The following is a 72,089-nucleotide window of genomic DNA, read 5'->3' on the forward strand; positions in this document are numbered from 1 at the left end:
GGTTGCCCCAATGATGGAGGAAGCCAAGCTTCCTGCCTTCTGTGGCCAGCTATGAGCTCCACTCAAAGCAACAAAGTTTCAATTATAGAAGTTAAATAAACCCCAGATACCTGCTTTCAGCCGGCCATGGCCATGGAGCTGGAGCGAGCAGGAGGCTTGGGTTGCCCCTGGTGATGGAGAAAGCCTTCCCTTCCCTCCTTCTGGCTGGCTCTGAGCTCCTCTCAAGACTCCATAGTTTCAATTATAAAAGGAAAATAAATCCCAGAATAAAAAAAGAAAAAGAAAAAACGGAGAGGCTGGGAGCTTCCATTGCCGGGGGGGTTTGACCAGCCTAAAAATGGCCCTCAGCCTCTCACCCAGACTGGCCAGGCACCCCAGTGGGGACCCCCCACCCTAAAGGGGGTGTGGCCAGCCTGAAAACAGCCATCATCCCCTCACCCAGGCTGGCCAAACCTCCATAGGGTGAGGGTCCCCACTGGGGGTGGGGGGCTTGACCAGCCTACAAACAGCCATCAGCCCCTCACCCAGGCTGGCCAGGCACCTCAGTGGGACCCCCAACCTGATCTGGAACACCCTTCAGGGCAAACCAGCTGGCCCCCACCCATGCACCAGGCCTCTATCCTATTTACTAGAAAGGTAATATGCAAATTTACCCTAACAGCAGAAGGACTGGGAATGACTGGTCACTATGACACACACACTGACCACCAGGGGGCAGACTCTTCATGCAGGAGCTGCCCCGTGGTGGTCAATGTGCTCCCACATGGGGAGCTCTGCTCAGCCACAAGCCAGGCTGATGGCTGCCAGTACAGCGGTGATGGTGGGAGCCTCTCCTGCCTCCTCGGCAGCACTAAGGATGTCCGACTGCAGCTTAGGCCTACTCCCCGCTGGCAAGTGAACATCCCCCGAGGGCTCCCGGGCTGCCAGAAGGATGTCTAACTGCCATCTTAAGCCCAATCCCCCGGGGAGCAAGCCTAAGCCAGCAGGTGGTCATCCCCCGAGGTGTCCCAGACTGCGAGAGGCACAGGCTGGGCTGAGGGACAACCCCCCGCCCCCCCATAGTGCACAAATTTTTGTGCACTGGGCCTCTAGTATATTTATATGTGTTATGATGTGATGTGATGAAAATGGCACTTGTGTGATCTTCTTCCCAATAACATATTACCCCAGTAATCATATGGGAAAAATGAGAGAAATTTGAATTAAAAGACATTCTGCAGAACACCTAATCAGTATCCCTTCAATCTATAAACGTTATCAAAAGTAAAAAAAAAAGCTAAGAGACTGACACAGTCTACATGAACCTAAGGAATCTAACTTTAGGAACCACTAGGCTGAATTCTGGAACAGAAGAAAAATGAGGTAAAATTAAAGAAGTATAAAAATTTCAGCATTAGTTAATAAAGTATATAATTATGATTAATTATTTGTGAAAAATGCACTAAGGTAATGTTAACAAAGAGAAAACTGGATGAGAGACATACAGGAACTCTGTTTTATTCTTGCTTTCTTTTTAAATCTAAAGTGCTTCTAAAATAGAACAATTATTTTTGAAATGCAACTGTTAATTATTGGTTTGTGATCCTAGAGAAATTGCTTATCTTCTCAGTATTTCAGTTTTTCAACGTGAAAACTGGAGACACTTTTATAAAACTTATGGGATTGCAGTGGAGTACAGTGGAGCACATTTTTGTAAATGCTTTTTAAATTCATAATAATGGTGAGCATTTGGTATTCAAGAAAAATGGAAAATGTTCATGCTTTACTAGGAGACTTGACATTAAGAGTTCCTAAATATTGTTTTCAAAATGTGTTCATAAGGGAATATTCCACGTAGTACATGCATATCTCTAAGTGTGTGCGTGTGTACGTGTATAACTGATATTTAGGTCCCAATATAGGTCCAGTCCTATTATAAGCATATTTATTTAGAACAATAAGTGACATAATAAGAAAATGCAAATGTTATAAAAATAAAAGAAATCTTAAGCTGTTTGATAAACATGAGGATATCCTGCTGCAAAATATATAAAGAAATTTACTATTTGAAATATTGAAACAACTGGATCTACTCAAATCTACTTGGAGTTTTTCCAGAAACCACAGAATGACACAGCATCCCTTAATTCACACAGGAGAGCACTTAAGCAGATTTAACAAATAATTTGAAATAGAAAAGAAGATTTTGTTATAATTGTTCTTCATGACCATAAAGACAATATAGAGTTAGAAAAAAGGCAAGTCTATGTTAATAAATTATTTTTCTTAGCTACATATTATAAAGAAGTGTAAAAGGGAAAAATATTTAATGAGCTAAAATAGGTATATTTTTATCTATACATGGAGAGAATGGGGTGTTTCCAAGCTAACACTTGTGATCTATTTTCTGAGCAAACAAGTCCAGCTTCTTAATTAATCCACAAAATTAGTGATTTCTAAAGCTTTGGGGTATAAAATATTTCTTAAGTGCTTGTTAGAAATACTCCTTTTCTCTGCCACAGCCAGTTAGTTCAGTTGGTTGGAGTGTCTTTCAATACAGCAAAAGGTTGAGGGCTCAATTCCTGATCAGAGTCCATACCTAAATTGTGGGTTCCATCCTGGTCAGGCACGTAGGGGAGGCAACTGATCCATGTTTCTGTCTCACATTGGCATTTATCTCCCCCCGCACCCCCATCAAATCCATAAACATATCTTCAGGTGAAGATTAAAAGAAAATATTCCTTGGCTCCTATCATCAAAGTTTATAACTTAGTAGGACTTCTTCAGCTCAGGAATCTGCATTTTAATTAAGTAACTTAGGAGATTCCCATGGTTTCCATTCTGACCTTCAGTAATAAAAATATATGCATACACACATATCCTAATATATGTAAAAAGCCAGGCGCCGTCACAACCAGAAGGATGACCAAACAGCAGGCTAGGGAGCTGAAGGAGTAGGAGCTGTGGGCCCCCAGCTGCCTGCGGTGTGGGGAGGAGGAAGCTGTGGGCACCAAATGACCAAAGGAATGATCTGGCTCTCACTGCATGGCGGGGCAGGGCCGCAGAGCCTGAGGAGCCTCGCGGGAGGGAGGCTGTGAGCATGGAGCTTCCCAGGGTGAATTAGGCAGAGGAGCATCATGGGGCAGGGGCAGTGAACTTGGAGGAGCAGGGTGGAGGATGTGAGTAGGGAGCTTCGCAGGGCGGTGAGGCGAAGGAGTGTGGCAATGGTGGCTGAGGCCGAGGAGCCTCGCGGGGTGGGGGCTGTTAGCGTGGAGCTTCGCAGAGTGGCTGAGGCAGATGAGCATTGCGGGGTGGGGGCGGCGAGCATGGAGTGTCAGGGGGTGGTGGAGGCGGGGCAGGGACTGTGAGCGTGGAGCTTCCGCAGGGCTGCTGAGGTGGAAGAGCATCTCAGGGCATGGGCAGCATTGAGGACAAGGAGCCTCACCGGGCGGGGGCTGTGAGCATGGAGGTTCACAGGGCAGGGGCCATGGAAGTGCAGGAGCAATGCTGGGTGGCAGACATGGCCCTGATTACAGCTAGGCCTAGGGATCCTAACTGTGCATGATTTAATCATGCGCTGGGCCTCTAGTATTAATAGAATCCTCAATGAAGCAAAGAAGGATCAACAAATTCACTTTTGCTAAGATTGGCTAAGACTTTTCAGTAGTTACACAAATATAGATTCTTGAGGCCTGGTGCACAAAAATTCATGCACTGCGGGGGTCCCTCAGCCCCAGTCTGCACCCTCAAAGTCTGGGAGCCCTCAGGGGTGTCCAACTGATGGAAGCAGGCCTAAGCCCTGCCCCCCTGATTGTCTCCCCCACCCCCCTGATCGTCCCTCTGCTGCTGCTGGTTGCCACTACCCCCCCCCATCACTGCTCCCTTCCTCTGCCCACTAGCATGCTCCTTGGCTGGCCTGGTGCCACCTGCTTGCTGGCCCTGCCCCACACCGACCAGTCATTCCACCATTCAGTCGATTTTGCATATTATGCTTTTATTATATAGGAAGTATTTCCAGACTTGTGACCTTTTTGATAATTAACAAACTGTCACTCCTATGAGAAATCTATATATATAAAAGACCAGTGACCGGAACAGCAGAATGACCAGAACGGTCAGAATGAAAGGTGGCTGTGAGATGCACTGCGACAGCCAACCAGTCTGATCCAGGCCCCTATTGGTCCCCCTCTGGATGGCCCGACCCCCAATCAGCCCCCAACACCCCAATTGGGGGCACAACCAGCCACCAACCACCCGCAGCTCCTCCCCCGCACTGGCCTGGCCTGATGGGCCCCCATCGAAGGTGCGCTAGCTGGACCCCACCCATGCACAAATTTGTGCACCCAGCCTCTAGTCAACTTATATGTAGCAAAACCCAAATAGAGATAGATAATGCATTCTGAGAATTGCTTTCCAGAAAGAATGAGGGAATTCAGTTGTTGAAAGCTTGCAGTCTAAACTATATGGCATATGTGTTAGCTGGCCACACTACATTTATTATTTCCTTTCCTGTCCTTGTTCAATTCAGAAATAATTTGGTGATTCACTTTTCTCCATGTGCTTTGGGGAAGCTGACTTTAAAGTCTCAAAGAAGGATATAATTGGGACATGTGCCTGGATATATTTATGAGTAAACATGAGAGGAAAACTAGAACACTTCAGATAGACTGTAATTCTTCTGCTTTGAATGTTGTGTAGAAGCACTCTCCTTCCTAACAAATGTGAATGGGAAAACCAGACACTTCAATTATAAGTGGTCTAATACCGGGAGCCACAGGGAAGCTCGTTTTAGGCTGCAGCTGCAAAGGCAGAGGATACAGAAGGAAAATGAACAAAATAGAACTTTGAGAACATTGATGAACCACACAAGTTAATTCTAAAGCTTGTCTTACCTCTGAGCTTTCCCAATATCTACTCTCTTTGACTTGTGACTTCGAAACTCCACTCTTCAAAACGTTGGGATCTATTTACCTTCTGCTTGGTTCTGAATTCAGCCACGCTGCTTTCTTTGGCCAATGAGATGTTGACAGCTGTGCCATTGTACAAGCTTAAAAATATACTTGAAAATATACAAGGTTTTATTCTTTCTCCACCATAAGATCGTGCCTAAGCTAGCCTGCTGGAGAATAAAACACCTAGAGCAGGACCAAGGGGACTTATTTATTCTCACAGAAGCCGTTCCAGATCATCCACCAGTTAGATGGTCCCCAAATATGTGCGAAAGCCCACCAAGAGCAGCACACCTGCCTAATTGAACTCCACCCGAACCCATATGCATAGGAGAGCCCAGCCAAGACTAAAATCAACCAACCATCAAGCACTCAATCACCCAGATTTATGAACTAAAAGAAAGCAGCGAACTTATAAATTAAACATTTACTTACATTTTACACACTGAGTTTTGGGATAGTTGGTGTGCAGGACCATTGTGACAATAGATAACTATTATATACATTAATACTGGAAGTGAGATTTTGCCAGAATGGAAACCTAAAGTAAGTGGCATTAGTTTGGGGACTAGGTAGTGAAGAAACTCTTACAGCAGTTGAGGACTGGTGAGGAAACTGCCACAGTGGGGCTGGAAAAATAGTGATGCATGTTACGTGGTAGAAAAATATTTGATAGTACTTTTGCCAATGGCAACTTAGAAGATAAAAACATGACCAAGGTAACTCGGCAACCTGGCTCAGTAGGTGAGCATTGAGCCATGAACCAGGAGATCAGAATTTGATTCCCAGTCAGGGCACATATCTTGGTTGCAGGCTAGAGCATGCAGGAGGCAGACAATAAATGATTCTCTTTCATCATTGATGTTTCTATCTCTCACTTCCTTTCTCTTCCTCTGAATCTATTTTAAAAAATTAAAAAAACAAAGAAACAACAACAACAAAAAATATGACCAAGGTATTAGATGTTATAAAGGTTATTCCCCAGCAGTATGCCGAACGTACATCTATCCTTTACTAGCTATGTAAGAGATAGATGAGAGAGATGAAATCAGAAAATAAACAATATTTTGCAATTCCAAATTAGAAGATATACACAAGGGGTCGGAATTTGCCTTGGTGAAAAATAAAACGTCTTAATTTCCAGTTTCTTCACTGGCAACATAGTTTCAAAGTACGATGCCTCCAAGGAGCATAGGCAAAATCAAGAGCATGACTGTTAGATTCTTATTAAAATTTAATGGAAAAAGGTGGCGCCTAGTGCTCTCAGGAATCTTGTCATGTAGAAGCTTGGCGTCCCTCCAATAGCAGTGAATAAATTAAGAGTGAAAGGCCTGTATAGAAAAGAAGTGAAGTATTGATGTGACTTTCTGATTCATTAAAATTGAATAGACTAAAATTCGTAAGAAACACATACAATTTCTGACAGTTTTATCAGAGTGGAGCTGAGTTTAAAACACACTGAAAATTCTCAAGATGTTATTAAGGTCTCGGGGTCCTCAACGTTTTGGCAAGAAGTAGGCTGAGGGTGCTGTTCAAAGGGCACATTTTCTAATTTCCTCCTCTGAGGTAATGGGGTGTTCCAAAGGTAGATAGGCATGGCAAACAAGGAGCCGTGAACCACCCCCAGTGGACAGAACCCGGGCCTCACCAGAGAAGTGCATGCCAGAATGCGGAGACTGGCTACATTTGCTCAGTGGGATTTCAGAGTTATGATCAATTATTTCCCTTGATGTCATTGTCTTCCTCTTTTGGGAATGGGAATGTTTATCACCAGGATCTTATCTCTGCTTAACAACTATTCTAATTACATTCGTGCGTGAGTGTGTTGGGTGAGGTGAATGGAAGCAGCTACTTTGTCCTCTTGTTTGTAGATCTCCAAATCCAGAGGGTCAAGGGATCCTGGACTTAGAGCCTGGTGATGTGACTGGATAAGATTTGTGGGGTTCTAGGGTAACAGTGAGCATATGAGAGAGTGTGTACATTCATGATCACAAGATGGACTAGTCACTAGGGCATATTGATTGTATACTCATTCTTTATGCTTCCCTGTATCCATACGTTTGCAGTATGACTTGTAGCTTCTCCCTTCAAGAAGTAGCCTATGACCCCGCCCCTTGTTCCTGAGTTTTAGCCACATGGCTTGCTTTTTTGGGCAATGAGATTTTAGCAGTATTGACTAAGGAGGGAATAGTAAAAACATTAGCTTGTTTCTGGGGTTTTGTTGTTGTTGTTTATTTGTTTGGTTGGTTTTTTATCTTTTGCCTTTTCCATGGGAAGTTGTTTAGACAAGCCTACTATAAGATGAGACACTTGGGCACAGACAAGTATTCCCACCTTTCCCACCACAGGCCTGCTAGAACAGCTAACAGCCAATCAATCTCCAGACGTTAGAATGAGCTTAGATAAAGTTTGCAGAGATGTCTTACCATCTGCAACTGACTCCAGAAAAATGAATGAACCCTGCTGAGATGAGCCAACCCACAGGAATGAACAAAATGACTGCTTACTTATTGTTAAACCTAGGAGACCTAGGGAGGTATGTTACACAGACTTAATGTGGCAATAGGTTCAGACCTTAAGAACTAGGTTGAAAGTAAATACTTGGAAAGCTTGTGTGGAATTGATTTGTGTATGGAAATATTCTCCAATTGAGAGCATGTTGAGTGCTCTCATTTTCCTGGCTCTGACATTAATAATGGTATTTGTATGTTCTCATACAAATACATCTACTTGTAGTTTCTTTCTTTTTTAATTTTGGACTTTCCTAGTTTCTTTAAGGATGCATGATGCTTCTGCCATGCTCTTGTTAGTACATATCACTGTGGTAGGCTGATGACATAAGTCAATGATACGCTTGTGAGCTAACCCCAAGGACCTGAGAATGCTACCTTATTTGGATAAAGGATCTTAGCAGATGTAAATAAATTAAGGATATCTAGATAGGGAGAGTATTTTGGGATTCCTGGATGGATCTATAGCCATAAGAAATGTCATTATAAAAGAGAAATAGAGGGAGATTATACTGTCCACAGAGGACAAGGCAATGGGAGACAGAAGTAGAGATTCTTGTTATACAGCCCGAGCCAAGGATTTCCAAGGAGTCCAGCAGCTACTAGAAATAAAACAGGCAAGGGATGGCTTCTGTATATTTAACCTATACTCCGTCCAGGTATCACAGCAGGGCCAACACCTTGATTTGAACTTCCGACTTCCAGGTATGTGAGAGAATAAACTTCTGTTTCTTTAAACCACTAAGCTTGTGGTAAATATTATAGCAGCCACCAGAAACCAATCTATCACAATTAAAACAGGTATCTCATTGTAACAGTTTATTTTCATCTTTTTCTCATAATCCACCAGATTTAAAGTCAAGTAGATAAATCTCTCATTATTCTATCCTTACTGTTTTGGCAGACCTTACCTCAAAACGGTACCAAAATAAAATCTGTTCAAGTAATTAACTATTTTTTAAAATCTTTGTTGTTGAAAGTATTACATATATCCCAATTTTTCTCCCCTTAAGCCCTTATAGCCCACCTCTGTCACCAACCCCAGGCCTCACCACCCTGCTGTCTGTGTCCATGGGTTAATGCGTATTTGCATACAAATTCTTTGGTTGATCTCTTTACACCCACCTACCCTCCCCCACCTTCCCACTGAGATTTGACAATTCATTTGATGCTTCTATGTCTCTGTATCTATTTTGTTCATTAAATTCCATATATGAGTGAGATCAGAAGATCATGTGATACTTGTCTTTCAATTTGTATATGTGATTTATCACCACGTTTGGTGGTTTGTGAATATTGTACCAGCCTTGCATCCCTGGAATAAATCCAATTTGGTCATGGTGTATGATTATATATATATATATATATATATATATATATATATATATATATATATATATATAAAAGCCTAATATTCAAATTGTCCCCACAGGAGTTCCACCAGGAGACTGATCACTCTATGACGTGCATTGACTACCAGGGGGCAGCTGGGGAAGGGAGTCCCAAATCAGCCCTGATCACTGGCTAGGTCTAGGGATCCTACCCATTCATGAATTTCATTCACTGAGCCTCTAGTTTTAATATATTCCTGGATCCAATTTGCTACTATTTTGTTGAAGATTTTAGTATCTATATTCATCAGGGATATTGGCCTGTAATTCTTGCCTTATAAAATGAACTTGGAAATGTTCCTTCCATTTGCATTTTTTTAAAAATATTTTTGGGAGGATAGGTGTTAGTTCTTTGAATGTTTGGTAAAACTCCCCAGTGAAGCCATCCAGAGCAGGGCTTTTATTTGTTGGAAGTTATTTTTACACTGCTTCAATTTCCTCAATTGTTATTGACCTTTTCAGGTTTTCTGAAGTCTTGTCATTTCATCACTTTCATTTCAGATTTTAAGTATTTGGGTTCTCTCCATTTGTTTCTTGATGAGTCTGGCTAATCCTATATATATTTTCAAAGAATCAGCTATTGGTTTCATTAATTTTTTTTTAGTATCTATGTCATTTATTTTTGCTCTAATACTTATTATTTCTTTCTTTCAACTTGCTCTGGGTTTTCTTGTTGTTCTCTTTCTAACTTTTTATGTTGTTGGGTTAAATAATTTATTATTTTTTTTTCTTGTTTTTTGAGGCCTGTAATGCTATGAACTTCCCTCTCAGGACTGCTTTTGCTGTGTCCCAGAGATTTGGGGTTATTGTGTGTTCATTCTCATTTGTTTCCAGAAAGTTTTTTTTATTTATTTCTTGACCTCTTTGTTAACCCATTCATTGTTTAATAACATGCTATTTAGCCTCTATGTGTTTGAATATTTTTGACAATTTTTTCTTCAGTTGTTGAATCATTTTATTCCACTGCGATGTGAGACGATGCTTGATAAGACTTTTTTTGTGTCATAACATATGGTATATCTTTGGGATGAACCCTGTTAACTTAAGAAGAATGCATATTCTGCAGCTTTGTGGTGAAATGTTCTATAAATGTCAATTAAATCCACCGGATCCAGTGTGTCATTTAGAGTCACTGTTTTCTTGTTAATTTTTTGTCTCCAAGATCTATCCAGTGGAGTCAGTAGGGTCTTAAAGTACACTACTATGACTGCATTGCTATTGATTATTCCCTTAAAGTCCTCCAGAAGTTTTTTATATATTTAGGTGCTCCTATATTGGGTGCATACTAGGATTATATCCTCTTGTTGTATTGATCCCTTTAGTACTATGTAGTGACCTTTGTTGTCTCTTGTGATAGCTCTCATTTTGAAGTCTATTTGGTCAGGTATGTGCACCAAAGTCTGCTTTTCATAGCCCAGACCTCAGCTTTTTTATAATTTCTATTAACATGGTAATTTTTTTCCATCCCTTTACCCTCATTCTTTGTGAATCTTTTATTCTGAAGTGGGTCTCTTGTAGGTAGTATATAATTGAGGCATGTTTTTGAATCCATTCAGTTACCCCATGTCTTTAGATTGGAGGATTTAATGCATTTACATTTAAGTTTATTATTGATAGGTACTTATTTGTTTCCATTTTAAATCTGTATGCCTATGCTTCTTTTTTCCCATGCTGTTGAACATCTTTGCCATCATAATTTTGAATTCTATTATCTGATAGTTTCTTATCTCCATTTCAGTTAGCTCTTCTTCTGGAGAATTATTTTGTTCTTTTATTTGGGGCTTGGTTTTATTTCTCTCTATTTCTTCCTCTCATTATAGCAGTCTTTTTAGCATTTCTTGCAGTGTTGGTTTGGTGGTGATCCTTTTTTTCTTGGAAGCTTTTTATTTCACCATCTATTTTGAATGGTATCCTTTCTGGATATAGTAATCTTGCTTTAAGATTATTCCTTTTCGGGGTTCTCACCTGGTTCGCAGACCAGGACCCGCGGCGCAAGAGACTAATGAGGACCAGCGGCGCGGAAGCCAACCCGACTGTGTCTTCCTGGCCCCTCCGCGATATGCAAGGACATTTTTGGACACTCATTATGGAGATCCCAGATTCAGCCAAGGGGCAAAGGCTTGATGAGTCCAGACTGTAGAAAGTTGGAGTGTGAGCACATGACTCAGGAAGTAGCTAATCCATGTGGCTAGTGGAAAGCCGATGGACAAAAAAGAAGTTATTTCAGGGAATTCTGGTGAAGATGGATGAGTCGATGGATACTGTATTCACCTCCTGCCATGACCACATAAAAATTACAATTAAATTATAGAGCAACCAACCTAGAGAACTCTCTGCAGACTAGCCGCACAGAAGTCCTATAACTAAGATTATAAAGAAGTCACATCAAGAATGTTAAAAGGGGAGTGAGCACCAAAGCCCCATTGAAGCAATTCTAGCCCCAGAGGGGTGTCTCCAGCAAAGAAGTTCTCCCACTGCAGACACAGCTGATTCTCCCAGCCAATTGGCCTAGAGGTCAATTCCTCACAGTGATAACTACAACAGTCAAGGCTTAATTACAACAAGAGTGTGCACAAAGCCCACAAGGGGGTGCACCAAGAGTGTCTACCTCAGGTAATTGGGACACTTAGCACAGAAAGGCACTCTATTGACACAGCGAAGCATAAAAAATGCCGAGACCAAGAAACAGGACACAAACGACAGGATGGGAGGAAAGCAAACTGCTGGATATAGAGTTCAAAACCACACTTTTAAGGTCTTTAAAGAACTGCCTAGAAGCCGCCAATAAACTTAATAAGGCCCTTGAAAAGACTGGTGAGACCACCGATAAATGTAGTGAGATCTTCAAGAAGACTGGTGAGACCGCCAATAAATGTAGTGAGATCCTCAAGAAATCTAATGAGACACTCAATGTTGTGATAAAGGACCAACTAGAAATTAAGCATACACTGACTGAAATAAAGAACATTATACAGACTCCCAACAACAGACCAGAGGATCCCAAGAATCAAGTCAAAGATTTGAAATACGAAGAAACAAAAAACACCCAACCAGAAAAGCAAAATGAAAAAAGAATCCAAAAATACGAAGATAGCGTAAGGAGCCTCTGGGACAGCTTCAAGTGTACCAACATCAGAATTATAGGGGTGCCAGAAGATGAGAGAGAGCAAGATATTGAAAACCTATTTGAAGAAATAATGACAGAAAACTTCCCCTACCTGGTCAAAGAAATAGACTTACAAGTCCAGGAAGTGCAGAGAACCCCAAACAAAAGGAATCCAAAGAGAACCACACCAAGACACATCATAATTAAAATGCCAAGAGCAAAAGACAAAGAGAGAATCCTAAAAGCAGCAAGAGAAAGAAAATCAGTTACCTACAAGGGAGTACCCATACGAATGTCAGCTGATTTCTCAACAGAAACTTTGCAAGCCAGAAGGGAGTGGCAAGAAATATTCAAAGTGATGAATACCAAGAACCTACAACCAAGACTACTTTATCCAGCAAAACTATCATTCAGAAGTGAAGGTCAGATAAAGAGCTTCACAGATAAGGAAAAGCTAAAGGAGTTCATCACCACCAAACCAGTATTATATGAAATGCTGAAAGGTATCATTTAAGAAGAGGAAGAAGAAGAAAAAGGTAAAGATACAAATTATGAACAACAAATACACATCTATTAACAAGTGAATCTAATAATGAAGGGAATAAATAATCTGATGAACAGTATGAACTGGCGATTGTAATAGAATCAGGGACATAGAAAGGGAATGGACTATTCTTGGGGGGGGAGGGGTGTGGGGTGAGGGAAGAGATTGGACAATAATCGTGCACCTATGGATGAGGACAGTGGGTGGGGAGTGAGGGCATAGGGTGGGGAGGGAACTGGGTGGAGGGGAGTTATGGTGGGAAAAAAGAGTAACTAATGTAATAATCTGAACAGTAAAGATCTAATTTAAAAAAAAGATTATTCCTTTTCATTACCTTGAGTACTTCATGCCATTTCTTTCTGGCCTGTAGAGCTTCTGATGAAAAATCAGCTGACTGCCTTCCTGGACATGGGCCTGATTGTATTCTTCTTGCTTGGGACATTCTGTGCCTCCTGAACTTGTATGACTTTTTACTTCACAAGGTTAAGGAAGTTTTCTGCCATTATTTCTTCAAATATGTTCTCTATCCCTTGCTCACTTTTTTTTCTTTTCTTTTTTGCACTACTATCATGTGAATATTGAATACTGTTATGTTTCATGTTGTCCCAGAGCTCCCTTTAGCTATCTCCCTGTTTTTGAATTGTTTATTTTTTTCTTTTTGGTTCCCTGATTGAGTGATTTTTTATACCCTGTCTTCTAATTCACTGATCTGATCCTCAGCTTTTCCAAATCTGCTGTGTATTCCATCCACTATGTTATCTATTAGTGCTATGTCATTATTTATAGTTACTATGACTTTTCCCATGCTGTTGAACATCTTTGCCATCATAATTTTGAATTCTATTATCTGATAAGTTTCTTATCTCCATTTCAGTTAGCTCTTCTTCTGGAGAATTATTTTGTTCTTTTATTTTGGGCTTGGTTTTACCTCCCCATTTTGGCTGCCTGTTTGGGTGGGTGACTATCTCTTAAGTAGATCTGCTATGCCACCAAATATCTAGTGAATGACAGTTTTATACACTGTTTCTGACTGGCCCTGATTATCCTGTTTTTAGCTATCAGCAATCCACAGATTGTTGCTCCCTTTGCTGGTGCTGGGTGCCTTTGAAAGGGACCAAAATGTGAAGCAAGTTCTGCTTTTCTGGCCTGGGCTCCAAATTAGATCAGGCAAAGACTTAAAGCCTCCAGGGACATGCCTCTGCTGGCAGTGGAACTGTATTCAGTCCTGATTAGCCTCAGGTTATGGACCACATATGGGTGAGAGGTTTACCAGCAGTGTGGGGCAACTACTTCTACCTGCAGTCTGGGTGTTGTTCTCAGTCTCCTAATGGGCTCCCGAAATTTCACAGGGTGGGGAAAGGGGTTTTCCAATAGGGTGGGGTAACTGTCTTCCCCCAGGCTAAAACCTCCTGGATAGCAAAGGTCCACCATAGAAGGATGCCCTGCACAGTGTGAGAGAATGACTCAGCACAGAAAACCTAGGGGTCTGCCTTCTTAGCTCTTACCCCAGAGCTCCAAACCTGGTGTCTGACCACACAGTTCCAGTCCACTCTGCCTTCCCTCTGCTGGAGCCAAGGGGAGTGTACATGAAATCTTGTGTGTTGGCTCTTTAAGAGGGTGACTGCATTTCCAGCGTTCTCTTGCTGGCAGACAGCAACCCTAATGTTTTGCATATCCAGATGCTATATGGGCTCCTTTCTCAGTTCTGGTGCTCTCTGCTGTGGGGCCCAACTTGGGGTTTAGACTCCAGTGTTCTCAGTGGGAACCTCTCACAGATAAAGTATCCCTTTGGAACTTCAACTGCTGCATGAGGGAGCCCAGCCAGACCTTTTGTGCCTCCACAATTCCTGCCAATCTCTATGTGTACTCCACTTTCCATCCTTGGTTATCAGATTCTCTCCAGCAAGTCTTCCGTTGCTTTTTCAGGATGTTTCTTTCTGTATTTTAGTTGTATTTCCAGTTTGGTCCTGGAGCATTCAGTGTAGTGTCCATGCAGAGTCAATCCCTCTGAGCTCCAGCACCAATGGTGGCATTGGGTGAACCAGGGTCCTACGGGGAGGTATCATGGCAGGAACTCGGGGGAGCGGGGCTTTCTCCCAGATAGAGGTGCTCACAGGGGGCACTGTTCTAGTGTTCCAACCTCCCTCATCACAGAGCTGACTACGTAGTGATTAACTAACTTACATAATAAAAGCCTAGGTGACGTCACACCTGATGTAATCACAAGATGGCCACCCTCACGTCATCACAAGATGGCTGCCACATGATGGCCACCACAGATGGCTGTCACAAGATGGCCAGCATGGGAGGGCAGTTGTGGGCGATCAGTCCATCAGGGGAGGGAACTTGTGGGTGATCAGACCTGCGGGGGAGAGCAGTGGGAGGTGACCAGGCCTACAGGGGAGGGCAGTTAGGGGCAATCCGGCCAGTGGGGGGGGAGGTGTTGGGGGGGTGATCAGGCTGGCAGGGGAGTGGTTAGGGGGCAATCAGCAGGCAGGCAGGTGAGTGGTTAGGAGCCAGCAGTCTCAGATTGTGAGAGAGATGTCCAACTGCCAGTTTAGGCCTGATCCCACACAGGCCTAAACCGGCAGTGGGACATCCCCCAAGGGGTCCCAGTTTGGAGAGGGTGCAGGCCAGGCTGAGGGACACCCCCTCGTGCACAAATTTCATGCACGGGGACTCTAGTCTACTTATATAAAAACCCTGGGTGTAACATCACGGCCAGAAGCACGACCAACTGGAAGGAAGTCAGTCCTGCAGGGGTCGTCTTGGAAACAGCTGTGCCCTCCCCCAGTTGTTTCCTGGAGGGTGAGGTTTCAGGCAGAAACCCACCCTCAGGGCGAGTTTTCAGGCAGGAACCTGCCCTCAGAGCAGAGCATGGAAGTGAAATAATTTGTAATGGATCTATTATTGAAGCTACCTTTGGAAATACTATATCTATAGATCAGTGGTTCTCAACCTACGCTGCACATTAGAATCACCTGGGGATCTTCTTAAAATCCTGATTTCTGGGCCTCGTCCTCCAGAATATGTTTCTTTGTTACTAATGTTGTGGCCCCACCCCATAAAAAGGAAACAATTTCTGGAGGATGAGGCCCAGGAATCAAGATTTTAAAAAGATTCCCAGGTGATTCTAATGTGCAGCCAAGGTTGAGAACCACTGCTATAGATAATATTAAAAATATATCTAAACGTGCAATTCTTTGTCCAAAAAATGAGCATGTTCAAAAATTAAGTGAAGAAAATTTGGATATACTCAATAGAGATTTTCACACATATCTGAGTGATGATTCCATTGATTCCACAGATGATGCTGAAAAGGAAAATTTTCCCATCGAATTTCTTAATAATATTACTCCTTCAGGAATGCCGTGTCATAAATTAAAATTGAAAGTGGTGCAATCATCATGCTATTGAAAAATCTCAATAGTAAATGGGGTCTTTGTAATGGTACCAGATTTATTATCAAAAGATTATGACCTAACATTATCGAAGCTGCAGTATTAACAAGATCTGCAGAGGGAGAGGCTATTCTGATTCCAAGAATTAATTTGTCCCCATCTGACACTGGCCTCCCATTTAAATTAATTCGACAACAGTTTCTTGTGATGACAGCATTTACATTGACTATTAACAAATCACAAGGACAAACTCTAGACAAAGTAGGCATATTCCTACCTGAACCTGTTTTCAGACATGGTCAGTTATATGTTGCTTTCTCTTCAGTTCGAAGAGCATGTGACGTTAAAGTTGTAAATACTTCATCACAGGGGAAATTAGTCAAGCACTCTGAAAGTGTTTTCACTCTTAATGTGGTGTACAGGGAGATATTATAATAAGTTTAATCACTTTATCAGTCATTGTTTGCATCACTGTTGTTTTTATATCATGTTTTTGTTATTTTCATATCATGTTTTTGTTGTTTTCATATCATGCCTCTGTTGTTATATCCTTTTGTTACTGTTTATTTATTAATGAATTTATATATTATTTTCATATACATTTTACTAATTTCCTTTCATCTCTCACACTTCTATTATAGAGAAAGGGCAAATAGCAATATTAATATATCTCCGCTAATTAATTATCTTTTTTAAAAAATATATTTTATTGATTTTTTACAGAGTGGAAGGGAGATGGATAGAGAGTTAGAAACATCGATGAGAGAGAAACATCGATCAGCTGCCTCCTGCACACTCCCCACTGGGGACGTGCCTGCAACCAAGGTACACGCCCTTGAGCGGAATCGAACCTGGGACCCTTCAGTCTGCAGGCCGACGCTCTATCCACTGAGCCAAACCGGTTAGGGCAATTATTCCCTTTTAATGTGCAGGAATTTTGTGCACCGGGCTATTAGTCTATTATAATAAAAGTGTAATATGCTAATTAGACCAGGCATCCTTCTGGACAACCTTATGGATGAAGCCGAGGCCGAGAGGGAAGTCTGGGTCCTGGGTGCCTGCTGGTGGCATCAGGGATGCCTGGGTCCCGAATGCCAAAGGGAAGCCACTGTCGGTAGCAGTGGGAAGGAAGGTCTATTTTTGTATGAATTTTGTGCATTGGGCCTCTAGTTTAGTATAATTGCTCTCATATTTTTCTGTAAATATACTGTATTTTCCTTGTTAAAATTTTTGTCTATATTGCCAAACAATAAGTAAAGTGAGCTGTGTCACAGAACAATAATCAAATATTAACTCAAGATATTGATGTATATATTATCTGTTATTTATTTATTAGAATCCGGAGGAATTTATCTCAATTTTATTTTAAAGCAGTGTCATTTTAAATTAGGTCCTTCAACAAAAATAATATATGGTTTAGCATTATTTTATGTCCATTTATGTAATTATTATTAAACAAATGACCTCAATAAATTGCAGATGCCAATATAAATGACAGATTCATTGCATCAAAGAGAATATAGCCTAGCAGAGGAAACAAAAATAAATAGACAAAACAGGTTACATTTATAATATTACTAGATGAAAATTCATGCACTGGAGGGGGCGTCCCTTAGCCCGGCCTGCCCCCTCTCATAGTCCAGGAGCCCTCAGGGGCAGGAGGCAACCTAGTAATTAGGGGAAGGTGACACCCCATCACACCTCTGCTGCTGCTATTGCTGGCTGTGCAATCCTCAGCTGGCCCTGGTTACCTGAGCCTCTGGCCGGCCCTGGGTAGCTGAGCAAGCTGCCGTTGGAGGCTTGCCTGAACCTCGGGCTGGCCCTGGGCAGCTGTGGGCTGAGGGGACTGGGGGACTCCAGAGGCAGGTGCAGGCCTGCCACCCCAGTGGGGCTGAGGGGACTGGGCGCTGCCATCTTGTGGCTGTGGGTGCCACCATCTTTGAGGGTGTGGTAGTCAATTAGCATATTCACTCTTTATTGGCTGTGGGTGGTGCCATCTTTGAGGGTGTGGCAGTCAATTAACATATCCCCTCCTTATTGGTTGTGCATGCTGCCATCTATGCTATAGCATGAGGGTCAATTAGCATATCCCCTCTTTATTATATAGGATAAATGTTATTATAAATGTAATCACAAGAGCCATGGAGACAAATAAGAGAGAGACCTTATTCTTATTGAAGGCTGAAAATAGAGCTAACATTTTTTCCCAAAATAATGCAAAACTCATTTTCAGTTTTGAAAGACCACTGGGATTTGGACATGTGATAAAGGATAAACCTTTGTGGAAGGTACTCTAAGCAAAGCAGTGTATGCTAAGCTTCAGAGATTGGAGAACACATGGGACATTCTGAGAATGCAACACATATATGAAGCATAAAGAGACTGAGATCAGTGAAGTCAGAATGAAAGAGAGTTTATATTGTGCTGGATGGGGTACTCATACAAACTCTCTGTTCTAGTTTTTGCAGGCTCTTAGACCAGCTCTAGGAAATTCTTCGATTACATGGAATATTCTTTTGGAAAAACTTTGTTCCTGGAGAATATGGTTCCAAATAATTATTTAAATACTGATTGATTTTTTCTTCTTTTTATCTCTTCTTTGCATGAAAGTATATCACTGAACACTGATGGCAGTAAAGCTTTCATTGAATTAGGGATTTCATAGCTTACTAAGCAGTGCATTTCCTAGTGACTGCCAGTTACTAGGACCTCTTTCACAGGATCTCCTGGAAGAGGTTCAAGAAAACTATAGTTGGTGAGTCAATCCACGTTAAAGGCTCAATAGCCAGATTCTTTGGAAAAACCCTTATCAAAATAAAAATTATTGTTTCTGAAAGTTATAGCTCACATAATACGAAAAATTAAGTGCAATAAAATGCAAAACAATTGTAAAAATATTAATAACTTAGTATGACTATGTGCTTTTATATCATAGATTGAATTTAAAAACAGTATGTCAAATTAAAGAAAAAACTAAATAAAATCTAACCTTGCAGAAGACCATGTGTACAGTTATAGTGCTTACATTAGAGAAGGGAGAGGCAGAAAGAATAAATATTTTGTCTTGAAAATGCAAATACTTTTCAAGTATTTAATGTGTTCATGACATTACACATAAAATCAAACTAATATATACCAGATTAAAAAATAATGCTGAAAGCATCAGCTGCCAGCACCAGCCTTTCCCTTCATAGGACAGATTCCACATCTGTGGCCTGAGCCCAAAGGATTGAAGACTAAACTCCAAATACTGATCAGTCATTTTCCAAATGGTATCAGAAAACCATAAGGTTAGAAATGCACCATTTCCCACTGGATTACACACGCTGTTCTCCTGGTTTCTCCTTCAAGTTATGTTCTCTGGGAGCCATGACATAGTTTAAGACTTAAACCATCCCTCTGTTAATAACGTGTCTTGCATCTGCAGCACAAGCGGCCAAGGACTGGGTTTTAGTCCTTTCAGTCTGGGTAACATAAACAACAGGAATTAATGCTCACAGTTCTGGAGGCTGCAAAGATCAAGATCATGGTGCCGCATGGTTGTTTTCTGGGGAGGTCGCACTTCCTGGTCCACAGCTGACAACTTCTTATTGAGTCCTCACTTGGCAGAGGCGGCCAGGAATCACTCTGGAGCCTCCTTCATAAGGACACTGCTTATGAGGACACTGTTAATTCTGTTTATGAGGAGTCTATCTTCATCTTATAATAGCCCAAAGACCCTAGTACAATCATCTTTGGTGGTAAGGATTCTACATATAAATTTTGAGAGAATACAAAATTTAGACCATAGCAACTGAAAAACACACAGACAAAATAAAGGCATAAAACAGAAGCTACTACTGAAAAATCCTGTATAATAAAAGTGTAGTATGCAAATTGTCCCCTCAACCAGAGTTCTTCAGGAAATTCGACCAGGGGGTAGGCTGACTGAGGGAAGCAAGGGAGAACCCAGCCAATGGTGGCAGCAGGTGGCAGCAGCATGCTGGGAGAAAGGAGGGAGTACCCTACTGGCAGTTGGCAATCACTAGGGACCCTACCAGTGCACGAATTTCGTGAACTGGGCCTCTAGTTATTAATAATTCTCAATTTTATTAATGTTAGCTTTTTGACAAATGCATATGTTCAGCTGATATGTTCTAGCCAAATATGTAAAAGTATCATGTAAAAATGTCAGTGAAAATGAAAATGTTCTCTACTGTGAAATTGACCTCCAAAGACATACATCTTCAAATTAAAAAGAAAAACTTCCAGACTATTGTATTCTAAAGCAATGTGCCTTATAGAAAATTAGAAATACAACATGATTCAATTTATACCTTTAGAGACTTTCAAAGTTCTAGTACATATTTTACTGAGCATTTTATGTTTTTAATAAATGAAGTGCATAAAGCACCAGAAAACTAGAAAAAACTGTTATTCTATTTCAATTTTATAACTCCTCTCCCATTAGTGGTATAAGAGTTTATCTATAATTTGTAATGATACAGTACATCAATTCTAATAGAATGTATTACAATATTCACAATTCTCAAAGCACAGAGTAATAAAATGCCTTGCACTATAAATATAATTTTAAAATTTAAAATTTATACAGGATTATATACATAATAGAAATAAACCTCTTAAAATCCTCATACCTGGCCATTGACAAGCGAAAAAAACTTTTATATTGTCTGTGGTTTGGGATTTCATAATTAAGTTTAATATTAAAATTGAAACATGTTATTGATAGAATAGATGAATCAACATGACTACAAAAAGTTCTGGTAAAATACTATCCCAGAGCATAAATGTAATTTACATGCATAAAATGAATAACTTAGCACAGCCCATTATCTTTTGGGAAATAGTCTATTTTATCATATTTCTTGAACAAGGCATTATATAATTAGTTAATGCCTCAAAAATAAGATTCTTGACTACTGATATTATAATTTTCAATTTGTGTGTTCTCTACAGAACTATGAAATAATAACATTTTTCTAATGGAAAATGTACTATAAAAATGCCAGCAAAAAATAGGGGAAAAGAGAAAAAAGTGTCCCATTGTGCAGAAAGAAAAACTCCAGGCAAGGAGAAAAAGAAATGTAATATTCTTAGCACTGTAGTTCATGGAGTCCTATAGGCACTTTGTTGGTATGTTGGGTATAAAAACATCATATAAAAAAGCAAAAGTAAAGGAGAGTGATTTTCAACATTTTGTTCCTATATTTATGTCTACCATGTGTGTTTTTTTTTTCCTTTTCTTTTTTTTGTTTTGTTTTATGGTAAACTTGTCATTCCCAATGGTCTTGTTTAGATTCGCAGATAGTCATAACTTAACCATCAAGTCTTGCTGAATAAAGCAAGTCAGGGCTAGATAATTAATTCTAAAAAATAAATGTTATACGCCAGAACTTAAATGGCTTTATCCACCAAATTACTGTCTACTTTCCAACTTTGACAAGTGTCAGCTTTATAACATACCTCCCTTCTAAATGTTTTACTTATGTTAATATCAGGCAATGAAGGCAAATCATATTAAGTGTAGCTAATGACTATGGACCTCGAACATCAGGTCCTCAAATAATGTCATTTTGTTCAACATCTCTTCATTATTACATTGATGAGATGCCACACAAGCTTAACTTCTGTTTATGTCAACTAGCCTATGGTAAAACTGACTTTGGTAAACACCATTTTTCTTAGAGTCACAGAATCTATAAATGACATTAAATAAAGGCTTATTGTACAAATTATTTAACAACTAGAGGCCCGGTGCATGAAATTCGTATACGGGGAGAGGGGTGTCCCTCAGGCCAGCCTGTACCCTCTCCAATCTGGGACGCCTCGAGGGATGTCTGACTGCCCATTTAGGCCTGATCCCACCCAGGATCAGGCCTAAACAGGCAGTCGGACATCCCTCTCACAATCCAGGACTGCTGGCTCCCAACTGCTTGCCTGCCTGTCTGCCTGATTGCCCCTAACTGCTTCTGCCTACCAGCCTGATCACTACCTAACCACTCCCCTGCCGGCCTGATCAGCCCCTACCCTGCAGGCCTGGTCGCCCCTAACTGCCCTCCCCTGCTGGCCTGGTCGCCCCCAGTTGCCCTCTCCTGCAGGGCTGGGTCCCCCCCAACTGTCCTCCCTTACAGGCCTGATCTCCCACAACTGCCCTCCCCTGCAGGCCATCTTGAGGTGGCCATCTTTGACCACATGGAGGTGGCCATCTTGTGTGTTGGAGTGTTGGTCAATTTGCATATCACTTCTTTATTATATAGGATCAGCTTCTCTATGTCTGAGTGATGTCCTCTTAAAATAGTGCACATATGTACTTTAGAAGATTTTATTAGTTTTAATTAAAATAATACATATAAAACACATTGCCCAGGATGTCCGCATTATGGTGGTGTGAGAAGTCCTCTTGGTTTCTTCTCTTCAAGTTACCACAAATCAAACAAGTATAAGTCAACAAAAGGTTTCCTGCTCAACAAATAAACACATCTGAGAGAGCTGTCCTTTGAGTCATCTAAATATGGGTATATGGAAAAAGCAGGAGAGGCAGGACAGGGGAAAGTACAAAGAAGGCAGCCTCAGATGCAGTTTGCTGCTCAGCACGGCCTCAGCTGACTGTAGCAGTGGAGGGTAGTGTGGTAGCCCTTATTCTGTAGCCCAGAGAGGTGGGAGGGGCCGAGGCAGCATTCCAGCCTGAGTAGCTGGTGTATATGCGGCCGAGCCCAATGAGAGTGTTAGAGACACAGTGCAAAGGTGTGGAGCTATGGTCTGGCAGCCACCATTCCCAGAAAAAATAAAGCCCAGATTTGCAATCACACCTTCCCTCACCCTCCCTTCCTATGCTTGGCTCCAGCTGATGCATTAGCAGTAGAGATGCTAGTTGCAGCCCTGACTCAGCAGCTCAGAGCGGGTCAGAGGGGCAGAAGTACCCTTCAGTCCACAGGCTGACGCTCTATCCACTGAGCCAAACTGGCCAGGGCATCATTTAACTTTTATAGCACTTATGTACCACGCACGGTTTTAGCAGCTTTATGTATGTTAACTTACCAAATTTTCAGCATAACTCTTTGAGGTAGATATTGTTAAAATCCCAAATTTTATACATAAGGAAGCAAAGGTTTAGACATGATTGGTTAGTTCCCCAGTCACATTACCAGTAGCAGGGCCAAGATTCAAAGAAACCCATGTTCTCAATCACCATGCAAACACTTCAGGAGCACCACTGTCCACTTTGTACGTGTCAGTGAATGTTCTAGAATGAAAGATTTGTTTCTAATACCGACCTTTATCAAAGTGACCAGGATGGGATGCCATGAACAGGTGCACCAAGTGTGTGCTACTGAGGCACACTGCTACCCCTCTGACCACCGCCTGACATTTGCCAGGGAGCTATGTCCACCAGGAAGAGGTACCTTTTTTATAATATTCACAAAGGTCTCCTATAGGTTATAGCTTAGCCAGAAATGTGGGTCTATAGAGAGTGGCCTAAAATCTTTGGATGGCATAGAATAGCAATGATTGCCAAAGTCCAAGAACACATTAAAGAATGTCAGAACACTAAAGAGACAAAGGGACTCTACTGTTCAGGTTATGACAAGCTGTGTGTTGATGATTATAACTGACAGTAATAAACACAGTTATGTATGATGCAGCATGAACTTATAACAACATATAAAGGGAAATTTAGTATGAAGTATAAAAATTTAATCCTGTATAATAAAAGCCTAATATGCTAAATGTCGGGTTGTCCCGTCAGCCGTTCAACCAATCAAAGAGTAATATGCTAATGATACGCTAAGGCCACTCAACTGCTCGCTATGACATGCACTGACCACCAGGGGCAGATGCTCCGACCGGTAGGTGAGCTTGCTGCTCCTTCATCCCTCCCCGGCTTCCTGCACTGGTAGGGTCTCTCAGCCTGGCTTGCACCCTCTCACAATCTGGTACCCCTTGGGGAATGGGAGCCAGTTTCGGCCCAATCCGCTCAACACAGGAGCTGCCCCCGGTAGTCAGTGCGCTCCCACAGCGGGAGCACCACTCAGCCAGGAGCCAGGCTCACGGCTGGCATATGCAGCAGCCACTCTTTGGCAGTGCTAAGGTGAGGGCTCCCGAACTGCCCCAGAGGGTGCAGGCTGGGTTAAGGGGACCCACCACCCCCAAGTGCATGAATTTGTGCACAAGGCCTCTAGTTATAATATAAATGGTGGTTAAACATTATATACCTATAAATACGAGAGAGAGAATATGCAAGTTAGCCCAGGGCGCCGTAACGGATCACGACCAGACAGGAAGAGGTTGCGCACGCAGGTGGAGCCTGGAGCAGAGATGGAGACAGATAGGGGGCCGGTGAGCTGCCGCACCCCGGCTTGGGCCAGACCCCCCGAGCCCGGAGTGGACATGGACAGGGATAGGGGTACCAGCCCATGGCGGAACACAGGCCTGGAGCGAAGACAGTGGGCCTGCCTCCCGCGGAAGCAGTGCGGCTCCCCGGGGCACGCTGCGGCTCCCGCAGGCTCCTGCGGAAGCGGCGGGCGGCCTACTGTGCACAATACCGCGTGATGGGCTACTAGTTATTTAATAATAATTAATGCAACAGTGGTGATATATTATTTTTTCCTTTCAAGGGTGTGTATGTGTGCATGTGCAATTAGAGAGGAATAAGACTAAAAAGTGGTGGAGTCAATTATCTGCAGTAAAGAATAGGATCTGTGAGCACCAATGATAACAAAAAGATACATGGGTTTAAAAAAGACATGGCGAATGGCCACCACTGATGGTGGAGGACCAAGGAGTCTGACCGTGAGACCCAACATGAATTCAACAATTGTTTCTTAAATGAGAATCGTCTGAGAAGACTTGAACCCTCATAAACTAGTTTACCCATTTCTTCATAATGATAAGGCTTTCTAGAATTTCTAATTACATGAATAAATAAGTTAATATATCGCAGTGTACTATATTACTATGACAAGTTAGTAATTAAATTATGGTAAAAAAAATCCAAGCTTCAAATATATGATAGAATATGTGATTAAAATTTATTTGATATAACAACTAAGACCTAATTTTTGTTTCTTTTGTCTGCATAAAAGTAATGAACATTTTATTACTTAGCTTAGAAAATTTTAATCAAATATCTCTACAATAATAGTTTAAGTTCAAGGAAATTCAATATGTTTGATTTTGATTGATGACTTGTACAGTAAAGGATAATATTTGGATTTTGATTTGAATAAATGCTATCTCATTAATCAATATATCAGTGACTCTTACCAGTTAAACAGATTTCTAATATAATTAAGCCAAATACATGCAAGTGTTTCTTTACACACACATACACACACACACCAAAAAAAAAAAAAAAAACACCTCAGGCATTAAGAAATCTGAAAAATTAAAAAAAATTATTGAGTTGAAGAAGACAAGGAAAAGCTTCCATGGACCTATGCTATGAATTTGATTCTAAGGCTGAATAAGGATGAAAAAGAAAAAAAAAGAAAGAAAGAAGGTATTATAGGCCAAGGACTGAGGGATAAGAAGTTAAAAGGCCTAGCTCTTGAAAATATAAGCCTAAAATATGTAGATGATGAAAAATTTGTGAATAGATGTTGATAATGTGAAATAGGTGAGCAGTCTTAAATAATAATCTCTTTTTATTTTTTGTAATTGGTTTCTTTGACTATACTGAAGGTGAAATTGGAGCTAACATTTCTAAACAGATGATTTTAAGTAAAGTGCAGAAATTATTTCAACTGAGCACTGAACACACAGAGTACTTCGAAGGCCAATATAGTAATTGCCAAAATTGGGGTACAGTGCCTGAGCTTGGCTGGTAAAACCGGACCCCTAAGTACAAGACAGATCTGAACAGCATTGTAGCAGTAGCCTCAACAAATACATCTCTGTGTGGGGAAGGGATGGACAGACAAAAACCGCCCTTAGATCTGGAGCCAGGTGAATAGTTTTTTTTTTTTAATCTTAATTGTTGAAAGTATTACATAGGTCCTCCTTTTCCCCCCAGTAATCTTTCTCATCCTCCCACCCTCTAGGCCCTCACCACCCCACTGGCTGTGTCCACACATTATAAAGTCTCCTATTACTCCTCAGAAAGATTTATCTTTGCTGCTTGGAGCTCACGATGGTCCATATTTAAAGGTACACAGACATATCATTGTGAGCCACCCTGGGAATTTCAGGCACCCCATAATAAACTCAGTAGCTCAGTAAAATAAATGTATCTCTTTCATCTTCAACTCCACAAGTCAGAGAAGATTGTTTTAGCCTGTGTCTCTACGTTCCTGTTGTGGACAATGGTTCTGTAGAGTGCTTGAGTGTGATGAACTATAACTCTGAGGACTGTGACATTTTAACAAGAAACAACTCAGCCATTGTCTGCCTTAGAATAAATCTCTGCATGTAGAGCTCAGATCTTGAACATATGTCACCTTTGAGGAGGCTCAGGAGGCTCATGATATGGAGTAGATTAGGAGATAAAATAAATTTTTAAAAAATTTTATTGTGGTTAGAATACTTAACATGAGCTTGACCTTATTCACAAATGTTTGAGTATACAGAGCATTCTTGTTGCCCACAGATACAATGCACAGCCCATCACTAGAGATTATAACCATCTCAACTGAAACTTTATGCCTACTGATTGCCACCTCCCCATTTCTCCCTCCCCCAGCCCCTGAAAACCACCATTCTACTCTTTAATTCTATGAATTGACTATTTAAGATAACTAATATAAGTGGAATCATGCATCATTTCTCCTTCTGTGGCTGGTTTATTTCACTTAACATAATGTCCTCAAGGTCTATACAAATTGTAGCATGTCAGAATTTCCTTCTTTTTAAAAAATATGTGTTTATTAATTAGTTTTTAGAGAGAAGGGGTAAGGGAGAGGGAGAGAGAAATACCGATATGAAAGAGAAACATTGATTGGTTGCCTCCTGGACGCAACCTGACTGGGGACAGAACCGGCAACCTGGTCATGTGCCCTGACCAAGAATCACACTGGTGACCTTTTGATGCACTCAACCAACTGAGCCACACAGGCCAGCCCTGCCCCCCTCCCCTTTTTAAGACTGTATAGTATTTGCTTGTATGCACATGCCATCAAATAAAAACCACAATGGCATATTATTCCACACCTGTCAGGATAGCTATTGTCAAAAAAAAAAAAATAAGGCAAATATTTGTAAGGAAGTGAAGAAATTAGGACCCTTGCTAACTGCTCTAGAAAAATGGTGCAGTCACTATGGAAAACAGTGTGGAGGCTCTTAAGAAAAAAACAAAAAAAACCACACACACCAAATATAGAACTATCTTATGCCCCAAGTGATCCCAGTCCTAAGGTGGAAAGAGAATTGAAAGGGATAGTAGCACTATACCTATAGCAATGCTTGTCAGAATAGCCAATGTGTAGAAACAACCTAAATATCTATTGAGAGATAAAATAAGTTTAAAATAAAATCAATTTGCCTGATCTCAGGCTCCAGCAAACTTAGCTCAAAGAATGGAGAATTTCTTTCTCTCTCCCTCTATTTGCTCTCCAGAACCTTGTCTTTCAACCAAGTTCCCTCATCTTATCAGGCAGAAATTTCACACTGTTGTTCCCCAGGCTGGATGGGGATAAGAAAACGTGTTCTGAGTTTAAAGTATCAAAAAGTAAGAAGAATAATTTTAAAAATCCAGTTATGATATTTGAAAATCAGACAATCTCACAAATAAACGTGTGGCTTACCTTGAAAGATTTGGTCACATCTGCATCCTTCCTGGAAGCAGTCGCGGAAGCTGAACAGTGGCTGCCACTGGAGACATAAAATAGGGGAGGAATCCAGCTCCCAGCCAGAACCTTACCCGTGACCCTTCCGAACCCAACCATCGGCGATCACAAGGTTTTCCAGGCAAGCCTCGGACGGGAAGCTGGCCTCCCCGCACCAGACGTGGTGCACAAGCAGTTTTCCAGAACTTGCGGCCGAGGACGCAGGTTTCCGGACTTGCTGTCTGACCTTCCATTCACACATGTCTGTGCAGGCACCTCCACGTGGCAGCCTCTGCAGGGGGTCTTGGCTGAGGCCCCTTCTCCACTCTGACGCAGTGCCATTCGGCTCCTAGCCCTTCCCTCCCCCGCTCTGTCCTAACACCCGCTGTAGTTCCGTGAGAAAACAGAACACGCAGAAGCCTGCACCTCTCCTTTCGCCTCTTGCTTGCACTGCTGAGTGAGTAAAGGCTTGATTGTTGCTTCAGTTTGGCTCCTTGTTCTAACTGACACCCTCTACGCCTGAACTTTCAACAATAGAAACCAGGTTTGGCTCAACTCAGACCACTCCTGTTAACTCGCACTATCCCGGTGCACCCTGTTACAGCCCTGCCTGTTGTACGCATTTGAACTTGAATTCTTTCTTCTGAGCACAGTCCCACTCCCATTTCATCCAGAAATTCCTGACCACTCAGCCTCTAACAATCTCTTCAAAAACTGCGTAGAGTACTGCTTAATTTACCCATGATCCTGCACCAAGAGGGTCATCAACAATCACACAAGAGCTTGACAAAGGTCAAGTATACCAGGCCTCACTCCAAACCCGTAAAATCAGAGTCTTTGTTGTAACAAGATCCCTAGTGGGTGTATGTGAAATAGAATTTGAGAAACACTGATATTAACCATCATTCCATATCATCTGAATTCACATTTTCTTTCTTTTTTTTTAATGTTTTCATTGCTTGCTTTAGAGAGAAAGAGAGAGGGATAGAGAGATAGAAACATCTATGAGAGAAGAACATCAATCAGCTGCCTCCTGTATACTCCCTACTGGGGATTGAGTCTGCAAACCTGGGCATGCGCCCTGACGGGGAATCAAACCAGTGGCCTCTTGGTTCGTGAGTCAGTGCTCAACCACTGAGCCACACTGTCTGGGCTGAATTAGCATTTTCTGTGTTTGTCTAATTCATTTTGTTATGGGACAGCTTGTCAATTAGACTTCAACCATTCCAGTGGCAGAGATTGTATCTGGGTATTCTTCTGCGGCATATTGTGCTAGATGAATTAGCAATGGTTGGTGGACAAAGAAATTAAATAGAAATCCTTCATCTAAAATAAACTTGCTCATTATTTGGCATCTGTCTTCCAAAAAGCTGTACCATATTAGTGACCATAGATAACGATACAAGATGAACAACTAAGGGCTGAGCATGGCAGTCTCCGCAAATCCATTTAATTTCAGCCTGACCTACTTTTTTTAGTATGCTTTTGGGCCATATCCCTATCTCGAGACATTTTCAAGAGTCACAAGTCAAAGTTACACTTGTAATTAACTTAACTATTTGGTTTGGTTCTTATGCACTTAACTTTTACTAAAGAAGTTGCAAACATTCCAGTCCCTGTGCTTCCTGTTACCTCACGCAGGATCTTTTATTGTCCCACCAGTACTGAAACCCTACCCAGGGTTTTCTCAGGCTGGCATTTCTGCCAACCTAGGTAGCATTTTAAGTTTATTCTTAGGCTTATCAAGTATGTCTTATGTTTTCTGATATCAAAATACACACATATTAAACATTGTATGGGTTGACTTCATTACAACTAAACTCTTGGGGAAGTTAGCAAGCTATGGCCTATAGCCGTGGTCGGCAAACTGCAGCTCGGCAAACTGCAGCTCGTGAGCCACATGCGGCTCTTTGGCCCCTTGAGTGTGGCTCTTCCACAAAATACTGACTTCTGTGCATGGGCCACGAAGTTTCAATCGCACTGTATGTGCACGCCCACACGTGGTATTTTGTGGAAGAGCCACACTCAAGGGGCCACAGAGCCGCATGTGGCTCACAAGCCGCAATTTGCTGACCACGGGCCTATAGGATCAAAGCCTACTTTTCTAAATAAAGTTTTATTATAACACATCGACACACATGCATTTTCATACTGTCCATGGCTGTTTTCACACTACAGTGGGAGAGTTGAGTAATTGTAACAGAGACAATATTGCCCTCAAAATCTAAAAAGTCTGTCTCTTTAAGAGAAAGATGCCAACTCTTTAATCAATTGTGTGAAAAACAAACAAACAACTAAACTAAGCGGTACATTTGGCACTTGGCAGACAGATGACTGTGTGATTTATTTCTCTAGTTTTTAACATGCCCTGCATACTTAGCATGAATGAGTGACATACAGAGAAAGGGGAACACAGGAACTGGCATTTAAAAGAAAGCAAAAGGTCATGTCATGTTTCTTTAACCATAATAAACAACCTGTCATTCATGTGACAACTGAATGTGTTTTGAACTCTGAGTTCTCAATTATTTTCCATGTGCAAACTTAAATTATACTTTCATGTATCACTGCATTTCTTTAGATTCTATCTTCAGAAATGTGTAGAATATTTATTTTATTTATATATTCACTAGTTTATTTGTCTAGGATGTGCCATGAGTACAATATGTCCATAACACTATGCTAGGTACTATACTAAACTAAATCAAACTACAGTCTTAAAAAATTGTTTACAATCCCTATAGGATTATGTGTGCAATTGGGCTACAAAATATAAATTTGCATTGATCGCCAGATTTGATTAAACGATCCTTCATTGTGAATGTCCATTTTCTGTGTACTTACTGAGCTAAAGTATATAATTTTGATATAAAATAGTGACTCCAAACAGGCAGTACTGACGTATTGATAGGAGGAAAAAGAGCTAAAAGGCAAAACTGTAAACCCCACTATCTACCCTTAGTGACCTCCCTAGACAGCTTAAGATCAAACCCATGGGTAGAACTGAACATCATACATTGTTCACAACAGCAGAGCAGAGGTGAAAAATATCCTATATAATAAAGAGCTAATATCCTAATTAGACTGGACAGTGGAATGACCTTCTAGAACGATCTTCTGGAATGACCAGTGGGTGGGGAGTGGGGACATGGGGCTGTGAGGCAACTGGGGCTGCAAGGCAGCCCCAGGCCGTGAGGGCCGAGGCAGCTGGGCTGCGAAAGCCTACTCTTGGATGGATTTTGTGCATCGGGCCTCTAGTTAGATATAACTTGCCTGAAACCCTGATACCATGACGTCCTTTTAGGGATCTTTTAGATCAAAATACTAATGGAAAAGCTATTCCATTTTTCTGAAGAGACATTTAAAAGTACCATGAGCAGAGTGAAGTCAAATAAATTTCTTCAGATATAAGATCCAAAGAAAAGATAGCTAAGAACATAGCAAATACTATTATAATATGTAATACAGCATATTTTGCATAAAATGGAGCTTCAGTTAGAGAGATAATCAACCTACTTGAGGGTCAATCTCTACCCAGTTTTGTTCTTCTTGAACTCCAATTTGTTCTCTAGACTAGAACCAGAACGATGTTTTGAAACAAATGTTTAAACTCACTGCTCATAAAACACTTTTATGAAAACTGCCAAATACTTATAATGAATACAAGGCCCTACATGGTCTGGCTGCTGTCTACCACTCAATGTTCCTCTTGCTGTGACACATTCCTCTTTCTCTCTCTGTTTCTCTCTCTCCGCACACACAACATTCACACACACCTGAGTTCTTCTGGCCTTTTAAAATATTCTCAGATTCAGGAGACTTCTTCCAGGAAGAAATCCTCTCGCATCCCTAAAACTAATTTTAACATGTTAGAGCAATCTTCACTTCCTCTGAAAGATTTCACTGATCTGCTTTTCCACATTAAAACAAAGTAACTATATGAGCGCATGGTGTCACATACTCCTCCTCACAGAACTTATCACCACTGTTATTTTTCACTTACATGTGTGATTATTGAAATATCTTGGAGATTCCTAGATTGTAACCTCCATGAGGGCAGGTTATTTTGTGGGTTTTTTCTGGCACTCAAGCCCTAGGGGAGGCACAAATAATTGGACTCTGGAGCCCAAGGCTGGGGCAACTCTTATAACCACCCTTTACCATCTATTGGATGTTACACAAGTTAATTGATGTCTATAAACTTGAGTTATTCAATTGTAAAATATTATCAATACCTTGTATGGATATTGATGAAAATTTATTATAATATGCAATTATTACAGATGCATATTTAGTTCTTAAAGATTCTTAATGTTCATTAAAGTTCTACCACTACCATTTATTATTTTTTTTAATATATTTCATTGATTTTTTACAGAGAGGAAGGGAGAGAGATAGAGAGTTAGAAACATCGATGTGAGAGAAACATCGATCAGCTGCCTCCTGCACATCTCCTACTGGGGATGTGCCCGCAACCCAGGTACATGCCCTTGACCAGAATCGAACCTGGGACCTTTCAGTCCGCAAGCCAACGCTCTATCCACTGAGCCAAACCGGTTTCGGCCTACCACTACCATTTAATGTTATGACCACTAGTTACTTTTTCTGGGCAGCCTACACAGATATTTGTGCTGAAACTGAGCCAAGCATGTCATAAGAATGAGCTGGACTGGTGGGATTTACACTTGGATTTGACAGAAGGATAAACCTGATGTGCTTCCTCAAACATCATTAAATCAGCGGGCTTTTATTTGTAAATAAAAGAGTCAGTGAAATATTATATATTTTCTATTGACTTTTGGGTAAAAACTTGTCTGGTCCAATTTTTAAAGTATTTATACAATTGTGAATTATATTTCTTGATTAATTTACTTCATTATCCAGGACTCAAATAAGAATCAGAAACTCCTTCAGTGGCAGGCAGCTGAAAGGAATTTGAACTTGTCTAAATACTTTTGAAATCATCTGGAGGAAGTGCAGGCAACTGCTACAGGGAGGATATGGCCCATTGTTTATCCATCTATATATAATGTGTTTATAACATAAGACCTACAGGAGATAATATGAGAACATTTCTTAGGCCATTTATCTACACTTATTTATCTCTAGTTTAGATCCAATTTAGAATTTGGCTTCAGGTAAGTTTAGGGTTATTTTATTTTGATAGAAACAACTAGATTAATTTATGTCTCAAGCACTTGATGTTGAAAATATGTTTTTATTATTTAACTAGAGGCCCGGTGCACAAATTCATGCACCAGTGGGGTCCCTTGGCCTGACCTGAGCCCTCTTGCAATCCGGGAACCTTCAGGAGATGTAGGACTGCCAGTTTCAGCCTGGTATCCACAGGCCAGGCTGAGGGACCACACTGGTGCATGAATCCATGCACCAGGCCTCTAGTATGCATATAAGATCTTTGGTTGATCTCCTCCCTCTCCTCCCTTCCCTCTAAGATTCATCAGTCTGTTCCATGTTTCCATGCCTGCGTGTTGAGCGTCTTCCCCTGGTGGTCAGTGCACGTCAGAGCTACTTGTTGAATGGTTGCTTAGGTTTATATATAGAGATTATAATTGACATACAATATTATATTAATTTCAGGTGTACAATGCAGTGATTAGACATGTATATAAATTAACAAAGTGGTTACCTCATAAGTCTAATACCAATCTAGCACCATACATAGTTACTACAATATTATTAACTATATCCCAAATGCTGTCCTTTATGTGCCCATGACTATTTTATAAGTGCCAATTTGTAATCCTTAATCCCTTCACCTTTTCCACACAGCCTGCAAGCACCTTCCAGTCTGTCAAAATCAATTTATTCTCTGTATATATAAGTTTGTTTTGTTTTTTAAGTTTCACATAGAAGTGAAATCATTTGCATTTGTCTTTATCTGTATGACTTATTTCATTTAGCATATACTCTCTAGGTCTAACCATGTTGTCTCATATGACAAGATTTCATTATTTTTATGGCCAAGTAATATACTTTTGTATACATGACTCACATCTTTTATTGATAGACACTTAAGTTGCTTCCATATCTCAGTCATAGTAAATAATGCTACAAAAATATAGGACTGCGTGTATCTTTTCCAATTAGTATATAGGATTTCTTCAAATAAATACCAAGAAGTAGAATTGCTGGGTCATATGATAGCACTATTTTTAATTTTTTGAGTAACCTCTGTACTGCTTTCCATTGGGCTGCACCAATTTACAATCCAAACAACAGTGCAAGAGGGTTCCCTTTTCTCCACATCCTTCCCAACACTTGTTGTTTTTTGATTTACTGATGATAGCCATTCTGACAGTCGTGAAATGATATTTCATGGTGGTTTTATTTTGCATTTCTCTGATAATTAGTGATGTTGAGAAGCTTTTCATATGTCTAATGGCTGTCTGTATGTTCTCTTTGAAGAACTGTCTATTCAGGTCTTCTGCTTATTTTTAAATCTAATAGTTTGATTTTTGGGGTTGTTAAGTTGTATGAGCTCCTTATATTTTTTTTATACTATTCCCTTGTTAGATCTATCATTAGAAAATAGCTTCACCCATTCAATAGATCGACCTTTCATTTTGCAGTTGAATCTTCATTTCTGTTGGCATTTTGATTGGAGGGATGTATCCCCAAACTCATTGGCGGCAAGGACTAGCTGCAACCACTGTGGAGGATCAGCTGTGCAGAAGCTGATTACATCGCCCATGAATTGCACTACTTTTAGAGATGGTTGGTGGTGCTTTGACATAGTCTGAAGCTGCCCACAGTGTGCGCTGGCTTTGAGATCTCCTGGGAGATGCTGGCCAAGTTCAATGCCTTGTCTGGGCCACCTGGCATGAGCTACAAAGCAATCGCGTATGGCTGCTACTTGTTGTGGGCTTGGAGGTGCCAGGGAACATCCAAGTTGTGAGCCAAGGCTCTCTGCCACCAGTGCCAGACCAGGAGCTGCTTAGCCAGGTGTACAGGGCACATTGAGGCCAGGTGCTACTTGTTTGGGGATTGTGAAACTTTGGGAGACTTTTAGGAAAGTCCGTGGCTATGAGCCAAGATAGGCTGTTTGCATGGAAAAGCCACTGGAAATAGCTTGGGAGGCCTGCAAGTTGGGTGGGGTAGGGTCTCAGAGAATCAGTAGGACCGGCCAAAGAGTGTGAGTTAGGTTGGTGGAGACTCAGATATAGTGCCTGCCTGACAGTTCTGTGGAGAAGATGGCTCAGAAAAGGAACAATGGCTTCTGCCAGCACTCTGTCCGGGAGAAAGCTGCCCCTCCAGCCCTCATGCTGGAGCCACACAGTTCTGTTCCTTTCCATATGTCCCTGGTACATGTAGAACTGCTGCCCCAGGCTGGATCTCAGAGCGAGTGAGTTTGAGTCATTCAATGCACTGAACTGTGGCTCTGCATGTCAGTCAATCATAATCCCTGTTGATTTCACACCCAGAAGTAGGAACTTCTCTTCTCAGCATTGCCACCCTAGGCTGGGAGCCTGGTGTGGAGCTAGGACCCCTCACTCCTGAGGGGGCACCTTTATAGCTGAGATATCCCTCCTGATGCATAGCCACCACTCGTGGATGTGAGACCATCCTATGCCTTCTCTCTGCCCCTTCTACCAGTCTCAATGTGGCTTCTTCTTTATATCCTTAGTAATGACACCTCTTTCTGTTCAGCTAGCTTTCAGGTGGTTCTCAATGAAGGATTTTTATACTTTAGTTGACATTTTAATGTGGTTGTAGGAGGATGCAATACGGAAGCTCTCCACCAATCCTGATTCTCAATCACGACACAGTGGGTGTGGGAGTGGCCTGCTCTACGTCACTGCTCCTACCATCAAAATAGCCTAGCTTATTTTTTTAATGTTCTTAGTTATAAGAATTATGTTCTGCTAGTCTTCAGGTAATTCTAAATTATTATTGTTCTATAATTTACTTATAATTTTGATATGGTCATAGTAGGTAGTGAGCACAGCCTTTACCTACTCCACCATCTTGACTGGAAGTTGAAAATATATTTCAAAAATATTTTCAAGTGTATTTTCACTTCTATAAAGCAAACAAATATCGAGACATTATATCTCAATAATTTAATTTCCTTTTTAAAGCACTTTTAAGAACTATCAGATAACTAAATCTGATTGAAATTTTGTCCTTTTTAAAAGTCAGGAGCACATTTTAATATACTTAAAGAACAAGTTATAAATGTACCTTCCAAACCGAACAAGTCAGTTTAGTCTCTGAGCTGACTTTATCCTCTGCTACCCCTTGGAACTCTGCTTTTTATATGCCACAGACTGAATTTCCTATTCTCTAGTGGACACTGTAGAATGTAATGGTCTCAAAGAAACAGTGAGAATACAAAATAAGAAATGCAGGGAGCAGAAAAATAAATGATCAAAATAATAGTAAATATTTATTGAGGTATTCCTTTTGCATTTATGAAATAAACAGCAGTGAATTTGGGAAATAACAATCAAATGAAATAAATGTCCTTCATATTTGACAGATGAGAAACATAAAAGTTAGTCATTCTTGTTTATGAAAACACGAAGGTTTAAACCTAGTTCTGTATAATGGCCTAAATACTACTTTTCCTAATATACCATTGATTAAAATTGTTCAATGGCCTGCAAGCAGAAATATAAAAGGAGGCATCACACTTTAAAAAATCCATAATTAAGAACAGTAATTATAATAAATCCAATTAATGAAAATAACAAATATTGCAAAAATACTGGCATCTAGGCAGATATTACCAATGTGATTAACAAAAAGTATACATAATTCCTATGGTTAAAGGATATTCTCTTGTAGAAAAATTATCAGCACTCAGCATATGTAATTTATGTGTAATATTTTTATTATGCCAATTGCAAAAAGTTCAATAAAGTCACAGTTCTGAAATAATTATGACATTTCAGCAAGCTACAATTCCTTCAGTATTTCTTATACTGAAGGAATTGTAGCTAACTTGACCTTTTTTAAAAGCTTTTTTTTAAACCATTCATGTCACAAAGAAAAAGTTCAAATCAATCAATCCAGCACTTATTGAGAATCTGAAGAATTGTGGCACAAGGAAAAGACACATCAAATATGTGTTCTGCTTAATTTATATAAATAAAATCAGTAAATACAAACACAAAAATGCACACTAGTACATAAAGACAGGTTATAATTTTTAAGTACTTTAACTATCATGGTATGGTAGTGACAGAGAAAGACTGATAACCAGAAAGCATATTTATTTGAGATCTTTTTCTCCCACTCCTTAAATGCTAGCAAGCTTTCAGGCACTGTTTATTATGGCCTCATTTTACACTCCCCCTCTTGTGTGAGTGGATTCAAGTCCAGTGTTGCCAGCACATCTCCTGCGGCTCTGATGGAAGAGCAACAGTACCAGAGATTCAGACTCTTGACGAGAGCCGCCCAGCTGGCTTACCCAGCTTTGTTAGTGAAGCAGTGAGCCAGTAAACCACAGCATGCATCACCACCACCCATTGCCTGCCTTAGCCACTCAGCCCTGATGTGACTTGAACTCTGCCCTCGCAGATTCTTAGACATGAAACCTTGTTGTATAGCTCCCTAACGACTGGTTCTACTTTCTTAGATATTCTGTGTAATATTTAACAGCACAATAGGTTTCTTTAAATGAGTGGGTCTTCAAGTTTGTGAAAATTCTATTTATGGTTTTAATTCTGCATGTGGTTAAAGTCCACAGTAGATTTTCCAACAACAGTAACATCACAGTGTAATTCCTTTAATTCCTGTTGATATGCTTGTGACTCAGAAACGTGTATCTTCAACCGGAATTCCATCCTGATCTCCTTTTAAGGCCGCGTCTGACTTCTCTCTGTCTGGCCTCTGTGGCACACTAGAGGTGCCTGAAGAAACAATGAGTACATGAGCCTTAGCTGACTGCATGACCTTGGACTAGTTCACCAGCTCTTCAATGTGGGTTCCCTCACCTGACATGTAAGAGAAGCAGACTGGCTCATCCCTATGAGTTCTTCCACTTCTGACATCCAGTAGTTCTATTTTTAAATAACCAACTATTTTAGTACTTTTTTTTTATCAAATATTAATATGATATAACATTTCTTCACGAGTATCAGCATTATTTTAAACCTTAGCTATGCTGATAATAATGAAGTCTGAAAATAACATGAAGTAAGGAACTCTAAACATTTTAATAAGTCTCAGTTAAATAATAACAAGAGAACTAAAATATTGTTAGAGAAATTCACTGAGAATATTCTATTCAGATGAAAACTTTATGAGACTTTGGGGCTTAACAATAATTCTTTCTCCCACAGTGAGGATAAAAATTGCTAACATCACATGTTGAGTTAAGTTATTAGACCATTGTTGAGAAAACATGTCTCATATTAGAAATGAAAATAGATGAGCTGCAACTTCATCCTCTTAGGAGTTTTATAAATGGATTTGGAAATGGCTTTGTCATATTTAATAGGCTTTGTTCATTTATGAGAAAGAAAAGGTTCAGTGGCCCATAGACCTTTCTACTTTACTATCATTCAGCGACCTACAGCCAGTGTCCTTCTGCCTAATTCATTCATCCTATCACCATGAATAAAAATATAGAAGGATTTTTTAAAAGATATTACTTCAGTGCTTACTATAAGGCATATTTAATAACAATTTTTATTTATTATTAATATCTACTCTTGCAAGCACTTAGAAAGTACTATGCTAGATCTCAAGAGAATTACAATCTAATGCAAGAAGCAACATACACAAAGTTAAATCTAAGGAAGGAAATGTTCTGATGTCACATGAAGACAACTGTCATTTATTCTTTTAGGATAGTTATTGTTAAAATGGGACAAAATATGTAGAGGAGCCCCTAGAAAAACGTTTTAGGATAGTGTAGCGCAGGGGTCCTCAAACTACCGCCCGCGGGCCACATGCAAATACAAATATTGTATTTGTTCCCGTTTTGTTTTTTTACTTCAAAATAAGATATGTGCAGTGTGCATAGGAATTTGTTTGTAGTTTGTTTTTTTTTTAAACTATAGTCCGGCCCTCCAATGGTCTGAGGGACAGTGAACTGGCCCCCTGTTTAAAAAGTTTGAGGGCCCTGGTGTAGAGGATGTTTTCCCTCTCAAGCTAAATTGAAGTAATAAGCACTGCATGATTGCAATCTATAACATTGTAAGAATGCAATTCTATTTTATGATATATAAGAAGAAAAGCTAACTATATTATACTAGAGGCCCAATGCACAAAATCCGTGCACTGGGGGGTCCCTCAGCCCAGCCTGCCCCCTCTCACAGTCCAGGAGCCCTCAGGGGATGTCCTACTGAGGGCTTAGACCTGCTCTGGGAGCCTAAGCCGCAGTCTGGCCTCCCTCTGCAGAAGGTGACCAGGCTGATCAGGGGAAGGTGCCACTCCCATAACCCCACTGCTGCTGCCACTTCTGGCTGCCACAGCCACCAAGGTGTTTGTATCAACACGGACTCCAGTTCCTTCACCATGAAAAAAATGACAACTTTCTTTAGGCATTTTCAAAATGTGTCTTTCATAGGATATGACATTTCTTTCTTCCTTCCTTCCTTCCTTCCTTCCTTCCTTCCTTCCTTCCTTCCTTCCTTCCTTCCTTCCTTCCTTCCTTCCTTCCTTTCTTTCTTTCTTTCTTTCTTTCTTTCTTTCTTTCTTATTTTTTTTTATCCTCACCTGAGAATATTTTTCTATTGATTTTTAGAGAGCGTGGAAGAGAGAGGGAAAGACAGAAACATCAATGTGAGAGGGACACTGCATGAGCCCTGATGTAGGCCCTGGCAAGGGAGGAACCTGCAACCTAGGTACATGCCCTTGATCGGAATCAAACCTGGACCCTGCAGTCCACAGACCAAGGCATTATCCACTGAGCCAAACCAGCTAGGGCAGGATATGACATTTCTTAGCCCTCCAGCAGTGGACCTTTGTTTTTTCATCCAGGAGTGAGGTGGAAAAACCCTAGATCACCTTCTGGATTCTTATTACCCAAGTTACCAAGAACAGTGCCAGTGGCGTAGAGGGAGCTTAGCCAATGAGCAGTCAGAAAAGGTTTTTCCTCTGCAGCTCATGCGCAGAGGTGGGACTGCTGGCAAGCCACGGCTGGCACACCCCACCCCCACCCCTGTCTCTGGGCCTGCTCAAGCCTCTGCCATGGCTTGGGCAGGGTCCCCCAGCCCTGCACTGGGCCTGCTGAAGCCTCTGCTGTGGCTTGGGCAGGGCACCCCTGCTCCACTCAAGACTCCAATCTGGCTTGGGCAGGGCACTCCAGCTCCACTCTGGGCCTGCTCAAGCCTCCACCACGGCTTAGGAAGGGCTCCCCCCCACCCCGCCCCAGCTCTGTTCAAGCCACCGCTGTGGCTTGGTCAGAGCCTCAAAGCTTCCACCTGGCTGCTCACGCTGCCTGCTCTCAGCAGCCACCCCCTACCCCCGGGACTGGGGGACTCTGGCGGGGCTGAGAAGACTGGGCACCACCATCTTGTGGCTATGGGTGCTGCCATCTTTGTGATGGAGTGATGCTTAATTTGCATATTACCCTTTTATTAGATAGGATTTCTTATCTCAATTAATCATTACAAAACCTGCTGAGTTGTAAAATATTGTTAGATTAGAATCCTTCACTTGGTCAGCTGAGAGGTCTAGACCTTGCCCAGTGGACCTGCTTAAAGCTAATGGTCATGCTATTTGCAGAAATACTTGGGGTAGAAATGAAGGAGTCACAGGAACCCAGATTCAAAACTGTTAGCTACTGATGGACAGGGCTGTGTGGTGGCTAAGGACAGTGCCTCTTAGGCTTTGAGTTTGAGAATCACATAAAAAGCTTATAGAATTTCCCTTTTCTGGGCACCAATCCCCAGTGATGTTTTTTGTGTTCAATAGAATGAATTGGGGCTCATAAGTTTATATATCTGTCATGTTCCCTGATGACTTGAAAATGCTGATCTGAGAATTCCACTTTAGCTAACCCTGGTTTAGTGTGGTTTTTCAGGCCAATATAATGGGATTTGAAATTCAGCCATAACATTAACTACTTTTGTGGCCTTGGACCTCAATGTTTCATCAGCAAAATGGGATTAATCATAGTATTTCCATCATAGATTATTATGAGAATCAATAGGCCAATTCATGTAAAGTGCTTACAGATGTGTCTATTGTGCCCACCGCCACGACTATCATCATAGGTCATTGTTCATAGAGCTCAGTCATCAAAGAATATACCTGGTTTAAGTGGACAGGCAGACAAGAAACTAAAAAGAAAGAACATAGAACTAACTATGAAGTAAATAGCTAAATAGCTTGAGTGTTTGTTCAATACTGCTTATAATAAGTCTTAGTTAAATAATTGTGATAAAAAATAAATCTTGATACATCCTATGTAGTAGTGATTCAATCTCAAAAATAAGTATACAAGATGTTCCCTGAAGGTAGAACTGCATTCATCTAATCTTCAAGCTACAACTTTCCGCACAGGCCTGACACAAAATTGACACTCATTGCTGACTATATTATGAGCCAGCAAGCTCTAACTTTGAAAAATCATTTTATCATCCAATTAGAATTTCTAAAAATAAAATAAAATGCTTAGTGCGCACGCGCACACACACACACACACGCACACACACATCTCTATGAGGCACTGCTTTCTCCACATAATAAATAAAATCCCAGAGGCACAGAAAAGTTAAGTAACTTGCCCTTTAATAAGTAAGAAATATATTAGAGCCAAAATCGCATTTCCTTTCTTGCTCTATTCTGCCAATTGCAGCCTGAATGTTGAATGTAGGAGTGGAAGTAATTTTTATTTCTAATAATTGTGATTGCACTAGGAGATAAAACAATTTATAGGGTATATGTTAGTGTCTTTTTTAAGAATTCCTGAAACTATCTCATGTTTATTTCCATTGCTTAAGTGACCTTTTATCTATGAAGAATCCTGCTGTTGAAACTTAAAAAGAGACTGAAAATTTAAATAATTGTTAATTAAAAATTGTTGGAAAAAAGGAGCACATTCAAAGGCTAGCAATTAATTGACATGTTCTTTGCTCTTATTAAGAAAATGGAAACCTCAGTCTTTTGTGGTCTCAGTAAATGATAGTCCCTGTGAGTTCAAGCTCTAGCTTTCTCTGGGATTCTGGTAATTCTGTGTAGTCTATAACTTAGATAGAAGTGTAGTTATACATATAGATATTCCTTTTCAAATAAATTTATTTTTCTTCCCACTCTGTCTAGAAAAACTTCAGCTTTAGATCAGTTACGTAGATTAATGTAGATTGATTGCTTTATTTTGGTCAAGTATTCAGCATATCTAGATAAAACATAAATCTTTACTCTTTCTACAACATAAATAAAAAAATCCCCCATGAAGTGCAAAGCATAATAGGATCTAGACCTGTGAGTGGCCTGAGCAGTCTCAGTCCTATGTTACCATGGAATTGACAATCCCTGCATCCAGTCTTATCTTCAGAGGCACCTGTGCTTTATCTGCGTCGTCACTAACTGCTCTGCTTTAGAAGACACTGCATTTCCTTTGCTAATGACAAGACCGAGTTGCATAGAATTAAAATAAAGTGCCATTTACCATCCAGTCTTGAACTGAACAAATGATGTCTACCTTCTCAGTCTTTGATCTTTCCAGGATACCAAACAGTAATTCATTCAAAACCCATAAAGGTCGTTTCATTCTTTCAAGGCTAGTGAGTTATTAACATCAGAGCTACAATTATAAGGCTGCATTTAAGTTACTTGCTACAACTGAGCACAATTTATTTCTGAAAACGAGATATAGATTATTCATGATCCTCTTTTCAATTTATTCCAAGTTAGTACTTCAGACCCACACGTTCCTTTTCCTGGGTAACCTGTAACATTCTTTCCTGTCCGAAGGCAGCTTCCACCCGGTCTCTAAGGGCTCCTTTGCCTTGATTACAAGACATCCGAGTTACCCAAACCCTCAAGTTATTATCCATAACCCTTTCCTCGGATTTTGTCAGAGAGCAAGGCCTTGTCTCTTTCAGTATTTAAATTGACTTCATTTCAGTTTTTCTCACTTTTTAGAAATAATTTCCTCCACCAAATGCAGCATGAACTTGGAAAAGCCTTTGGTTGTATATAGTAGCCTTCCAAGGATTACAATTGGGTGGTTTGAAAAACAATGTGCAGAAAACAACAAGGAAAATTATTTAAGTTCAAAAAGCTAATTTAGTGGTATGACTGAAACCCTAGACTATTGACTCTCACTTCTAAATTCTTTCCAGTTCTGGAGTTAGAGCTATGTATCAAAGGAATTGAAATTGGTTTTCGCTGTCTCCCTGCCCCAGTTATCTGCATGCTCTCATCACATCAAAATAGGATACTTAATACATTACTTTTTAATAAAAGCATGAAAGAATAATTATCAGTGAATGAATAGCATGGATAGCATGGAACACGAGCACTAGTACTGCAAAGCTTCCGCTGGAGTGAGACAGGCACCCACAGTCGCACTCCTGTCATACAAACCATATTCTTCACATCCCTGGAAACATAGGGCATTGTTTCTGTTTAACAAAGCAACCATTTTGAGTCCTGCAAATGAAAAGCTGTCCTAGACATAATTTGTGCACAGTTTTAGAAAAAGCATGTTATTTTTTCTTTTTTTATTTTATTTTTATTATTTCTTTTTTGGATTGATATAGATGTCAAAAATTAGGTCTTTCTTGCATATCTATGGTCCTTTTATTTAAAAAGGAATTGTGAAAATAAAACAAAATGATAACATGCAAAGGCTATTTATTCAGAGTCTGCAAGAGAATCAGCCACTAGGACTATATCCTGTAAGATACTCAAAGGAAGACAGAGGAGGGGGAAAGTCTACAGGTAGGACCTAATTGGAGGCTGTTGGCCCAGGGAAGCAGTAGAAGAGCTACATAAAAATTAGGTTCTTCTATTTGATCATATGACTGAGTGGGTGGCATATTTGCCCCTGATTGGTTCTAAGTTAGGAGTAGAGATAGATACTAGGAAAGTCATAAATTATTAATTAAATTCTAGAAAATGCGATCCAATTGTTGTAGGAGTTATTGTTTGGATTTCTGGATTGTTCATAGAGACATTGTTCTGACTTCACATCAGTCTGACTTCCCACATAGTAGTCTGGCTTCCTGGACAGGTTAGTATAGGTAATGTGTTGGCTTTTGGAGCTAGTTACTGTAGGTTATAGGTTGGACTTCTATTTTTGTACATGGTCTATCCATTGCCCATTTGTATATTTAGCCTCTCATAATAGTTATTCGATATTTTAAATTTTGGTTTTAATTTTTTATTTTTTTTAATTGATCCTTGGAATGATGTCAGCATCAGAGCAGTGTACAAAGCTCCTCTTTCTTTGTTTCCCATTTTAACTCAACTTTGGCAAAGCTCTATGAACAAAAGTGCCTCTGTGAGAGTTGTGGTTTCCAGCACCATATGCCAAAGGATCCAGGTGGAGTCTTACCCACCTGTGTATCAGATAATAAGCAGACAGACCTTAGTGCAGGTTGTGGAACCAACAAGAGCCTGGGAAACACCTTCAGTCTCTTGGTTGCACTTAGGAAATATCTGGCAAACCCTAACTTGAGCAGACACTGACAGTCAAGAGAGCCTTTTTCAACATCCAGGTTTACTGACAAGAGATTCCCGAACTCTATTGGAGAAAATAAAAATAAAATAAGATTTTGAACAAATTAGAGTTAAACAAAAGTTACCTGCCGGGGTCCAACCCCTGCAGGTCCAGGGATCCCCAAAGGTGCAGACAGAGTCGGCAAAGAAGGAATTAAACAGAGACAGCATTGAGTTGATCAGCAGCCTAGCCAGGTTCTCCAGCCAGGATCTCCAGCCAAGTTCTGGTCTGGATCTCCAGAGAGGTTCTGCTTCGGGTCTCCAGGTTCTCCAGCCAGGTTCTGTAGCCATGTTCCCTCGCTAGGTTCTCCAGCCAGGTTCTGTCCAGGTTCTCCAGGCAGGTTCAGTCACCAGGTTCTAGTCAGGTTCTCTTGCCAATTTCTGTAGTCAGGTTCAGTCCAGGATCTTTTGCCATGTTCTCTCGCTAGGTTCTGTCTCTAGGTTCTGAGGCCAGTTTCTGTCCAGGATCTCTTGCCATGTTCTCTCCAGCGAAGTTCTTCTGTCTCTAGAGAATGTTCTGTGTAGGTTCTGTGCCTAGGTTCTGTGTGTAGGTTCTCTCCTCTAAGTTCTGTGTTCTAAGTTCTGTGTTCTAAGCTCTGTCTCCTCCTAAGTTCTGTCTGGTTAAAACACACAGCGCTAAGGGGAGCAAACATATTAAGAACAGTATGCTATATATGCCAGGTCCCTTGAAACAGCAAGGATGGACCGGCTCCCGGCAGTTACCAGTACCTCTCCTCCCCAAAATGGCATAGTGTGAGGCCAAACTAGCCAGCAGCAACTTCTCCCAGTAAGGAAAGGAGAGTGGTGAGTGATTAACCAGCTTCCCCAAGTGTATGAGATGCTGCTAATAAAATATTCTGTTATAGCTCCCAGAATATCGAGGGGGGATCACCATAAATAGGGGGAGGATGGAGATTGGAAAATAGGCAGATAAGAATATCAGAATGCATTGAAGAAACATGGATACTGTTGACTGCATTCAGGTCTTGAGCAAGAGTTCTACTCAGAAACTGCTGGAAAATTCTAATTTAAAGATATGCCACCTGATCCATAGACACTCCCAGCACCCCAGTGCCAAACACAGTGATTACCACTCTATGGCCACCTCTTGGAGTGTGCTCCCATGGTGAGAACAAGAGTGAGTTCTTATAGCTAAGAAGTGCACTGATAACACAGCACAGTGTCCACAAGAAAGGGAGAAACCACAGAATTGAGCTGCAGCTCCACTGGGGAAAACTACAGAGAGGTTTCAAAAAGATGACCTGTAAACTGTCTACTCAAGAGAAGACATGCAAGCTTATTATTCTATAGAATGGAGCTAGAAGTGTGAAGCAGGTGTATCCACACTAAGTCCAAGAAAGTGCCAGATATAAACAGCATCAACATAAAGTGTCTCCCACCTGAAGGCAGCTACCAAGAGTTGGAAGAGGTGACTATTACTTCAAATGTAAAAAAAGCAAAACAACAACAAAAAACTCCAAGAACATGAAGAATCAAGAAAACATGGCATCCCAGAAAGATAAAAATAATCACCCAGTTTCCAAACTAAAAAACAAAACCAACATGCAATTTTGTAATTTAACAGATAAAGAATTCAAAGTAGCTGATTTGAATAAACTCAATGAACTACAAGAAAACAAAAAAAGACAGTTGAACAAAATCAGGAAAACAATACATGAACAAAATAAGTTATTTAATAAAAAGATAGAAGTAATAAAAAAGAACCAAATAGAAAGTTTGGAGTAAAGAATTCAATGAAAATTACAAAAAAAAAGCATCAATATCGTATAGACCAAGTAAAATATAGAATCAATGATCTAAAAGTAAAAACTTAGAAATAACATAATCAGAGGAGAACAAAGAAAAAATAATGAAAAGAGGAATAAAAACTACATTATCTATGATTATACATCAAAGGAATATATATCAGAATTACTGGATTTCTGGAAGGAGATGAGAGGGAGAAGGGATTTGCAAACAATATTTCTGGTAAGAGGCCAATATCCATAATTTATTTTTAAAACCCCATACAACTAAAGGAAAAAGTTTATATTTAAAAATTGGCAATGGACATATATTTTTGCCAAGAAGATATACAAAGGCCAACATATACATGAAAAGATGCTCCAATTCACTATCTATAAAAGAAATGCAAATCAAAACCATGAGCTATCACCTCATATCTGTGAGAATGTGTTTATAAATAAGACAAAAAAACAACTGCTAGAGAAAATACAGAGAAAATGGAATGCTTATGCTCTGCTTGTAGGAAAGTAAATTGGCACAGCCACTATGGAAAACATTATGAAGATTCTGCTAAAATAAAAATATAAAAGACTAGATCTACCTTATGACCTTTCAATCTCTCTTCTGGGTGTTTACCACCAAAATTTAAAAACATTTATTCTTAAAGATATATGTCCCTTAATGTACATTGTAGCATTATACATGGTATCCAAGACATGAAAAATATCTGTCTTTGATGGATGATTAGATAAAGAAGATGTGGTACAATGGAATACTTCTCAGCCATAAGAAAGCAACAAAATGGATGGATCTTGAGAACATCATTTTAAGTGAAATAAGTCAGGTGGAAAATGACAAGAACCATATGATTTCACTCACATTTGAACTATAAAACAGAAAGCAACAAATGAACAACAAAACCAACAAACTCTTAGACACAGACAATAAAAGGGTGATTACCAGAGGGAAATAGTGTGGAAGGAGTATAAAGAGGGTAAAGGGGTTCTAATTTATGGTGATAGAAGGAGACTAAACTTTGGGTGGTAAGCACACAATGCAATATATAGATGATATATTATAGAACCATACATATATATAGTGTTATTAGCTGGTGTTACCCCAAAAACTTAATAAACAAGAATAAAAGTATTAATAAATAATATAATAGACAAGAGGCTCAGTGCACAAAAATTTGTGCACTGGTGTGGGGGGGTGGTCCCTTAGCCCCACTTGTGCCCTCTCACACTCTGGGACCCCTCAGGAGATAACGACCTGCTGACTTAGGCCTGCTCCCAGGTGGCAGAGGGCAGGCACAATCCCTAGGTACAACCCCTGGTTAGGCTCAGAGCAGGGCCAACTGGGGAGTTGGGGCACCGCCCCCTGTCATGCACAGAGCAGGGTGGATCGGGAGGTCGTGATGCCACCCCCAGTCACGCTCAGGGTAGGGCCGATTGGGGGGTTGGGGCACCACCCCCTGTCACACTCAAGGCAGGGCTGATGGGGAGGTTGCGGCACCACCCCCTGCCACACACAGAGCATGGAAAATCAGGGGGTTGGTGCGCTGCCCCCTGTCACGCACAGAGCAGGGCCGATCAGAGGGTTGGGGAGCTCCCCCCTGTCACTCACAGAGTAGGGCCAAAAGGGGAGTTGGGGCACCACCCCCTGTCACCCACAGAACAGGGCCAATCAGGGGGTTGGGGCACTCCCTCCTATCACACTCATGGCAGGGCAGATGGGGAGGTTGTGGCTCCACCTCATCACACACAGAGCAGGGCCCATGGGTGGGTTGGGGAGCTCCTCCCTATCAGGCACAGAGCAGGGCCGATCAGGGGGTTGGGGTGCCTTCCCCTGTCATGAACAGAGCAGGGCGGATAGGGAGGTTGTGGCCCTGCCCCCTTGTTACACACAGAGCCACAGGGCAACCAGGGGGTTTTGGCGTTGCCCCCTGTCACGCTGCTCCAGGGGCCAGGAGGCCTCGCGGCTCTGCTGATCCCAGTGCTGGGAGGCCTCGCAGCTCCGCTTGACACAGGGGCAGTGAGGTCTCACGGCTCCGCTGATCCCTGTGCTGGGAGGCATATTATCCTTTTACTATATAGGATAGAGGCCTGGTGCATGGGTTGGGGCTGGCTGGTTTGCCCTGAAGGGTGTCCTGGATCAGGGTGGGGGTCCCACTTGGTTCCTGGCCAGCTTGGATGAGGTGGATGATGGCTGTTTGCATCTGGTCACACCCCCTTCAGGATGGGGGTCCCCACTGGGGTGCCTGGCCAGTCTGGGTGAGGGGCTGAGGGCCGTTTTCAGGCTGGCGGGTGACTGAAGCTCCCAGCCTCTCCTTTTTTTCTTTTTTTTATTCTGGCATTTATTTACCTTCTTTGGCTGTCACTGAAACTGAGAGCTGGCTTTAGCTCTGAGGCTCGGCTCCAGCTCTGAGGCCTCGGGTGCTGAAAGCAGGTATCTGGTTTGTTTGGCTTCTTTAATGGAAACTCTGTTGCAGCTCCAGCTCGGCCGGCTGGCTGAAAGCAGGTTTCTAGGGCTTCTTTAGCTTCTATAATTGCAACATTGTTTATTAGAGTGCAGCTCAGAGCCCAGCAGCAGCAGGCGGGGAACCTTGGCTTCCTCCTTCACTGGAGCAAGCAAGCCTCCTGTTCACTTCAGCTGCCTGGCTTCCGGCCGCCATCTTGGTTGGCAGTTAATTTGCATATCACCCTGATTAGCCAATGGGAAGCATGTTGGAGGTATGGTTAATTACCATGTTTGTCTATTATTAGATAGGATGAGAACTTCCCAAACCTTGGAAGAGACTTTGACATTTAAGTTCACAGTGTTAATGATCACACACAATTATTTCAATTCAAAATGATGTTATCAAAGGCACATCATAAAGAAATTATCCAGTCAAAGACAAAGAGTGAATCCTAAACAGAGCAGAAAAAAAGTAACCAACATAGGATATCAGCAAATTTCTCAACAGAAACCTTATAAGTCTGGAGATAAAGAATGACACATTCAAAGTGCTTAAAGAAAAATTCCCAGTCAAAATTATTTTATATGGCAGTTATTCTTCAGGAATGATGAAGACATAAAAACAAGCAATAGCTGAGGCAGTTAATCACCACTAGACCTGTAGAAAGGATTTCTTCCACCTAAATTAAAAATTCACTAATTATTAACATTAAAATATATAACACATTGCTAAAGGTAAATATGTAGTCAGATTTCAAAAATTAATTTTGTAATATGGCAATGTGTTCACCAATTAACCGTAGTATAAAGGTTGATCAACAAGATCGTTAATAATTACTATAGTGACTAAAATTTGAGAATGAACATATAATATAAAAGATAAATTTACTTAAAAACATAAAAAGCACAGATTAAAAGGCTAGATCTTATGCATGCAATCAAAGTTAAGCTCTTAATGGCATAACATGTAGTATTTTATTATAAACTAGAGGCCTGATGCACGAAATTCATGGAAGGGGTTCTGCCCTCGCAGCCCTGGCTGCCTCGGCCCTCACAGACCCAGCTTTGTCCGGAAGGTCATCCGATGGTCATTCTGCTGTTCGGTCTAGTTAGCACATTAGCTCTTCATTATGTAGGAAGGTTTTATGTAAGCTTCATGGTAATGGCAGCAGAATGCTCATTCTTCTCAAGTCCACATGCAATATTCTCCAAGATAAATCATACAAGGAACAAAAACATCTCAGCAAATTTTTGAAGATGGACATCATCTGAGGAGTTCCAGTTCAATATGGAAATATAGGGGGCTCCTGACCTCTCCTTCTATACCTGAGTGATTCCTCCTACACATCTAGTAAAGGAGGAAATAAAAACCCACAATTATTTGGGAATGAAAGCCTGAGACACACTCTTACCATAAACGCCAATCCAATCACAGTTGCCCACAACCAGAAAAGAACTCACAAATGAAAGGATTTCCCTGAGGAGCAAAATGCCTGAGCCTATGTCTGACATCCCAACATATATAATTATCACCTGGAAAAAAGCTTGCTCTGAAGACAATGGGGCTTGCACCCCCAAGAACCACAAGGCTATAGTGACCTGAGAATTTCTTAATGGGCTCACATGGGCTCCCCGTGGCTATCCCCAAGGCACAGTTTAGTGGTGGCACCTGAAACATCCACTTTTCATGAAAGTGACCTATTTTCTTATCCCAAAAGCTAAAACCTGAGGGTCAGGATGCTAATTTAACCCATAACTAATATTCTACTGCAGTCCTCTGCAGAGACCAGGAAGGCAAGCAGGTGCCATTTTTGCCTTCTCCTTTTGCTTCACTTTGTCACTGGTATCTCCTGGAATGAGACTGTACACAGGTCTGGTGCCCTGGGTTCTGTGGCTGCCACCCAAGAGATGCATGCCTTGATGATCTGTAAAAAAGGAGAAATACTTCTTAGCTTCTAACGATCCATAGGACACAGTGCAGAGGCAGAAAACTGAAATGCCCACTCTTTACAAAAGGGAGAATTATTTGCAAATCTGAAAAGCTGTGACATGAGAGATAGGCTCTAATTTAACACACACACCGGGAACAACTGGAATCTTGTGTACAGACCTGGTATTTTGGCAGCTGCCATCTTGCATTCACTCTCTGCCCAGCCCAGGGTCATTATTGTCTCCATAAAAGGAGCTGGTTCCCCAGCTTTTTTGGCTGTCCCCTAGAGGGCACATCCCTTGATATCCTGGCCCTGGTGTTAAGCAGGGCTTATGTTCATGGATTTAACAGGATGAGAGAAGAGAAAGAAACTGTTCTAAACTGGAAATCGTTCCAGGTTTAGAGAAAAGAGAGCAAGCACAAGAGCCCATCCCCCAGCCTTTCACTGAAAGAAGTGCATCAAATCCTTTAAAAGCTTCTGTCTGAATCTATTGCCGACTGAGTTCATCTCATTTGGGACACTGGCAGATTTTGGCACACCCTCAACTCCTGGGAACAACAAGAACAAAGAAGGCTTCCTGGACAATTACAAACAAGAGCTAGAATGGGGTTGAATGACAAGCCTCAACTCCTACAGGGGACCATTCCTTCAAGACTGGGAAAGGTGGCTTTTCTTCTTCTTCTTTTTTTAATCTAATGCACAGAAACAGAGAGTCAAGGAAAAAAAAAAAACAAACAAAAACAGAGAAATACGTTGTAATCAAAATCCTATATAATCAAAGCCTAATATGCTAAGTGTCCAGTCGTCTGGTCATCTGGTCAACCAATCAAAGCGTAATGTGCTAATAATATGCTAAGGATGCTCAACTGCTTGCTATGACATGCACTGACCACCAGGAGGTAGACAGTTGACTGGTGGACCAGTCACTATAACGTCTACTGACCACCAGGGGGAAAATGCTCCGACTGGTAGGTTATCTTGCCTATATATTAGGTAGATCTTTTGTGCCTTTCAATATCTAGTGAAGGGAAGTGTCAAACACTGTTTCTGACTAATTAGATTATGCAAAGACTCAAAATCTCCAGAGACCCTCCCCTGCCTGAAGACTGGATTCAATCTTGAGTAGGCCAAGACAATCGTCAATGGGTGAGATGACAGGTTTCCATCAGGGGCAATTGCATCTTCCTGGAGACTAATTATTATTCTTAGTCTCTTATTGGTCTTCAGAAACTCCAAAGAGTGGGGAAAGTGGTTTTCCCTTAGGTTTGCATAACCATCTCCCCTCAGGCAAAAACCACCTGGCAAGTAAAGGTTTCCATGACAAAGATGTTCTCCACAGTGTGAGAGAATGACTCAGCATAGGAAACCGGTATATCTGCCCTCAGAATTCTAACCCCAGATCTCCAACCCTGGCTTCAGCTCACACAGCTCTAGTCCACACTGATCTCCCTCTTCTGAATCCCAAAGTGAGTTTCTGCACAGGATGTTTTTTGCATTGGCTCTTTAAAGAGGTTGCCTGCATTTCCAGTTGTCTCTGCCTAGCAAACAGCAATGCTGCAGCTTTTTATAACCAAACTAGAGGCCTGGTGCATGAAATTCGTGCACTGTGGGGGGGTTAGGGTGTCCCTCAGCCCAACCTGGACCCACTCCAATCTGGGGAAAGGGGTTTTCATTAGGTTAGGGTAAACTGAGGGCAAGGGATGTCCGACTGCACTAATAAATAACACAATGGAAAGCAAAGGAATACACAGCAGATTAGAAAGCTAAGGATCAGGTCAGTGAATTAGAAGATAGGGTAGACACTTTCTGACTGGTGTTTCTGTTTTGTTGGGAAACATTCCTAGAAGTGAGATTACTGCATGTTTTCATATGTCTCTTGGCCTTCTGTATGTCTTCTTTTGAAAAGTGTCTATTTAGGTCCTTTGCCCATTTTTTCATTGGATTGTTTATCTTCCTTTTGTTAAGTTGTAGCCCTATGTTCACAGAAGCAAAATTTACAATAGCTAAGATTTGGAAACAGCCCAAGTTCCCATCAGCAGATGAGTGGATTAGAAAACTGTGGTACATCTACACAATGGAATTCTATGCTGCTGTGAAAAAGAAGGAATTCTTTCCATTTGCAACAGCATGGATGGAACTAGAGAGCATTATTCTAAGTAAAATAAGCCAGTCAGAGAAAGATAAATATCACATGATCTCACTCATTTGTGGAATATAATGAACAACATAAACTGATGAATAAAAATAGAACCAGAGACAGGAGCATCAAACAGAGCCGAGATCCTTGAGGCTGCAGATCAGACCCTGCTTCTCTCTCTATCCAGGCCCCACCAGCAGCTGTGCCTCTCTCTCTCTGAGAGACCAGCAGTTCAGCCTGCTGCCAGCAGCCTGGGGTGCTTGCTGATCAGCCCTGACTCTCTGATCAGACCTGGATATAGGCCTGGAGATACTGACTGGCATAGAAACCGACCAATCAGAACCCAATCTGGTGAACTGCAAGGAGCCAATGGCTGCCTAAAAGGTGGAGCCTTTGATGCTGACTGGCATAGAAACTGACCAATCAGAACCTAATCTGGGTGAACTGTGAAGGCAGAACCTAAGGTGGCAGCTGAGGAGTGGTTTTAAGGGCAATAGCTGTTTGGTGTTAAGTGTAAGAAAGTGGTTCCATTTTTTAATGACTGGTTTGGCAGTGTAGTGCATATGGCTGGCCATCAGTCCAGATATAGGGATTATATATTTTTGTCTGCCAAGAGCATCTCTTCCTGTTGAAAAAGGCTTCCCACCACATTTAAGCAATCCTATCCTTTCTAACCTATCTATACTAATAAAAGGGTAATATGCTAATTAGACGGGGTCAACCAGCCATCTTCTGGATGTCTGACTTCCTTCAGGACAAAGCCACAATGGTGGGCGCCAAGGCTGAGGCAGTTAAGGGCGATCAGGCAGGCAGAGGAGGGAGTTGGGGGCGAGATCTGGTCAGCAGGGGATGGCAATTGGGGGCAATCAAGCAGGCAGAGGCAGTTAGGAGTAGTAAGGATGGCAGGGGAGAGCAGTTAAGGGTGATTAGATAAGCAAAGCAGTTAGGGGTGATCTGGCAGGCAGGCAGAGAGATTAGGGGTGATCAGGCAAGGAAGGCAGAGAGGTTAAAGGCAATCAGGCAGGTAGTCAGAGGCAGTTAAGGGTGATTAGGCAGGCAGGCAGAGGCTGTTAGGGGTGGTCAGGCAGACAGGCAGGTGAGTGGTTAGGAGCCAGTGGTCCCAGATTTTGAGAGGGATATCCAAAGGGATTGGGCCTAAACCGGCAGTCAGAAATCCCCCAAGGGGTCCCTGATTGGAGAGTGTGCAGTTTAGACTGAGGGAACCCCTCCCCATGCATAAATTTCATGCACCTGGCCACTAGTATTCATATAATGGCTGTGTCAGAAGAGAAAAAAAAAGTGAACAAAGGACAGAAAATGTGTTTCAAGAAATAATGGCAGAAAACTTCCCTAAACTATTGAAGGATAAAGTCACACAAGTGCAGGAGGCACAGAGCATCCCAAGCAAGAAGAACACAACAGGCCCACAACCAGACATATCATAATTAAAATGCCAAAAATTTAAGAACATGAGAGAATCTTAAAGGAAGCAAGAGAAAGGCAATCTGTTATCTATAAAGGAGCTCCCATTAGGCTATCAGCTGATTTCCCAACAGAAACTCTACAGGCCAGAAGGGGATGGCATGAAGTACTCAAGGTAATGGAAAGCAAGGATCTGAAACCAAGATTACTATATCCAGCAAGGTTATCATTCAAAAGAGATGGTGAAATAAAGAGCTTCCTAGACAACAACAACAAAAAAAGTCTAAGAGAGTTCATCACCACCAAGCCAGCACTACCAGAAATGCTAAATGGATTTCTATGAGAAGAAGAAATATATAGAGAGGGAAACTTAGGCATACAGTTTTAAAATGGCAAAAAATAAGTATCTATCAATAATTTATATATATAAAGAGGTAATATGCTAATTGGTCCTAACAGTGTCCTAGTCATGACCAGTCAACACACTGCCACGCAGGCAGGAGCTGGTGGGTGGGGACGGGGGCGGGGACTTCTGCCCCCAGCAGAGGCATGCTCAGGCCTGCCCAGCACTAATGTCACACTGCCTGCATATATCCCCGCCCAGTGTTGAGGTGAAGCTGCCTGCCTGCATCCCTGGCCAGGGAAGTGACACTGTCTGCCTGTATCCCTGACCTGGAATGTGACACTACCTGTGTTCATCCCCTCCCAGTGATGAGGTGAAGCTGCCTGCCTGCATCCCTGGCCTGGGACATGGCGCTGCCTGTGTTTGTCCCCGCCCAGTGCTGAGGTGAAGCTGCCTGCCTGCATCCCTGCCCAGGGACATGACACTGCCTGCTGTCGTGGTGGTACTGTTTTACCCACAGCATCTACAGGAATTGCTGCAAATTTACTTCTTGGTGGAACAACCTTTCAGTCCCAATATAAATTACCAATTCCATTAAAAGAAACTTCAATTTCTAGATTCAATATAAAGAGTGAAGTTGCTAAAACCTTTAAAAAGGCCAAACTTCTCATTATTGATGAATGCACCATGGCATCCAGTCATGCTATAAACATCATAGGCAGATTACTAAGAGAAATTATGAATTTGAATGTTGTATTTGGTGGGGAAGTTCTCCTTCTCAGAGGGGATTTTCGACAATGTCTCAGTATTGTGCCACATGCTATGCGATCGGCCATAGTACAAACCAGTTTAAAGTACTGCAATGTTCGGGGATGTTTCAGAAAGTTGTGTCTTAAAACAAATATGAGATCAGAGGATTCTGCTTATAGTGGATGGTTAGTAAAACTTGGAGATGGCAAACTTGATAGCAGTTTTCATTTAGGAATATATATTATTGAAATACCCTGTGAAATGATTTGTAATGGATCTATTATTGAAAATACCTTTGGAAATAGAATATCTATAGATAATATTATAAATATATCTAAACATGCGATTCTTTGTCCAGAAAATGAGCACATTCAAAAATTAAATGAAGAAATTTTGGATATACTCAATGGATACTTTCACATATATTTGAGTGATGATTCCATAAATGACGCTGAAAAGAAAAATTTTCCCATAGAATTACTTAATAATATTACTCCTTCGGGAATGCCGTGTCATAAATTAAAATTGAAAGTAGGTGCAATCATCATTGCAATCATCATACTACTGACAAATCTTAATAGTAAATGGGGTCTTTGTAATGGTACTAAATTTATTACCAAAAGATTATGACCACTGAAACTGGTTTGGCTCAGTGGATAGAGTGTCGGCTTGCGGACTGAAAGGTCCCAGGTTTGATTCCGGTCAAGGGCATGTACCTGGGTTGCAGGCACATCCTCAGTAGGAGATGTGCAGGAGGCAGCTGATCGATGTTTCTCTCTTATCGATGTTTCTAACTCTCTATCTCTCTCCCTTCCTCTCTGTAAAAAAAATAAAATAAAATAAATCAATAAAATATATTAAAAAAAAAAAAAGATTACAGCCTAACATTATCGAAGCTGAAGTATTAACAGGATCTGTAGAGGGAGAGGTTTTTCTGATTCCAAGAATTGGTTTGTCTCTATCTGACACTGGCCTCCCATTTAAATTGATTCGACGACAGTTTCCTGTGATGCCAGCATTTACAATGACTATTAATAAATCACAAGGACAAACTCTAGACAAAGTAGGAATATTCCTACCTGAACCTGTTTTCAGACATGGTCAGTTATATGTTGCTTTCTCTTCAGTTCGAAGAGCATGTGACGTTAAAGTTGTAAATACTTCATCACAAGGGAAATTAGTCAAGCACTCTGAAAGTGTTTTTACTCTTAATGTGGCATACAGGGAGATATTAGAATAAGTTTAATCACTTTATCAGTCATTGTTTGCATCACTGTTATTTTTATATCATGTTTTTGTTGTTTTTATATCATGTTTTTGTTGTTTTCATATCATGTTTTTGTTATTTTTATATTATGTCTTTGTTGTTATATCATTTTGTTATTGTTTATTTACTAATAAATTTATATATTATTTCCATATACATTTTACTAATTTCCTTTCATCTCTGAAACTTCTATTATAGAGAAAGGAAACATCTCACATGCTCAGTAGATTAATGAATATAAAAGCTGTGGTATATTTACACCATGGAGTACTATGCAACAGTAAAAAAGGAAGATCTCTTACTCTTTGAGACAGCATGGAGGGACCTGGAGAGTTTCATACTAAATGAAATAAGCCAGTCAGAGAAAGACAAGTATTACATGACCTCACTCATATGTGGAATCTGATGAATAAAATAATGTACAAAATAGATCCAGAGACAGTATGGAACAGACTGTGTATGTCAGAGGGAAGGCAGGGGAGGTTGAATGAGGGAAGTGATCAATCAAAACCTTGTATGTACATATATGCATTACCCCTTGACACAGATAATAGATGGTCAAGGCCTGGGGCAGGGGGTGGGGACGAGCCAGAAGACATCAATGGGGAAAAAAGGGAAATTATGTAATACTTTCAACAATAAAGATTTTAAAAAAAAATCGTGGTAGATGTTGATAAGCAATTATTTTTTAATTAGCTTCTGAATCAACTATTATGTCAATATTTCAACACTAAAAATAAATAAATAAATAAACAAACAAACAAATAAACATCCAGAGATGACATTGAAATATTTAACAATTACTTGGGTAAAATAAAAAAATAAATTAACATCTATCTAGTAAAATAAGATCTATTAATAAAATAAAACCTATTTAAAACTTCTATTGTGTTTTTCTATTATTAAACCAAATACTATAAAATTTAAATGTTTACCGAGGTATGTAAATTGTATTGCCATTTTTAAAATATATATATTTTTAATTGATTTCAGAAAGAAAGGGAAAAGAGGAGAGAAATGGAAGCATCAATAATGAGAAAGAATCATTGATTGGCTACCTCCTGGACAGCCACCTCTGGGTATAGAACTTGACCTGATTGTGAATCAAACTGTGACTTCTTGGTTTATAGGTCAACACTCAACCACTGAGCCAACTGGCTAGGCTATAGTGCTATTTTTTATTAAATCATTCTAATATTTCTAAATCACCTATTGATTTTTATAAACATTTATTAATTTGGCTTTAACTACCTAATAAAACCCCTGTATGAACCATGATGGACAAAAACAAACACAAAAACACAGAGCAAGTTATCTTAATATCCTCCATTTAAATTGATATCAGGTGAAAGGATCCTACAGGTTGCCCGGATGGAAGGCGTACCAAGTGACCATGTTTTCTCCCTGACAGATTCAGCTCTCCTTGCTATTGACAAACCTTGGTATTCTCACTGCCGTCCTTTATCCATAATTCAGAAGTGCATTTCTTTTCTGGGCACTAATCCATACTGGCTGCCACCTCTGATGTACAGGATCAGAAAAAGCAAAATGGAATGCAAAGAGCATAAAAAGGAAGTGGAAGGCAGCTATGTCCCTGTGGTCCAGTAAGTTTCCTTGCAGGTTGAGTGGTGATAACTGGATGTGGTGGAAGGGGGTGGTGAGGGATGAGAGAGAGAGAGAGAGAGAGAGAGAGCAGAATTACATATGACCCAAGCTTCCAGCTTTCTGCATGAAGTAGATTCAACAAAATATTTCAGGTTGTTCAGTTTCATATAATTATATTCTATTGAATGGTTATCTTAACATCTATACTAATAAAAGGGCAATATGCTAATTAGACTGGAAGTCCTTCCTGACAAAGCCATTGTGGTGGGGGCCAAGGCAGAGGCAGTTAGGAGCCATCAGACCTGCAGGGGAGCAGTGAGGGGCTATCGAGCCAGCAGGGGAGCAAGCAGTTAGGGGCGACCAGGCCAGTGGGGGAGCAAGCGGTTAGGGGCAACCAAGCCGGCAAACAGAGGTGGTTAGGGGTGATCAGGCAGGCAGGCAGGAGAGCAGTTAGGAGCCAGCAGTCCCAGATTGGAAGATGGATGTACGAAGGGTCCCCGATTGGAGAGGGTGAAGGTCGGGCTGAGGGACCCCACCCTTGCACAAATTAAATGCACCGGGCCTCTAGTTGTCTTATAATAATCATTTGTTGAAGAATAAAGATAAGCATATATGGACATTGGTATTGAAAGTTGAGGATATAATTAATTGTTTCTATGGAGAGATGAAAACTTGTGTTTAAATTTTCTTCAGGAGATAGTTGAGATGCGGAAATATGTATATTAAATCGAAATTATTTCTGGAAACAAAATTTTATACTAAAGGGAATCTACTTGAAATGATAGCTATTGTGCAGTTATAGAAGATCATTGTTTTTAACACTAAATTTTTTAACACAATTAACTATGTAGTTTTTATCTTGGCAAAGCTATGTTATTAGTGTTTAATTTTTGTACGCTTTCCCCAATTTATTGTTGTGATGAAAAATAACAAAGAAAATGTTTAACCATTGTAAGTGATCATTTTTATTATTAAATTGAGTGATTAGGTATATATATTTTAGTAGGTATTTTGTAATTATCTGTTTTTAAATACTTTCCACACATATTTTGTTGTTGTTCTTGTTGCTACAGTGTATTTTCCCCCACAATGTTTGAAGTTGATATCAGTTGTAAATCTGTTAAATATGCAAGCACAGCAGTGTTTATTATTTCTGGAACATACACAATTTACACTGAATTTTTTCATGGGATAATTACAGATTTCCATTCACTTGTAATAAATAATATAGAGAGATACAAGCTTCCCTCAATGGAAACTTTATACAAAATGAACCATACAAGTTGACCTGTGTATCAATAGTTTGTTTCTCCTTATGATTGACTAGTATTCCATTGTATAGATGTACCACACTATTTATCTGGACATGGACCTTTTTTGTGAGGAGAAGATTTTTTTGGATTACTAACTCATCTTCATTAATAGTAAACACTTTATTCAGATTTTCTATTTATTATTCAGTCTTAGCAAGTTGCAAGTCTCTCAGTAATTATTTTTTTCCAAATTTTCCAGTTTGTTTACATATAATTGTTTAAATATTCTCATGATGTTTTGTATATCTGTGGTATAAGTTGTAATTTTTTATCTATTATTTCTAGATTTTATTTATGTGTGCCTTTCTTCTTGTTTATGTTTTCAATGAAGCAGTTTTTCGTTTAGCTGATCTTTTCTATTTTTTTTTTTTAGTTTCTATTCATTTTTACTCTATGTATTTATTTCTAGTAACTATGGGCTTTGTTTGTTCTTCTTTTTCTAGTTCCTTTATATACATAAAATATACATTTCCTGTTAGAACTGATATTGCTGCATCCAAAAAAAAAGTTTATATCCCCTTGTTGGATTGACCCTTTAATCTTATCCAATAAAGAGAAACATGCAAATTGACCATACCTCTGCTACACTCACAAGCCATGCCCACCAGCCACGGCCACCAGCCAATTAGGAGCGAGTATGCAAATAAACCCAACCAAGATGGGGGCAGCAAGGGAGCTGGAGCGAACAGGAGGCTTGGGTTGCCCCTGGTGATGGAGGAAGCCAAGCTTCCTGCCTGCCCTGCCGCCCTGTGCTCTGCTCAAGGTTACAAAGTTTCAATTACAGAAGACAAATAAATCCCAGATACCTGCTTCCAGCCAGCATGCCCTCCACTCAAGGAGGGTCTGGGAGCCTGGGTTGCCCAGGGCCGTGGCCAGCCTGTAAACAGCCCTCAGTCCCTCACCAGGCTGGCCACACCCTCATGGTGTGAGGTTCCCCGCTGGGGGTTTGGCCAGCCTGCAAACAGTCATCAGCCCCTCACCCAGGCTGGCCAGGCATCCCAGCGGGGACCCCCACACTGAAGGGGGTGTGGCCAGTTTGAAAACAGCCTACAGCCCCTCACCCAGGCTGGCTATGCCCCATCAGCAGGGACACTCACCTCATGAGGGCATGGCGGGACTGAAAACCACCACAGGCCCCTCGCCCAGGCCTACTCATTCCCCAAGGGAACTCCCACCCTGATCCAGGACACGCTTCCAGGCAAACCAGCTGGCCCCCACTCGTGCACCAGGCCTCTATTTATACTAATAAAAGGGTAATATGCTAATTAGACTGGGAGACCTTTCAGGAGACCTTCAGGATGGATGTTCTTCTGGACAAAGCCATGATGGTGGGGCCAAGGTAGAAGGGGTTATAGGCCAAGAGGGGAGGGCAGTTGTGGGTGATCAGGTGGGGGGTGGGTCTGTTGGGGGTAAGCAGACCAGCAGGGGGGCCAGTTGGGGGCAAGAAGGCTATCCGTGGAGATCAGTTGGAGGTGATCAGGACAGCAGGGGGTGGTTTGGAGTGAGCAGGCCAGCAGGGTGGCAGTTGGGGGTGAGCAGACCAGTGGGGAGGGGAGGTGGGGGTGAGCAGGCCAGCAAGGGAGGCAGCTGGCGGTGATCAGGCTGGCAGAGGGGCATTTGGGAGCAAGCAGGCTGGCGGCGGGGGGAAGTTGGGATCCAGGAGGCTGGCAAGAAGAGTGGTTAGGGGCAATCAGGCAGGCAGGCAGGTGAGCAATTAGGAACCAGCAGTTCCTAAAGGGATGTCCGACTGCCGGTTTAGGCCCGATCCCTATAAACCCGCAAAAGGACATCCTTCGAGGGGTCCCAGATTGGAGAGGGTGCAGGCTGGCCTGAGGAACACCTCCTCCCCCATGCACGAATCTCGTGCACCGGGCCACTAGTTCTATCTAATAATAGACAAACAGGGTAATTGACTGTAACTTCGCTACGCCTCTCATGGGCTAGTCAGTGTGATATGCAAATTAACCGTCACAAAGATGGCGGTTAATTTGCATACGTAGGAGCCCAGAGGCTATCGGCTATCGGAGCCTGCAATCAGAGCTGAGAGGTCCCCTGCCCAGGCCTGATGCCTCGGTCAGAAGCGTTAGGCCTGGGCATGGGCTGATCCAGGATGGTGGGGAGCTGGGGGTCCCCTACCCAGGCCTAATGCCTTGGCCAGAGGAGTTAAGCCTGTGCAGGGGAAGAGCCAGCGATCATGGGAAGCAGGGGCTGAGCTGACGATTGAGGGAGCTGGCGGTCCCCTGCCCAGGGCTAATGACTCGGCCAGAGGCGTTAGGCCTGGGCAGGGGCCAAGCTGGCAATTGGTGTGAACTACAGAGGAAACACCTTTTCTGACCACTCATTGTCTTAGCTCCCTCTATGCCATCGGTAATATTCTTAGTAACTTAGGTAATAGAATCTAAATAGGTGATCTAGGGTTTTTTACCACACTCCTGGAGAAAAGAAAGGAAGGTCTGCTGCTGGAGGGTTAAGAAATGTCATATCCTGTCCTAGCTTGTTTTGCTCAGTGGATAATGCCTCGGCTTGCCCACTGCTGGGGCTGGGTTCAATTCTGACCAAGGGCATGTACCTAGGTTGCAAGCTCCTCCCTGGCCTGGGCCCAGGTCAAGGCTCATGCAGGAGGAAACCAATCAAAGTGTTCCTCTCACTTTGATGTTTCTCTCTGTCTTTCCCTTTCTCTTCCACATTCTCTAAAAATCAATGGAAACATATCCTCAGGTGAGGATAAAAAAATAAAGAAAGAAAGAAATGTCATATCCTATGAAATACACGTCTTTAAATGCCTAAAGAAAGTTCTCATTTTTTTCATGGTGAAGGGACTGGAGTCCGTGTTGATGAAAACACCTTGCTGGCTTGTGGTGACTGGCAGGGGCCGCAACTGCGGGGTGATGGGGCTGGTGTCTTCCCCTGATCAGCCTGGTCGCCTCCCACAAAGGGAGACCAGACTGCGGCTTAGGCCCACTCCCCAAGGGGAGCAGGGAGCAGGGAGTAGGACATCACCTGAGGGCTCCCAGTGTGTGATAGGGGGCAAGCTGGGCTGAGGGACCCCCTCCCCCCCTCCAGTGCACAAATTTTTTGTGCACCGGGCCTCTAGTCTACATAATAAAAGCCTAAGAGACCATTATGGCAAAATGACCAGAACGACTGTCGCTATCATGTGCACTGACCACCAGGGGGCAGACGCCCAATGCAGGAGCTATCCCCTCGTGGTCAGTGCGCTCCCATAGGGTGAGCATCTCTCAGCTAGAACCTGGGCTCACGTCTGGCAAGCCCAGCAGTTCTGGCAGGAGCCTCTTCTGCCTCTGTGGCAGTGCTAAGGAGCAGCGAGCTGAGTGGTAAGGAACAGTGAGCAGGCAGGCGGTAAGGAGCAAGGTGTCCCAAACTGCGAGAGGGTGCAGGCCGGGCTGAGGGACCCCCATCTCAGTGCACAAATTTCATGCACTGGGCTTCTAGTTATTTAACAATGCCCTTCTTTGTCTTTTGTTATAATCTGTACTTTAAAGTCTATTTAGTCTAAGCATTGCTACTCCCGCTTTCTTTACATTTTCATTGGCATGGAATATTATCTTTATTTTCAGTCTGTGCCTATGGGAATCCTGATCAGAGTACGCTGAATGTTCAAGGCCAATCTGAGAGTGGGAATCCTAATCAGACTGTTGAAAGGTAATTTGCTATATGCAGGTGCAATAGCAAGTATACAGCAAACTATGCACTGCATAGGTGTGCCCTTCTGTAACCCAAGTATTGAGATCACTATTTAGAAATAAGCCTACTTTGTCTAAGTTGGTATAAAAATATGTTATTGTCAAGCTAATGAGCAGCTGTTCAGTCAGGCTACTATGTTTGTATAGCTCCCATGTTGCAGAAAATATGTAATGTTAACCAGCCAGTGTGTGGTTGCCTGCTTTATGGGACTTTACTTTGAAGAGATGCTTTGTCTGGTGGCTATGGGAATCCTGACCAGAGTATGCTGAATGTTCAAGGTTGAATGTTAGCAATGACTACTTAATCTGCAATGAAGACTCTCTTATATGCCTACTAGAGGCCTGGTGCTCAAAATTCGTGCACAGAGGGAAAGGTTCCCTCAGCCCATCCTGCACCTCTCCAATTGGGGACCCCTTGGGGGATGTCTGACTGCCCACAGGGATCGGACCTAAACCAGCAGACATTCCTCTAGCAATCTGGGACTGCTGGCTCCTGACTGCTCACTTGCCTACCTTCCTGATCACCCCTAACTGCCTCTGCCTGCCTGTCTGATTGCCCCCAACTGCCCTCCCCTGACAGCCTGATCTCACCCCCAACTGCGCCCTTCTGCTGGCCAATTTGGTTCTGATTGGTTGGTTTCTATGCCAGCATCAAAAGCTCCGCTAGGCAGACATTGGTTCCCCACAGAACCCATATTTAGTTCTGATTGGTAAGTTTCCATGCCAGTCAGCATCAGAAGATCCACCTCCTAGGCAGCCATTGGTTCTTCACAGCACCCACATTTGGTTCTGAATTGTTGGTTCCGATTGGTTTGTTCCTATGCCAGTCAGCATCTCCGGGCCTATCTCTGGGACTGATCAGAGAGGCAGGGCTCAATAGCAGCCCACAAGGAGGCCGGGAGAGAAAGAAAAGCCTGGCTGCTGGCAAAGCTCAGTAAGAAAGAGGGAGAGAAAGAGAGAGGCAAGTACTGATCAACAGCTGCCACTGAGGTTGTGGATCAGATCCTGCCTCTTTCCCTGGTCTCAGCCTTTCCAGCAGTCAGTGCTGGGTCACCAGGCTGCAGAGAGGCAGTCAATGCTGGGTCCTCACAGCACCCCAGCGCTGACTGAAGGACTTCCGGGTTGGTCAGCCTTCGGTGATGATCGGTTGTTACAACCCTGGTCTTTTATATATTAGGATGACTTCTCATATCTTCTCTGTCCAATACCTGGCATCCAATGAGGTCCAGTTCCTGGAAGGGGAGCTGAGACCTACATTTGGCTTAGTCAGACAGGATAAAGGAGTAAGAACTCTCAGAATTGCTGCAGCAAGCAGGGTCAGTAAGAGACTTAGTCCCCAACAGTGTCTTTACCTTTAACGTGAGACCCATGTGCACAACATATAGAGGAGTCTTGTTTATTATATCTATTCAGCCACCCAATATATTTTTAAATTTAAATTCATCATTGTTGAAAGTATGATATATGTCTCCTTTTTTTCCCATTGAACTCTCCCTTACCCCCTACCCCCAGCACATGTCTCTGCCCCCTACTGTCAGTGTCCTTTGGTTATGCTTATATATGCATGCATACAAGTCCTTTGGTTGATCTCTTACCCCCCACTCCCACTGTCCCCTGCCTTCCCTGATGATCCAGGGCCTGTTTGATGCTTCTATATCTCTGGGCCTATTTTAGTTCATCAGTTTATGTTGCTCATTATATTCCACAAATAAGTGAGATCATGTGATATTTATCTTTCTCTGACTGGCTTATTTCTCTTAGCATAATGCTTTCCAGGTCCATTCATACTGTTGCAAAAGGTAAGAGTTCTTTATTTTTTACAGCAGTGTAGTGTTTCATTGTGTAGCAGCGGTTCTCAACCTGTGGGTCACAAACAATGAAAATACATCCTACATATCATATATTTACAGTATGATTCATAACAGCAGCAAAATTACAGTTATGAAGTAGCAACAAAAATAATTTTATAGTTGGGGGTCACCACAACATGAGGAACTGTATTAAAGGGTTGCGGCATTAGGAAGGTTGAGAACCACTGGTAGAGGTACCACAGTTGTTTTTTTTTTGTTATTGTTGTTTGTTTGTTTAAATTATTCATTATTTAAAGTATTACATATAGTATTACATATGTCTCCTCTTCCCCGCATTGACCTCTCCCAGGCCATCCCCAAACCTCAGCACATGCCCTCACCCCACTACTGTACCACAGTTTTTTAATCCACTCATCTGCTCATGGGTACTTAGTGTGTTTCCAAATCTTAGCTATTGTAAATTGTACCATGAACATAAAAATGCATGTACTCTTCCTGATTGGTGTTTCTGAAGTCTTGGGTTATATTCCTAGAAGTGGTATCACTAGGTCGAATGGCAGTTCCATTTTTAATTTTGTGAGGAAACTCCATACTGTTTTACACAGTGGCTGCACCAGTCTGCATTCCCACCAGCAGTGAAGGAGGGTTCCTTTTTTTTTTCTGTAACCTCACCAGCATTTGTCATTTGTTGATTTGTTGATGATAGCCATTCTGACAGGTATGAAATGGTACCTCATTGTCGTTTTGATTTGCATCTCTCAGATGATTAGTGACTTGAGTATTTTTGCATATGTCTCTTGGCCTTCTGTATGTCCACTTCCGAAAAGTGTCTTTTTAGGCCCTTTGCCCATTTTTTGATTGGATTGTTTATCTTTCTTTTATTAAGTTGTATGAGTTCCCTATAAATCATTGAGAATAACCCTTATCGGAGATAACATTGGCAAATATGTTCTCCCATGCAGTGGTCTTTCTTGTTGTTTTGTTGATCGTTTCTTTTTCTGTGAAGAAGCTTTTTATTTTGATGTAGCTCCATTTGTTTATTTTCTCCTTAGTTTCCATTGCCCTAGAAACTGTATCAGTCAAGATTTTGCTATGACATATGTCTGATATTTTGCTGCCTATAGATTCTTCTAACATTTTTATGGTTTCCCATCTTACATTTAAGTCCTTTATCCATTTTGAGTTTATTTTTGTGTATGGTGTAATTTGGTGTATAGTTTTAGTTTTTTACATGTATCTGTCCAATTTTCCCAACACCATTTATTGAAGAGACTATCTTGGTTCCATTGTATGTTCTTCCCTACTTTGTCCAATATTAATTGAGCATAATGGGTTGTGTTGATTTCTGTATTTTCTGTTCTGTTCCATTGGTCTATATGTCTGTCCTTGTGCCAGTACCAGGCAGTTTTGAGAACAGTGGCTTTATAATACAGCTTGATATCTGGTATTGTGATCCCTCCAACTCTGTTCTTCTTTCTCAGGATTGCTGAAGCTATTCTGGGTCTTTTTTTTAATTCCATATGAATTTTTTGAAGGGTTTCTTATAGGTCTGTGAAATATGCTTTTGGTATTGTAATGGGGATTTCAATTAATCTATAGATTGCTTTGGGTAGTATGGACATTTTAATGATGTGGTTGTTGTCTTTCAGTTTGTTTATGTGATGTATCTCATTTATTGATTTGCATACATTGTACCAGCCTTGAATCCCTGGAATAAATCTGACTTGGTCACGGGGTGTATGATCTTTTTAATATATTACTGGATGCAATTCGCTAATATTTTGTTGAGTATTTTAGCATCTATTCTCATCAGGGTTATTGGCCTGTAATTCTCTTTCTTTGTAGTTTCTTTATCTGATTTTGGGATTAGGCTTAATTCTGGCTTCATAGAAAAAGCTTGGAAGTGTTTCTTCCTCTTGAATTTTTTGTAATTGTCTGAGGAGGATAGGTGTTATTTCTTCTTTGAATGTTTGGTAAAATTCCACTGCGAAGTCATCCAGACGAGGGTTTTTGTTTACTGGAAGCTTTTTGATTATTGCTTCAATTTCATTGGTAGTTATCAGCGTATTCAGGTTTTCTGATTCTTCCTGTTTGATTTTGGAAGATTGTCTTTTTGTAGGTATATTTCCATTTCATCAAGGTAGTCCAATTTTTTGGAACAGAGTTGTTCACAGTACTTTTTACAATCCTTTGTATTTCTGTGGGTTTGGTTGTTACTTCACTTCTTTCATTTCATATTTTGCTTATTTGTGCCCTCTTTCTTTGTTTCTTGGTGAGCCTGGCTAGAGGGTCATCAATCTCGTTAATCCTTTCAAAGAACCAGCTCTTGGTTCTCTTGATCTTTTGTCTTGTTTTTCTGTTTGTTTGTTTTGTTTTGTTTTTGTCTCTGTTATTTATTTCTGCTATAACCTTAATTTTTTCTTTCCTTATACTTACTCTGACTTTTCTTGTTGCCTTTTTCCTAGTCCTTTAAGTTGTAAGGTTAAATACCTTATTTCCAGTTTTTCTTGTTTCTTGAGGTAGGCCTAATGTGCTTTGAACTTCCCTCTTAGGACTGCTTTCATTGTGTTCCATAGATTTTGGGTTGTTTTTGTACATTTTCATTTGTTTCCAGAATGTTTTTATTTCTTCTTTGATCATTTTGGTATTCAGTTCTTTATTTAATATCATGCTATTTAGCCTCCATGTTTTTTATTGTTTTTATTATAGTTGATTTCTAATTTAATGCCATTGTAATCTGAGAATATGCTTGTTGTAATACCAATCTTCTTAAATTTGTAGAGACTTAGCTTGTGCCCTATTATGTAGTATATCTTTGAAAATGTCCCATGTGCACTTGAGAAGAATGTATATTCCATAGCTTTGGAGTGAAATGTTCTGAAGATGTCAATTAATTCAATTTGATCTAGTGAGTCATTTAGGCTTGCTGTTTCTTTGCTGATTTTTTTGTTTAGAGGATTTATCCAGTGATGTCAATGTGGTATTAAAGTCCTATTTTATGATTGTATTGGTATTGTTCTCTCCCTTAATATCTTCCATAAGTTTTTTTCTTATGTATTTTGGTGCTCCTGTATTGGGTACATATAATTTTACCATAGTTATATCCACTTGTTGTATTGCTCCCTTTAGTTTTTTGAAGTGGCCCTTCTTATTTCTTTTTATGGCCTTCACTTTGAGGTCTAATTTCTCGGATATAAGTATTGCTACCCCAGCTTTATTTTTTCATTTCCATTTGCCTGAAAATTTTCTTTCCATCCCTTCACTTTCAGTCTGTGTAAGTCCTTTGTTATGAGGTGGGTTTCCTGCAGGCAGCAGATATATGAGTCATGTTTTCTTATCCATTTAGCTACCCTATGTCTTTTGATTGGATCACTTAATCCATTTACACTTAAGTTCATTAGTGATAGGTACTTGTTTGTTGCCATTTTTATTCTTTATGCCTGTGTTCCTCCTTCCCTTTCTATTTCTTCTTTTTATAGCAGTCCCTTTAGCATTTCTTGCATTACTGGTTTGTTGGTAATAAATTCCCTTAGCCTTTCTTCATCTGTGAGGCTTCTGATTTCACCATCAATTTTTAATGATATTTTTGCTGGAGAGAGTATTCTTGGATTCAGTCCCTTGTTTTGCATCACTTTGTATACTTCATTCCATTCCCTTCTGGCCTGATGTGTTTCTGTTACAAAACATTTGATAGTCTAAATTCAGGGATGTTTTCTGTTATTTCTTCAAACATGTTTTCTGTTCCTTTCTGGTCCCCTATTATGCAGATGTTGTTTCATTTCCTGTCCTAAAGCTCTCTTAGATTCTCCTTTTAATTTTTGTTTTCAGTTGCTGCTGTCTTGGGTGTTTTTTTTTTTCTACCATGTCTTCAAACTTGCTGATTCGGTCCTCAGCTTCTTCTAGTCTACTGCTGAAGCCTTCCATTGTGGTTTTTCTTGTTGTTGTTGTTGTTTTTTATTGTTTAAAGTATTACATATGTCTCCTTTCCCCCTGATTGACCTCCCACCATTGTGATCTTTATTGCAGCTACTCTAGTTCATTCTTCATTTCCTTTTGATTCTTACACATGTTGGTGAACTTTCACCCAGCCTTTTCAGCATCGTTATAACCATTGCTCTGAATTCTTTTTCTGACAATTTTCTTGCCTCCATTTCATTTATTTCCTTTTCTGGTGATTCCTCCTTTTCATTCCTATGGAGGTTGTTTCTTTGTCTTCCAATTTTTGCTGTCCCTTTGTATTTCTTTCTAGATATTAGATCAAACTGCTATGCCACACAGAATTTTTAGGTTTGTCTTATATAGTAGATGTTTTGTGGGACCCAGTGGTGCAATTTCTCAGGCCTTCTGGGCTGGGTATTCTAGGGATGCTCCCTACTTGAGATATTTTCGTTCTCTTGGTGTAGTTAGGCCTTGTGGTCTTGAGTGTTATTGTCCCATGTGTGGATGGGGTTTCCTCTCAGGGTGTCTGGTTATATCACTTGCTCTCTACCATGTTGTACCAACCATTGTGGAGGTGTTGACTGAACAACACAAAATAAAACTCAACAAGACATGACAGAAATGGAATAAAACATGACACTGATAACCCCAATAAAAGTGCCCACCAGAGAAAAGAAAATTAGAAAATCGAAAATGTTATAGAGAAAAGAAAAAAAGGAAAGAGAAAATATATATACGGGGAGAAAACACATAAAACAAACAAATAAACCCCAAAATGCAAACAATAAACACCCAGACAAATAAAAGGGGTGGGAGGAGACAGAATCTGTGCAGGCAAAACTTATATACAGAAAATAAGGTTAAAAAATTGGATGAATAGAGGAAGGACCATAGTTCAATATAGAGGAGGTAGAAAGAGGATGAGTGGATAAAAAGAAAAGAAAAAAAATTTTTTTTAAAAAATATTAATTTATTGATTTATTCTGTTTTTTTGTGGTTTATTTATTTATTTTAAGGAACATAGAGGAGAGAGCAGCTAGGATTGAGTTTAGTGAGTGAAACTAATTAAACAATTAGGAGAAGAAAAGAGCAAGGGAGTTGAGGAAAACAAAAGCATAAAAAATGACTAGCAAAGAAAGAGAAAAGAGAAGGAAGTGTAGACTAGGTGCAGGGGAGTGGAAATTAGATACAATGGGGCCTTGACTTACGAGTTTAATTTGTTCTGAGACCAAGCTCGTTAAGGAGCTTGTTAAGGAGCTCATTAACTCAAATTACTCTATCAACTCAATGTAAAAAATCGGTTGAGAGACAGCTGGTATCTCAAAAAACTCGTTAGTTGGGACACTTGTAAGTCAAGGCCCCACTGTATATGCATGACCCAACAGAGACTACAATTAAAATAACCCATCAATAAAGCAGATAAAGAAGTTCAATTTTTAACAAGGGGTAAAAAGAAAGAAAAGAGAAACACTAAAGTGAGGACAAGAGAAGAAAATAAAGTATGAAAAAGGAAAAAGTAAAGAAGAAAAAGGTGAAAAAGGAAAAGAATAAGATACAATAAAATAACAATAAAAATAGAATAAAGAAAAAATAATACTAAGAAAATAATTATTTTTTTAAAAAAAATAAGAACTGTTTCTGATAAGGCTTTGGGTGGGGGGAGCTGTATCACTTTCTGAGGCGGGACAACCCTTCTTCCAGCCCAGTTCTGAGGGTTCTTTGGGGCTACTCAGAGGCTTTGCTTCCTTTGTAAAGCTCAGGATGCAGTCATGGTGTGGCAGGCTGCATTAGCTGCCTTGAAGCTTCTGGGAGGGCTTGGCTCTCCAGGAGAGAAATGGCCACCTATGTTTGGAGGGTCACGGATGTCTCAGTACCCAATTCCTGGTCACCTCTCCCTCCACAGCCTCTCTCCACACTCCACAAATCTGCACCTCTACCTGCACCACAGCCTCAGGTGAATGTAATTGAAAGGTCCTACGAATTGGGTTTAGCAAATAAAACAAAGGCAAAATAGCCACGCAACTGTGAGTTTCTCCCCTCTTCTCACCCTCCGCTCCTCACCTGGCATCGTGCTGCTCAGGCAGCTCTTTTGGCTGCCTTTCTGGGCCCAGCCTGTGGCTGTGGACTTGGATACAGATTCCCCCGCTGTCAGCAGCGCTTGGACTTCCCTTTCATAGTCAGATAGTTTGCTTGTCCCCAAGGGATGCAGCCTTGGTGCAGTGCAGCCTCTTCCTGACCCACTAGGCCCCCTCGCCACACGTCTCTATCCAGACCAGATCTCCAGTCCTTCCATCCTCTAGGCACCCTCTGCCCTTCCTGGCTGTGAATTGTCTCCCCAGCTGTGTCTAATTCACTAATTCTGTGAGGATGCTCTCCAATTTAGTTTCTCCTCCTTTTCTGGCTCTGGGACAAGACTCAGGACACGTCTGCCTATTCAGCTGCTATTTTCTCCCTCCCACCCAGTATCTTTTAATTGGAGAATATAGTCCATTTCCATTTAAAGTAAGAACGGATAGGGCTGTGCTTATTGTCATTTTGTTGTTTCAAGGCTGTTTTTGTTATTCCTCTCTGTTCCTTTATTCTTCTCTTTCTCTCCTGCCTTGTGTTTTAATAACTTTTCTTAATATTATGTTTAAATTAATTTCACATTTTCTTTTTTTTGTATTTAGTATATTTCTTTATACTTGTGGTTACTATGAGGTGTATATATAATATCATATGTATGTAACAGTTTTTTAAAGTGATAGCAAGTTAAATTTGAAAACATTTCAAAGGTTTATATTTTTACTCCTCCCCCATATTTTATATTTTGATGACACATTTTACATCTTAATAATTTATGTAGATTCCAACATGGTATCTGGAAGGAGCAGAGTGAGGGTGAGAAGGTGAGTGAGTGAATGAGAGGGCAAGTGTGCGGACCTGTGTGTGTGTGTGGGGGGGGGTATGTGTAAGGGTCAGTCTGATGGAGCATGGGAGACCCTGAGGTGGGCGGTTCAGAATCTCCTGGCCCAGGCACCACTGCTACTGTCATAGCCCCTCCCGGGCATGGCTTCTGCTTGGAGACCTTGTCATCTCAAAGGTTTTACAAGGTCCTCCTGGGGAGAAGGCTGTAGGGAGTGGCTAGGTTCCCAGCTTTTCCACCACCCAGACTCATCAAGGCCTGGGCCAAACCCATGCACACCTTGCTCAGACCTCATGCCCCCACAAGGACACAGCCCAGACCCTGCGCACCCAACGTGGACACCACCAGGACCAGCATGCTCATAGCAGACACGGGACACCCATTCCAACCCTGCACTTTTGATGGGGACCCAGCCTGGACCCCATGTGACTACCGCACAGAGGCCACTGACCCAGCAAAACTCATGCCCC

Source organism: Myotis daubentonii, chromosome 7 (assembly GCF_963259705.1).
Source record: "Myotis daubentonii chromosome 7, mMyoDau2.1, whole genome shotgun sequence".
Lineage (NCBI taxonomy): Eukaryota > Metazoa > Chordata > Mammalia > Chiroptera > Vespertilionidae > Myotis > Myotis daubentonii.